This window comes from Callospermophilus lateralis, chromosome 1 (assembly GCF_048772815.1).
Source record: "Callospermophilus lateralis isolate mCalLat2 chromosome 1, mCalLat2.hap1, whole genome shotgun sequence".
Lineage (NCBI taxonomy): Eukaryota > Metazoa > Chordata > Mammalia > Rodentia > Sciuridae > Callospermophilus > Callospermophilus lateralis.
Window position 1 is genome coordinate 124,429,068 of NC_135305.1, and position 72,089 is coordinate 124,501,156.

The window sequence follows — 72,089 nt, forward strand, 5'->3', positions numbered from 1 at the left end:
AGACCAAATTTAAGAGTTATTGGGATAGAGGAAGGCATAGAGCTCCACACCAAAGGAATGAATAATCTATACAATAAAATAATATCAATTTTTTTCAAACATGAAGAATGAATTTGGAAAACCAAATTCAAGAAGCCTGAAGGACATGGGATGTAAAAAAATCACAACAGTCCACACCAAGACACATTATAATAAAAATTCCCAACATACAGAGTAAGGAGAGAATATTAAAAGCCATGAAAGAAAGAAATAAGATTACACATAGGAGGGAATCAAATAGGATAACGGAAGTACAGAGGATAATTAGAAATTATTTTGAAGACTTATACTCCAATAAAATAGAAGATACTGAAGTCATTGACAAATTTCTTAATTCATGTTATTTGCCCAAATTGAATCAGGATGATATACACAATTTAAACAGACCAATATCAAGTGATGAAATAGAAGACACCATCAGAAGTTTACTAACCAAGAAAAGCCCAGGACTGGATGGATACACAATCCAGTACTATAAGAACTTTAAAGAAGAACTAATACAATTACTCTTTAATTTATTTCAAAAGATAGAAAAAGATAGAGCACTTCCAAACTCATTCTATGGGGCCAATATCACCCTGATTCAAAAACCAGGCAAAGACATATTAAAGAAAGAAAACTTTGGGCCGGAGGAGGGCAAGGCAGGGGGTGTGGGGAGCAGATGAGCACAGAGGTGTTGGAAGAGGCCAGGAACCCCATGGGCTGGGTGTGTGGGTGCCCAGCACGACTCCTCTGGCAGCCTCAAGGAGAACTCAGGGCACCGGAGTTGCTCTCCAGTGTAACCAGCCTTTGAAAAAGGAGAAACCAAAATGGAAAAGTGATTATCCTATGACAGACGGACAGCTGCGCAGAAAGAGGGACGAATTTTGGGACATTTCACCAGCTTTTGAAGGCCAGAAAGAGATTTGGGATGCCTTGAAGGCTGCTGCACACACTTTTGAGAGCAATGATCATGAACTGGCACAAGCAATCATTGATGGTGCAAACATAAACTTGCTACACGGTGCATTTACAGAGTGCTATGATGAACTGAGGAGCAGATACCAGCTTCCCGTGTATTTCTTGGCACCGCCAATCAACATGATAGAGGTAAAGTGCGACACAGAGACTCTGGACATTCCTGAGCCACCACCCAACTCTGGCTAGGAGTCCCAGCTCCGACTGCGCCTCTCCACAGGCAAAGACCTCAAGCTTGTGGTGCGCAGCACAGACATGGTGTTCCACATGAAGAGATGCTTGCACACAGCCGAAGGAGTGGAGCCTGGAAGCCAGCAGTGGTTCTTCTCAGGCAGACCTCTCACCGACAAAATGAAGCTGGAGGAGCTGAAGATCCCCAAGGACTACTTCGTGCTCGTGAGTCAGCCGGTGCACAATCCCAGGCCAGTTGAGAATGGAGCCCAGCTGGCTCCCCGTCTCCTGTTTGTTATTATTGTCATTTTCAACTCTGTGGTGTGAAACCTATTTTCACTGCTCTAAATTCCCTATGAATGAATTTAGTTCTGAGGAATTACCAGTGAAAAATTCCATCTGTGATGGAGACCAACAAAAATAATGAAACACAAAGAGCCAGCCTTTGAGACTCATATAACTACAATTTCTAATTTGAGAGGCAGTTAAGAAATAGATAACCATTTATTTTAAAACACTCAACTACTTAATGGCTGAATTTTAATGATTTAGACTGTAAGTGGAACATTGTAACCTTGAAGAACAGCACCAAGCACCTTTGAATACAGAATTTTTAAAACATCTATCAGATTATATAATTTCCAGATGTCACCAATAACAGTTATAATTTTTTGATAGAATCTGAGAAGAGCAGTATTTGAGATTCATTTCTGATCTGGTTTTTTGTTAGCTCATTTCATATTTAGCCATAAAGGAGTAAGACTGGCAAATTGTGTTTCAGTGTTGCTTTTCCCATCCCCACATGTTGAGCCCCTTATTGACAGTCACACTAAGTTTGGGTGCCTTGAGCATGTTTGGTGGCCGGGACCCTTCTGAACACCAGGCAGTAACTAGTCAGCGCAATCCTGTTTCTGATTTTCACCTGATCCTTGGGTGCTGCATAGGTGTTTTGGAATCCTGCATAGACAGCTGTTTTCATGTCTAGCTTAGAAGGTCACTATGTCATGTACCTTCCGTACTCCCTGCTCTGTTTGCACTTGCATCGCCTACCCTGCCCCAGACCCACAGTCCCCGGGCAGGAGGCAGGAGTCCATTACTCTTCCCACCAGAGGTAGTGCAGTGAGGCTCTCCCGGCTCTGCAGGGGTGCAGGGAAAGCCCAGTCCTCCTGTGCCTGGGAGAACTTGCAGAGAAAATTTCTATTGAGAATCCAGAGTGAAAGGTTTGCTGGTGATGCTTTCACATTAACAGTGACGTGGCAGCGCTTCAGACCTCAGTGCTCCCCAGTTCACTGTTACCCTCAGCCAAGTGGATAACAGTTCTTCTCTCATCTTTTCTTGCAAAGAGGCAAGTTAAGAACCATCCGCAGAGTCATGTTTGGTGGCCAGGAACTGAGAAATCTGTGAAGGCCTGAGTCTTGGGTACTGTGGCTGAGTAAAACTGCCCAGGACTGCATTTAATTTGGAGCCCCATAAGAGCTGGCTCTGAGAGAGAAGGGGACTCCCTCCCTTACCAGGCTGTGTGCTGGGGCCTCCATGAGGAGGAAGAGGAGCAAGGTGCATGGGTGCTGTCCTGGGGGGTGGCACACCTCCACAGCTAATTGGGTGTGAGCACCTTGTTAGTTAAAGTGACAAAATGAAACTGCTAATTAGTCTAAATGCATTGTTTAAAAATGGTATTAAATCTCCTATAGCCTGATTAAGTATATCTATAACTGTAACTTTATCATGTTTCTGAGAGCTTTAACTACTTCCCTAATGTTATTTGATCACTTTAAAGATTGTGGCTACATCTGATTTGCTTGTTGATGATTGACTCTAAATTCAAGAGAAACAGCAGCATTAATTCCAAAGGAGAAGTTTTCCGTCAGAGGTGGGGCTAGGAGGGCATTTCGGTAGATCGCCCTCATCCAAAAGTTTTTGTTCATCGTTGTCACACTGAACAGCAGCATCTCTCATGTTCATCAACTGGAAAAAAATGTTTAAACTGATTTTTCTTAAGGAAATTTGTTGATGTCATCAATAATCTATGGTTGGTAAAGGTCTTGATTGTTGAATATTCTCTCTCTTTAAGAGTTATTTTATTTTAAAGGAACATATAATTTGAATAACAATTTTCTGGGCATGTTTAACCTAGGTTAGAAAACCATGGTGCTGTTTAATTGTTAATAGATTGATATAAGTTTGGACCAATACTTGATGTGTATAATTTTAGTATGTAGGGTTTTTGTGCTTTAAAAAAAAAAGTTAAATTAAAAAAGAAAAAGAAAATTTTATGTTGAGAGCCACAGTGGAAGGGGCCCCAGCAAACTTCCAGCTGCCAGCAAACTTCCAGCTGCCAGCTGATTGGCTCCTCTGCAGTGATGTTCATTGGGTTGTTTCCCCATATGGGCCACCAAATGCCACAGTCTGACTGGCCACAATTCAGGAGCCACTTGTCAAAAGAAATGAACTTTATTTTTAGAACACACACACCAAACCACACAGCTCTTCAGGAAAACCTTCAGAGCCCAACTGCCACCACCGGCTTCCCACAAGCCTCTCAACCTCCCCCCACAAATATACGGAGCACTGGAGGAACCCAGCAACCCCATCAGGGTAGTGCCCAGGACACATTGTCCATTTAACCCCTCACTAGACAAACCAGAGGAAGCGCAGGATTGGACATCTGTGCCTCCACCAGAACAGTACTAACTCCAGAGATGGGAGTTCAAATCATTCCCACAGGGAGAACAGCAGCCAAATTGGATTCCAGAGAGATTAACTAAGGTCCTGACCCAGTGATTGTCTGGAGCCTGGGGTCTGTTTGTGTGTTTCCACAGGGAGAACAGCAGCTGATTTGAATTCCAGAAAGATTAACTAAAGCGATTTCTACAGACCAAAAAGAAGATGATTTGGCTCAAATCCATAACAACTGATATCCAAAACTCCAGTTTGGCTATTCTTACATCTGCGACAGAACCAGGATGCTTTTTTCAATATCTATTTTATTATTACCCTTCCCACATTATGAAATTCTATTTTGTTTTTGAGCTCATACAGACCTAGGTTAATGTTTTGCTGATCAGTTCTATTTTTTGACTATAGAGTTTTTAAACACTGCAACGGAGATTTCACCTGTAAAAAGTTATAAGGCCTTTACTATTATGTTATGTGTTGTATGTATTTTATTATGTATGCACACTTGTGTTTTGTGTTGTATGTTTGTATGTATGTATGTCCACATATCATATATGATGAGCTCATGAAAAAATGGATCCAAATATTTTTTTTTATTCACGTGATTTAAATGGTTTAATTTAAATTGGGTAAACAGCTGTTCAGGATTGTTTTAATATGTGAACAAAAAAGAAGGTTAACAGATCTGTTTGTTTACTTTCACCTTTCCTTTTCATTATATTTAATAATTCTGTTCAAGATATTGTAAATTGTTAAGAAAATTGTTTTCTTTTAGTGCCTTCTGGAATGTTACATAATTTTTCTTTAGCCATTATTGCCAGAATCCCTATCTTCATCCCAGTGCTGGTGAAGACAAAGATAAAACCAATCTACAGCTTCTGCAAGAGCCATCACTGAACTGCTTATAGAACTTGCCTGGACTATGTATCACTTGTATGCATTGTGAACTCACTTGTATGCATTGTGAACTATCTGTTGGTGCAGCGACTTGTGGTAGTGTTGGGGTATTTTTGCTGATGGTGTCATTGGTGGTACAATTTTTCCAAAAGGAGCCGTCACTTGGCTTGGTGTATCCTCCTCCCTTCTGCTTGTGATGGTCGTTCAGCTAAAATTTAGGGGCCAACAGAGGTGAGGCAAAGAACCTCACCCCCCCCCCCGCTGGTGCAAAGGCATATATACAAGTATGGCTGTATGCTGGACCGGTAGTCAATGACGAGTAAGATCCAATTGCAATGGTACCAACCTAAGACAGGAGCCTGACGCCTTGAGGTAAGCTCATCCGATGATGGGTAAGAACCATATGTATATGTATTGGACAACCTAAGGCAGGCACGGTCCCTAAGCCACATGCTTGTTGTTTAAACAGAGACGGGGAGATGTTGAGAGCCACAGCTGAAGGGGCCCCAGCAAACTTCCAGCTGCCAGCAAACTTCCAGCTGCCAGCAAACTTCCAGCTGCCAGCTGATGATTGGCTCATAGCTGCCAACTGATTGGCTCCTCTGCAGTGATGCTCATTGGGTTGTTTCCCCGCCCTTTCAGACCATGGAGCTCCTCATTGGGGGACTTTTTTTGCTCTGCCCATGCGACCCAGCTAATCGGCCTCAAGAGCAGGAGGAGTGGGGGGAGGTTGAGAGGCTTGTGGGAAGCTGGTGGTGGCAGTTGGGCTCTGAAGGTTTTCCTGAGGAGCTGTGTGGTTTGGCGTGTGTGTTCTAAAAATAAAGTTTGTTTCTTTTGACAAGTGGCTCCTGAATTGTGCCCAGCCAGACTGCAGCAACTTTAGACTAATATCTCTAATGATCATAGATGCAAAAATTTTCAAAAAAATTCTGGCAAATCAAATACAAAAACATATCAAAAGGATAGTACACCATGATCAAGTAGGGTTCATCCCAGGGATGCAAGGTTGGTTCAACATAAGGAAATCAATAAATGTAATTCATCACACCAATAGACTCAAAGATAAGAATTATATGATCATTTAAATAGATGCAGAAAAAGGATTTGACAAAATACAGCACCCCTTCATGTTCAAAACACTAGAAAAATTAGGGATGACAGAAACATATCTCAACATCGTAAAGGCTATCTACACTAAGCCCCAGCCCAACATCATTCTAAATGGAGAAAAATTGAAGGCATTCCCTCTAAAAACTGGAACAAGACAGGGATACCCCCTTTCACCACTTCTATTTAACATAGTTCTTGAAACATTGGCCATAGCAATTAGACAGACCAAAGATATTAAAGGGATATGTATAGGAAAAGAAGAATTTAAATTAGCACTATTTGTTTCTATAACTAGATGACCCAAAAAGTTTCACCAGAAAACTTCTAGAACTAGTAAATGAATTCAGCAAAGTAGCAGGATATAAAATCAACACCCATAAATCAAAGGCATTTCTGTATATTAGTGACAAATCCTCTGAAAGGGAAATGAAGACAACTAACCCATTTATAATACCCTCAATAAAATAAAATAAAATACTTGGGAATCAACTTAATGAAAGAGGTGAAAGATCCATACAATGAAAACTACAGAATTCTAAACAAAGAAATCAAATAAGACCTTAGAAGATGGAAAGATCTACCTTGCTCTTGGATAGGAAGAATTAATATTATCAAAATGAACATACTACCAAAAGTACTCTACAGATTTAATGCAATCCCAATAGTATTCCTCATAGAAATAGAAAAAGTAATCATGAAATTCATCTGGAAAAATAAGACACCCAGAATAGCTAAAGCAAGCCTTAGTAGGAAGAGTGAAGCACATGGCATCATTATACAGACCTTAAACTATACTATAGAGCAATAGTAACAAAAACAGCATGGTATTGGCACCAAAACACACTGGTGGACCAAGGTACAGAATAGAGACACAGAGTCTAACCCACATAACACAGTTATCTTATATAATACAAGGGTGCCAAAAACATACATTGGAGAAAAGATAGCCTCTTCAACAAATGGTGCTGGGAAAACTAGAAATCCATGTGCATTAAAATGAAATTAAACCCATATCTCTCATCAACTCAAAGTGGATCACAGACCTAGAAATTAAACCAGAGACCCTGTATCTAATAGAAGAGAAAGTAGGCCCTACTCTCCATCATGTCAGTTTAGGCCCCAACTTCCTTAATAAGACTCCTATAGCTCAAGAATTAAAATCAAGAATCAATAAATGGGATGGATTCAAACTAAACAAGCTTCTTCTCAGCAAAAGAAACAATCTGTGAGGTGAATAGAGAGCCTACATCTTGGGAGCAAATTTTTACCCCTCACACATCAGATAGAGCACTAATCTCTAGGGTATATAAAAAACTCAAAAAGCTAAACACCAAAAAAATAAATAAATAAAAATAACCCAATCAATAAATGGGCCAAGGACCTGAACAGACACTTCTCAGAAGAGGATATACAATCAGTCAACAAATGTATGAAAAAAATGTTCATCATCTCTAGCAATTAGAGAGATGCAAATCAAAACTAATCTAAGATATCATCTCACTCCTGTCAGAATGGCAGCTAATATGAAGACCAACAACAATAAGTGCTAGCAAGGATGTGGGGGGAAAAGTACACTCATATATTGCTGGGGGAACTGAAAATTGGTACAGCCAATATGAAGAGCAATATGGAGATTCCTTGGAAAACTGTGAATGAATCCAGCATTTGACCCAGCTATCCCTTTCCTGGGTCTATACCAAAAGGATTTAAAAACAGCATACTACAGGGACACAGCCACATCAATGTTTATAGCAGCACAATTCACAATAGCTCAACTGTGGAACCAACCTAGATGCCCTTCAGTAGATGAATGGATTTTTTTTAAATGTGGCATATATACACAATGGAATATTTACTCAGCAACAAAAGAGTATAAAATCATGGCATTTGCAGGTTAATGGATGGAGTTGGAGAAGATAATGCTAAATGAAGTTAGCCAACCCCCCCCCAAAAAAAAACAAATGCCATATGTTTTCTGTGATATAAAGATACTTATTCATAATGGGGTAGGAAGGGGGAGCATGGGAGGATTAGTTGAACTCTAGATAGGGCAGAGGGGTAGGAGGGGACAGGAGAGAGCAGGAGGTTAGAAATGATAGTGGAATGTGATGAACATCATTATCCAAAGTACATGTATGAAGACACAATTGATGTGAATATACTTTGTATAAAACCAGAGATATAAAAAAAATTGTGTTCTCTCTCTGTATAATATGAATTATAATGCATTCTGCTGTCATATATTTAAAAAATCAATAAAAATAAATAAAAACCAAAAAATATTAAATTATATTATAATTAAACTATACTATTTGGTATAGTTTAATTATAATATAATTTAATATACTTTAATTATAATATTATATAATTATATTTATATTTGTAATTTATATATATTATATTATAATTAAATTATAATTAATATATGTTAAAATATACTTCAAAGTACACATCATTTTACATTTTAGTAGTGGGAATCCATCTATTGATTCTGAATAGGTGAAGAACCAAGTATGTATATTTCTTCTAAATTATTTATCAATAAATGAATATAATTTTTACAAAATCTTCAATATGTTGCTAACACCTCATATTGTCACTTACTTGTCTGTTTATACATCCTCATGACAGACAACTTGTGACAAGAAACAAGGCGAGATTGCAAGAGAGAAGTGTTGGGCACCTGCTCTGGGGCACCTGCTTTCAGAGACAGGGAGGAGTCGAGTCTGAGGGAAAGCCATGGACAAAGTGGGAGGATGTTCATTGTCCATCTCCTGAAGGGAGGGAGGGGCTTTCAGCAGTCAGGAGTGAGCTCTAGCTGCCAAAGGTGAGCATGTTTAATTTGGATTCAGTCATGTGAGAACATTTTTCTGTGGCTCTCTTCACTCTGTTATCCCTCTAGAAATTAAACTCATTGAAAACAGGACTTGATTTCAGTTTTGTCACTGCTATATATGCAGAGCCCAGAACCCAGTATGGCAGAGAGTACAAATTCAACATGTGTTTGTAGAATGAGTATGCAAGTCCACCTGAGTAGATATCTAAAGAAGAGACAGATCTGAGGCAATAACCATGATTACTGTGGCTTGTGCATGTTGGATTGGGGTTCTGTGTTGATTCAAGAGGAAATAATACATGGCTGGTGATGCAGCTCAGTGACAGAGCACTTGTCTAGCATGACAGACCCTGAGTTCTATCCTCCAGACCTCAGAAAAAGAAAGAAAGGTAAAAAAGAAGGAAGGATGGAAGTGAGGAAGAAAGAAAGGAAGGAAGGGATGGAGGGAAGGAGGGAAGAAAAGTGAAGAGGGAGGGAGGGGATATGTTAAATAAGAAACATTACTTTAGGTTGTAGAGAATAGGAAAAGAACATGGACTTGATTCCTGAGGGTTGGCTGGATCAAATGGGTGAATGTGGAGCCAGAAGGAAGAATGTGCTGTGGCTCCAAGTGCTCTGCAAAGAAACTACAGGAGCAGGTGGATGGCGGTAGAGTCCCATAAGCAAATGTACTGCAGAGCAGGGTGAGTTATATGAACATCTAAAACATTTAAATTAAATAAGAGATAATGAGCTATTCATCAACAAGATGTTACATTCAGAGCTGAAAATCTACCATTTGAACCAAAAAACTCTAATATTTAACCCCTCAATCCACAATCCCACAAAGGATTTCAGTGGGAAAAGTCCTGAAAAATGATTGAGAGGTTTGTCACTAATGTGAGATCAAGCAACTGTGTTCTTGTGAGCTCGGTGTCCACAGAACAGGCATTCTATACTGGGTCTAGTGGAGAAAGGAAGGAAATAAGTGATTTCTAGAGAAGATATGTTTCAATCTGGACTGGATTCTTATACAACATGCGATGGCAGCTGCAAACCATATATCCCATTCACTTTATATACAGTACTTCCTTTACTTTATCAAATATTGGAATAACTGAATTGGCTAAATTCTAAAGATCCAAACATGAATAAATTTATATGAGAATTGTTGGACTTATTAATTCATATTAGGTGAATTAATAAAAGGCATGTGTATTTATAAATTGTAATGAAGGTACAAGTTTTATAGAATCTTCCTTAAGAGCACTAACATTTTTAATTGACATCTATGTATGTATATGCGGCACTATGTAAATTAAATGACAGTAATTTCAGAGAGTGTGTTGCAGTCTACAACTCAAACCATCCATGTGTGAATAGACTCAGTGACCTGCAGAGCTGCAAAAACAAGCTGGACTCTCAGATCCCCAGACTAAAAGGAAGTATGTGCTCTGGAAACACCAGAGGGCACTGTAGAACTGCCTTGTGGTCCCCACACAACTGTTCAGTTAGGACCATTCATCCCAAGGAGTAGTACATGGTATTTTTAAGATTCAGTCAATGCCATTAAACCACAGGGAAGTGAACAGCTAAAAAAAGAAAAAGAAAAAGAACCTACACTCTGTGTTATATTTGGGGCTAAAAACTCACACAAGCAGAATAACAAAATTTATGGTGTATGTTCACAGGACATTATTAGAGGCATTCTGATATACATAATAATAAAATCATACTATAAACTCTATATCATTATAAATTACCCAATGAGCTATAAAGAATCATACATGTATAATGAAAATGCACAATAAACTCCAAACTTCAATTGCTTGTGCCTTTTTGGTGATGTCTTATTATGTTTTCAGTAAGTGTGCATAAATGGTTAAAAGTTCCCTTGCCAAGTGCAATGTGGTTGGCAGAATATGAACCCCAAAGATGTTCACAGCCTAATCCCTGGAGTCTATGAATATGTTAGGATGTACAATAAAGTAATAACAAGTTTGCACAGAATTAATGTTACTACTTAATTCACATTAAGATTAGGATAGAATCCTATAATCTACCTGAAGACAATGGAATCATGAGGGTCCTTAAAAGAGGAAGAGAAAATTAGAAGAACAGGTTAAAGTGGTGTATGTGAGAAGGTCTCCGTTCATTGTTTCTGACTTTGAAAATGGAGGAGGTGGCCATCAGCCAAGGAATGTAGGTGACCCCTAGGAGAAAAAAAAAGCAAGAAGATGGTTTCTCCCCTGGGGATATCTACAGAAAATAGCACAGACTTGCCAACATGCTGAGGTTAGTCCACTGAGATCCAAGTCTCTTTTCTGACCTCTGCAAATGTAAGGTAGTAATTTGCAGAGCTTGGGAACTCAGAAAACTTGGTTCATTGTAATTTATAGTCATTTGTAATGATAGATGTCCACCAATTTTCCCCTTAGCCAAATGGCCCAAATTTATGGGTAAGTATAATGCATTTGATCGGAGTCATCTAAACTCTGGAACTTGGGGTGATGATGTGGCTTTGGGCAAGTATCTTACCAAGCTCAGCCAACTTCCACCCTGGAAAAATGGACATGATTATAGAATATGAGCAAAAGATTAATTACATCCCTCTGAGTAGGTTTTCCTCTATAACCCCAAGCAGTAAGACTGTCCAGCTCCACTCTTCTGTTTCATAGCACTTTTATATTTGCTTATTGATTCGGGTTGAGTTTTCCTTGGAAACAGACTCCTAAAGCATAAAGAGTCTACATACAATAGTAATATTGATCTGGGCACAGTGCTTGACACACAAAAATCTCCATCATTATTTCTAGGATTCAAATAACAAGGTAAAATCAGAGACTCAGGAATTAAAGGAGAATAAAGTTTTACATGTAATCTTCAGGGGACATCATGGAACACTTTCTGGGGGCCCATAAAATATGCTCACTTATGGAAATGTCCCCAGATGACCTCACATCTGAACAGGGGTGGACAGAGGAGGTGAACCTTCTGACACTAATGTGAGCTCAAGCAACTGTGTTTTTCTGGTAGCCACAGCACCTGCTTCCTCCCAGATTCTGCCCATCAGGCAAATAAAAGTATCCTTACACTCCAGACTCTGTCTTGCATCATTCCAGGCCCAGAAGTGCAGGCAGTGAGGGGCAGTTCGTGGAGGCACATTTGCATGAGCTGCTCTATTTTAAGTCCAGTGGAGAGAGATAAGAAAGGTTGAGCACAGCCCACAACAGCTCTGGAACTCAGAAAACGGGGTTCAACATGGTCAGGAAGCTTCTCCTTCTTATGATGCTTGCTCACTGCCCAGGTAGGGACAGACCTCTGTGTCCCATGGCAGACCCCTATCCTGAGTCTATCCTCATGGGCTCAGATCCCCAAACATGTGCACCTTGTCTTCCACTGTGATGTGTCTCCCTTCCACTGTGATCTGTCTGTGTTTACAGGGTCCCTCTCTCAACCTGTGCTGACTCAGCCACCCTCTGCATCTGCCTCCCTTGGACAAACTGCCAAACTCACCTGCACTCTGAGCAGTGGCTACAATAGTTATGCAGTGAACTGGTACCAGCAAAGCCCAGGGAAGAGCCCCCGGTTTGTGATGCGAGTGGGCACTAGTGGCATTGTGGGATCCAAGGGGGATGGGATTCCTGATCGCTTCTCAGGCTCAGACTCTGGTCTGGATCGGTACCTGACCATCCAGAACATCCAGGAAGAGGATGAGAATGTCTACTACTGTGGGGCAGGCTATGGCAGTGACAACACAGTGACACAGACAGTGGGGAAGTAAGATAAAAACCACTAGGCTGATGGCCCTGTTATACTTCACGTCCCAGTGTCCTGACTCTCAGGTCAGAAGAAGCCTCCTGACCCTGATTAATAATTTCTGCCTTCCAAGATATTTCATAATTTATTTCATATTAAATATCCCCCCTATGCAAATATATCTTAGCATTGTTTGAAATATTGACTCAGAATAGGTGAAGCAACAAGTATGTGTGTTTATTCTAAATTATATATCAATAAAAGGGTATCATTTTTACATCTTCTGAGTTGCTTACACTTTCTATTGTCACTTAATTATATATTTACACCTCCTAAAGACAGGCACAACTTCTTAAAGTGGCAAAGCATTTACACTCAACGAATTGGTAGAAAATTATACAGGACTTAGTCCATATTTGTGTGTATAAGGGAAGTGACCTGGTGAACTGAAGAAACCAACTGAGCTCTCAAGTCTCTGGGCCAAAGGGAGCTTTGTGTGTCTTGGGACCTGCAGGGGATACTGTGGAACTGCCCTCTGGTCCCTACACAGCTGTTCAGTGAGGACTATTTACCCAAAGGAGCCCTGGTCTCAGTGCAGCATGCTGTGCTCACAGATGGAAATTCTAGCAGAGCCTCTAAGTAAGGGCTTTGGCATTTGTTCAGCAGGTGCTTCCTCCCAGGGTTCTCCAAGGGGCATCCTCCTGAGTCTGCAGTGTGAGCTGAGCTCTAGCACCAAGGCTCAGGGAGAGCTGGGGAAGTCATGATGGAAACACATTTGCATAAACAGTCCCTCCCCCCCAGAGGACAAAAAAGAAAAGGAGAACTGGGGCTCCCCAGCTCCACTGTGAGGTTTAGGAATCTGTGTCCATCATAGCCAGGACTCCTCTCCTCCTACTTCTACTATTTCATTGCTCAGGTAGGGACATGCTTCATAGTCTTCAATCAGCTTCTCTGTATAGAGCTTCATCCCTCTACTTCAGGCTCCCAACAACTTCAAGGTGGTCTCTGCCCCAGTGTGTGTGTGTGTGTGTGTGTGTGTATATATATATATATTTTTTTTTTACACATTCTCTCTCCCAGCCTGTGCTGACTCAGCAGCCCTCCCTCTCTGCATTCCTGGAGCATCTGCCAGACTCACCTGCTCCCTGAGCAGTGGATTCAGGGTTGATAACTATTTGATAAGCTGGTATTAGCAGAAACCTGAGAACCCTCCCCACTATCTTCTCGGTTACTACTCAGACTCAATTAAGGATAAGGGATCTGGGGTCCCTAACCGCTTCTCTGGATCCAAAGATGCCTCAGCCAATGCAGGTATTTTGCTCATCTCTGAGCTGCAGCCAGAGGACGAAACTGATTATTACTGTGCTACACTTCATGGAAGTGAAAGCATTTCTCACATTGTTTCAAATAATGAGGAAATAATACAAAAAACAATGGGTGCCCAGATATTTGTCCTTTGCCTTTTCAGGGTCAAGTTTCTGTGGAGGTGAATATAGTATAGACTCTTGTGCAACAGGATATGTTCATGAAGAGGAGACAGAAATACATAGATAATACAATTGACACACAATCTGACATCTCAGGAAGGCACAGATGAATGACAAAATAGAACTTAAGGGAATATTCCCATAGTTTCTGCAGTAAAGAAACAAGGATCCTATACAGTCAGCAATCAGAAATACAGATGAGTATACACATGTTCATACACAAAGCAGTTTCATCAGCATCTTACATAAACTGTGACCTTGTCTTACTGGTGTCACATCCAAACCTGACATAGTGACCCTTACCCTGGTCATACATTCTCTGCTTTCTGAACCAGCCAGCCCACATGTCCAGGTGACACAACTTTATGGATTTTCACAGATGCCATCCCTCAGACCCTCCCTGCATATTTCAGTTTTGCTTTTTCTTCCATCAGGCCTCTCTCTGGCAGTGTCAGGTCTTACCAATCTCCCCATTAGGTTTTAGAGACACATGAAATGTTTCTGTTTCAATTTCCATTCTCCAATGTCCTTGTCTACAGAGGAGAGTCACCAGAACTCAGGCTACCATTGAAACCTTCACAATCTTATGCTTATTACATTCTTGAATTTCTGTTCCCTTATTATTATCAGTCTCTTTAATATGATGATATAATTAAACAATTTCCTAAAAGTGATATCTCCATCGAAGTATTGAGTACCTACTTACATGTAGAGGTTGTTGATATTTTTCTTTTTTCTTTTTTCTTACTTTTCTTATTTTTTTATTTTTATGAATGCAATAAGGCCCTACACAAGGTGAGTCTAGAACTAATTAACAGAGGAAGGTGGGAAGCATCTTTCATCTAGGCCTTTATTTTCCTTCACTCCCAGAATTAAGACCATCTGGGACAGAATCCCAGCCACCACAATCATTTTTGCTGGGATCTTTGAGGTCCATTTTTTAATGATCTTGCAAAATAAAGGTAAAGGATCTCTCCTAATCCCCAAGACACATGGAGACTTCAAGGCCATGGTAGGTTATGGTTGTGGAACTGGGGGGTAGGAATATAAGGGTTGTGTGTTGAACCTCTGTCCTGAGCTTCTAAGCACTGAGGCCCTTGCACCTATGAGTCTTCTGCCTATATCCCACAACTGCACTTAGGATGAGGGCAGCCATCCCTCACTCCACAGGATGTGTTCTCCAAGTAGAATTTGTAGCACATGGCTATCAGAGTATAAAGCTCTCCTCTACACTTATAATAAACCCTGCTCCAATGGAAGCAGGCTACAAAACACTGGGTCATCCTTAGCTGCAGGTTCCAGAAGCCTGGAGGGTCTTACCCAGAATCATCACTGAGTCTGCTTTGCAATGAAAGCCAGATCTCAGAGTGTGCAGCATCATGAGAAGGGCAGGGGCCACTGGGACTCATACTCTTCCTCAGAGAGTAGAAATGATTTACTGATGGAACATAGCCATTTTCACTCATTATCTGTTTCCATTTTTATCTATCAAACACATACATATGGCCAGGCATGGTGGCTCTCACTTATAAGCCCAGCAGCTCTGGAGACTGAGGAGGATGACGAGTTCAAAGCCAGCCTCAGGAAAAGCAAGGCACTAAGCAACTCAGTGAGACCCTGTCTCTATATAAAATACAAAATAGGTCTGGGGATATGGCTCAGCGGTTGTGTGCTATGAGTTCAATCCCAGGTACCCAAACACAAACATACACACATACATATGCACCCAAACACATTTATTGAGTTAACAAGGAGAATGCCCTCCAGGAACTTCACTCTGACAGTTTAATTTTAAATTTAATTTGGTGGAGGACATGCCCAGGACTTTGGAAAGCTGCTGACATCATCTGGTATCCAGTTTAAAAAGAATGAAGAGGAAGGAATTCAGACCCAGTATTTTGCAGAACTTCTTGTGACTTTGAGAGTGGTCCTCTATGAAGGGGTTAAATAATAATCATTTCACAGTGGTTAGGACTTTGGCTATTTAATCATAATCCTGACCAACTCTTTGCCCAAAGTAGAACTTAACTTTCTGAGATCCTTCAACTCTTTTTTCCTTTCATTTAAGATGTGATATACCCAATAAAGAGCTGGAAAAAAATCTAAAAGTGGATTACAGGAAGTTACTGAATAGTTAGAGCTCAAACAGATAGTAGATAATATCAGACAGGATCTAGTTTATTGCTTACAGAAATGGCCTTTTTCAAAATGATAGTAATGTGCTTTGAAGATCATATCAATGATGCCAAATATTGTGGTCATTTGTATGGCATTGATTCTATTTCATCCGAGTCATAGAATGGCATAGGGAATGCATATGGAGAGGAAGTCATCAAATAGACATGACATCAAATACTCCTTTTATTTGAACTATCTCTGGTTAAATCCCTTGAACAATAGACACATCATCCCCATGGTGGCCCATCTCATTCTTTGCCTCTCAGTACTAAGTATGATCTAAATCATAATGAATACATTTATAATAATAATAATTGGACAATTTGTACCAACTTTGGCTTGGTTTTTTTTTTTTAATTTTCTTAAATTAAACTAGCACTGACTAATTTATTTCTCTGTTTCATGCTTCTTCCTTCCATTCTGCAAGAGTTTGGACTATTTGTGATTGTGAACCATCAATTTTGCATTTTAGAGAGTGATCGAATCCTCTGTTTTATCAGAAATTGTGGTTTTTCTTCTTCTTAGCTAGAAAAATGGTGATCTGCCAAATTTATACAGTTTTTGTTTGTTTTTGACCTACAAAATATAGCACATGCATTGTGCAAACTGTTGATTTAACAAAACTAACAAAACACACACACACACAAGTGTTATGCTTGAATTCAGGACCCCCAAAAGACCACCAGAGACCAAGATCGATGTAAGCAGCAAAGAGCTGTTTATTGCGAGCTAGCTCAGTCCTCTGCACACACACAGCAACTGGTGACGCTGAGAGGCCCTGAGCCCAGGGTTTGCAGCAATTTTAGACATTCTTTGGGGAAGGCAGGGACTTCACATATATCATAGCATCTCTTAGCAAAACATCACACACCATGGGAAAATCATAAAACAACTCTAAAACATGATTAGCACATTCACTGGCGGGAACAAGTTGGGTAAGGGTGATTAGTTACTATAAGAGGGGGATTCGTTTGAACTAATTGGTTTAAGCCAAGAGGGGTGTAAGTGCTGAACTACATGGTTTCCCAACATGTTATCAACCACCATAAGGGTCATCTGGCATCCCAGGTATTTCCCTGTCTCATGCTGATTGATGGCTGCTACAGGGTTGCTGTGGGTCCCCGCCTAGCCTGACTTGAGTCAGGTATACTTGGAACAGCAGATATCTCCTGTTATTTGTAGATAAACAACTTAGCAGGGTGGGAATGTGCCTAGGAGTGCTCTGTTGGTCTTTCCAAGGACAAAGGTCATGTCCCTTCCTTGGATGGGCTTTTCTCTGAGGTAGAGGCTGGTTTTTCACAAGAAATTACTGAGGAGCTTAATTACTACTGTTTCTGTGTATAGTGTGTAGTGTTTAATCTGTCAAGCACATCTAGTGTCTGTCTGTCAGTTTCTAATTGGCAGGTACAAGTCTACTTTGTGACTGAAGAATTTTTAAACCAGCCTTTCACCTTTCAGGAAAAAAAAAAAAAAAAAAAACTTTGTTGAAGATATATAATCAATGATTAAATATCCTAATACAACTTCATATCATTAGTTAATTATAATTTATTTTAACAAAAATAATTTTATTATCTCACTGACACAAAATTTAAAAGTATATCTAACCTGTATTAAGTTCCTCATGACTAAAGTGTTGATTGTTAGGTGGGATTTTCTGTGCTGAAACCAGGAAAGCTCCATGTAAAGAGAAACAAATTATCTACCCTATCATTGTCAACATACTCCATGTGCTTCATTCCAGTTTAAAATCTCAACAAATATATAGAAATACTATGTTCAAGCCATTGTTACAAGCATTTGAAAAATAATTTGAGGTTTAATATTCAATATCCAACATTATTAGAATTATTGTTCACATCTTGAGAACAAAATGTGATATTCACATGCTTTTTATTTGGCTATTTTGTATGAGAGAATATTCAGTATGCTTTTATTGCTTTAGATTTATACCTGAAGGCCATATATTTTTTTCAAATTAAAGTTGGGGTATGACTTTGGACAGATATTAAGAAGAAAAGCTGTTATAAATTTCAGAATACATATTAAAATTATTTCATCTTGAAGTCCTAATGGAATCTGACTTATGATATAGTGCCAGTCAGCTTCAGTCTTAGAGATAAGTGTTCTTCAGCTGGGGATGCTTATATAATTAATGGAATGGTATGTTGTTTAAAAATAATAAAATTGTAGGAAATTCATGAAAAAGCCTATAAATGTATGCTGGAGGAAAATGTGCCATGCTGGAAATTGTGTGATAGAATAATTTTGTGAATTAGGAAAGGGACAGAAATAACTTATTGCACTAGCTTATGCATGAAAAAATACAGTAACAAACCTGGAGATGGAATAAACTAGCTGAAAATAGTAAGAACAATAATGGAGAATGTATGCCTACTCCTTAAACAAGACTGGCAGCTCTTGGAAAATAGTCATTATTAGCTATAGTCTGACTTAGTTGGCTCAGAGCTTGTTTGATTTCAACAGCTCTGTCCTCACTACATTGGTCAAAATCATCACAGGAATTCATTAACTTTGCAAATTATAGAGCCAACATAAAAATGAAGTAAATAAGTGTCTTTCCAAAATATATGAAAAGAAAAACTAAAGTGTGGAAGTCCATAGGTGCTGTTAATGACCTCTGACATACTCTTGCACATCTGGAAATACTACTTGCATGCTCAGGGCTATATGTGTCCTCAGGCAGGAAGCAAGAAGTTCTTAAAAAGTCCCTCATCTACCTGAAATTAATGTCTGTGCAAGAATTAAGTGAAGGCCAAGGCAGAGCTACAAACTGATGGATTGTTGAAGTTGTGCCCCAATATACACAGAGAGCCTTTGGCGAAGGCTGAATGATTTATTCCTTCCAGGCTTTTAAGGAAATGTCCATCTAATATTTAGATAGCTGCTAGTATAATTGAACACAGATGTCAGCCACTAAAAATGCAGAAAATTCAAAGGTAAAAAAATAGTCCAGAAAAACCACAAAACAATAAATCACCAACAATAATAACTATGGGGCTGGGGTGGGGCTCAGTGGTAGAGCACTTACCTAACATGTGTGAAGCACTGGGTTCGATACAAAGCACCCCATATAAATAAAAAAAAAACCCATTGACAACTAAAAAAATAAAAAAAAAACAATAATAACTACAACAGAAGCAACAGTGACAAAAATAAAAACAACAAACATTAATGGAAGGAATCAGCTTTCAAGATTTATCCCATTATATTACTTAAAATTTCCATTTTTCAAAAGGAGATTATGAGTCAGTAAAGAATCAGGAAAATACTGTTCATACATAGGGAAAAATGGAAAAAAAATGCAAATATGACTCATAGAAACTATCCCTAAAGAAGCATAGACCTTGGGATTACTAGACAAATACTTTAATTGCCAGTTATTTCAAATATTGTAAAAGAAATAAAGAAAAGTTTGTAAATTATTTTAATAAAAATTACAGGAAGAATGTCTCACCAAAGAGAATAAAAGAGAAGAAAAAAAACCCAAACTAAAGACAGACTGTATTATATTTCTTGTCCAAGAATAAAAATAGATATGAAAAAGATGCCAATCCTGAGTGACCTGTGTAACACAATCAAGGGAACCAACACACACATTATGAAAGTTATAGAAGGTAGCCTATGGAGAGGGGACATAAAAATGCATATGGAAAATGATGACCAAAATCTTTTTGAATGTGATAATAAGAAAATCTATTACATCTACAAAACACTAACAGATGTTATTCAGAGTTTATATTTACATAGTTCATGGAAAGCATTGTAGATAAAACTTGACAAATTCTAAAATTGCAAATAAAGAGTATGTTAATTGACATCAATTATGCCAAGAGTGTGTCAATTTATATCTCCAATTATGATACACTGGTTGGCAACAAAGTCTAGCCCTCAGAATGTGAGAAACTGAAGACAGGACCAAATATATGTTTTCAAATATTGAATATCGGCCAACAGGCAGATTGAAATTATGTGTCCTCAGAGAAGGAAACCACATGTATCTATACACAGACACACCAATGCATACATGCATACACATACTTATATATACACAAAAAAAATAGATGTATGAATAAACTCAGATGCACATTTACACATATGCATGCACACATATATACACTTAAATACAAAACAGGTACACACATAAATACATGCTATTTTAGTTTGCTTAGAAGCAAAGTTTATTTTAGATCATGGTTTCAGAGGTTCAGCCTATGGTTGGCTGACTGCATTGCTTTGAGCCTGAGATAAGGCAGAACAACATGGCAGAAGGGTATGGCAGAGGACAGCTGCTCAGCTCATGACAGCCAGGAAGCAGAGACAGAAAGAGCCAGGTGCCAGGAACAAAATATAAACCCCAAAGGCATATATTCAGTGACCGACATCCTCCAACCACAACCTACCTGGTTACCACACAGTTCATCAATTCAAGGACATTGTTCCATTGATTAGTTTACAGATGTCATGATCTGATCATTTCAGCTATAAACATTCTTGCATTGACACACACATATGAGATTTTATGGGACACCTCACATGCAAAGCATAACACACACTTAGACGTACAATCTACAGACACATATGCATGCTTGCGCGTGCACACACACACACACACACACACACAAACAAATGATCCCCACAGTTGTCACTGTTAGGACAAACGATGCACACATGTTGAAGGTGGGAGATGGGAAGGAAGCACACCTCAGATCAGCAGACTTTTATTTATTCAGTATTTAGCAGGAGAGTCAATTGGTGGAACCCTGGTATGGCTCATTTTGGGGGACAGAAAATGGCAGAGGGCTCAAGGAAGGGTCTGGGTTATATAAGGATTGTTTAGGGGGCCGGGGATGTGGCTCAAGTGGTAGCGCGCTCACCTGGCATGCGTGCAACCTGGGTTTGATCCTCAGCACCACAACAAACAAAGATGTTGTGCCTGCCAAAAACTAAAAAATAAATATTAAAAAGAATTCTCTCTCTCTCTAAAAAAAAAAAAAAAAAAAAAAAAAAAAAAAGGATTGTTTAGGGTGGAACAGGAAGGTAATTCCTGGGGCTCATTATATTGGAGTCCCACTGATTTGCTGATTTATTAGGGTGGGGTAGTAATGTGAATAGGGACTTATTGGGGTTAGGTGACCCAATAGTGTGGTGAGAGGGGTCAGGTGCCAATATGGTCTGAGTTCCTTTTGTGTTGCTTTGCTTGGGCTGAAGCCTGGGATTTAAAGTGACAAAAGCTTAGGGAAAATGTCATTGGACTTATTCCCCATATCCTTCAGTCACAGTTTAATTTCTTGAGACAATTGTTGGCCCTCAGAGTATGAAATTGACTTCCTGAAGAAACACAGACATATTTATTCATTCTCTGCCTCTGTTTCTATCTCACAAACACACACACACACACACACACACACACTTCCTTCTAGGTTTAGACTATCCTAGACACTTTGGGTTCTGGTTTCTCTGCCCTATCCAGGCCCACAGGCCTGTAACACCAGAATGCAGACATTTTTCAGATGTGGTTCCTTTGAAAGGAATCTAAGGAGTCATTTGGCCTTAGAGTGATGATGCATTATTCTTCCATTCACAAGTAGCACAAAGGACATCTTCTCCATCCTGCAGTGGCAAGGGAGAGGAGAAGAGGCTGCATCTGTGCCCACCCCAGAGATCAGTCTGACCCAAAATGGTTCTGTCCTGGATGGTCTGTCTGTCCTATCAGGCTGATCAGTCCAGATTCTTTCTGATCATATTTGTAGTCAGCTATCTTCAGATTTTTTTGTTGTTGTTGTTAAATGTAGATTTTTTTTTCCACTATGTAATAACCTCTTCCATCTGGGTTCTGAATTCCATAAAGAAACTGATTCTGAACTTCATAGAAAGAAGGCCCTCGTGAATTTCCCTGGACACACATCACTGCTTTCCTGTGTACATATCTAGATCCATTATACCTGACACTAAAATATAAAGTTCTTTTAGGAAAAGATAATACATTACATGGAACTATACTTAGCAGACATGAGTTTTCCATTACTTTTCCATCTTGCCAATCATATTTTCCACCAATATCTCTCATCCAGAAGCATAATGATGGTGAAAAACTATGATGCAACATGGTGAGGCCAAGCTCTGGCTCCTTTTCCCAGTTGCTGGCCAGGGTATCTATGGGGCACCTTCTGGAGGCATTGGGTGTTGCCTCTATGGTGAGGAAGAGGAGAGGCCTTAGCTCAGAGAAGCAAATAAACAAATAAGATTTAATTTTTTCTGAAACAAATCTTCAGTGAAATGTAATATTTTATAGTGATATTACCAAAAGTTCTCTATAGGTTTAATGCAATGCAAATCAAAATCCCAATGGCATTTCTTGTAGAAATAGATAAAGCAATCATGAAATTCATATGGAAAAATAAAAGACCCAGAATAGCAAAAGCAACTCTAAGCAGGAAGTGTGAATCAGGCGGTATAGCGATACCAGATTTCAAACTATATTACAGAGCAATAGTAACAAAAACAGCATGGTACTGGTACCAAAACAGGCAGGTGAATCAATGGTACAGAATAGAGGACACAGAGACTAATCCACAAAGTTACAACTATCTTATATTTGATAAAGGGGCTAAAAGCATGCAATGGAGGAAGGATAGCATCTTCAACAAATGGTGCTGGGAAAACTGGAAATCCATATGCAACAAAATGAAACTGAATCCCCTCCTCTTGCCATGCACAAAAGTTAACTCAAAATGGATCAAGGAGCTTGATATCAAATCAGAGACTCTGTGTCTGATAGAAGAAAAAGTTGGTTCCGATCTACATATTGTGGTGTCGGGCTCCAAATTCCTTAATAGGACACCCATAGCACAAGAGTTAATAACAAGAATCAACAAATGGGACTTACTCAAACTAAAAAGTTTATTCTCAGCAAGAGAAACAATAAGAGAGGTAAATAGGGAGCCTACATCATGGGAACAAATTTTTACTCCTCACACTTCAGATAGAGCCCTAATATCCAGAGAATACAAAGAACTCAAAAAATTAGACAATAAGTTAACAAATAACCCAATCAACAAATGGGCTAAGGACCTGAACAGTCACTTCTCAGAGGAGGACATACTATCAATCAACAAGTACATGAAAAAATGCTCACCATCTCTAGCAGTCAGAGAAATGCAAATCAAAACCACCCTAAGATACCATCTCACTCCAGTAAGATTGGCAGCCATTATGAAGTCAAACAACAACAAGTGCTGGCGAGGATGTGGGGAAAAGGGTACTCTTGTACATTGCTGGTGGGACTGCAAATTGGTGTGGCCAATTTGAAAAGCAGTATGGAGATTCCTGGGTAAGCTGGGAATGGAACCACCATTTGACCCAGCTATTGCCTTTCTCAGACTATTCCCCGAAGACCTTAAAAGAGCGTACTACAGGGATGCTGCCACATCGATGTTCATAGCAGCACAATTCACAATAGCTAGACTGTGGAACTAACCCAGATGCCCTTCAATAGATGAATGGATAAAAAAAAAAAAAATGTGGCATTTATACACCATGGAGTATTATGCAGCACTAAAAAATGACAAAATCTTGGAATTTGCAGGGAAATGGATGGCACTAGAGCAGATTATGCTAAGTGAAGCTAGCCAATCCCTAAAAAACAAATGCCAAGTGTCTTCTTTGATATAATGAGAGCAACTAAGAACAGAGCAGGGAGGAAGAGCAGGAGGATAAGATTAACATTAAACAGAGACATGAGGTGGGAGGGAAAGGGAGAGAAAAGGGATATTGCATGGAAATGGAAGGAGACCCTCATTGTTATACAAAATTACATATAAGAGGTTGTGAGGGGAATGGGAAAATAAACAAGGAAAGAAATAAATTACAGTAGATGGGGTAGAGAGAGAAGATGGGAGGGGAGGGGAGGGGATAGTTGAGGATAGGAAAGGTAGCAGAATACAACAGTCACTAATAGGGCATTATGTAAAAATGTGGATGTGTAACCGATGTGATTCTGCAATCTGTATTTGGGGTAAAATGGGAGTTCATAACCCACTTGAATCTAATGTATGAAATATGATATGTCAAGAGCTTTGTAATGTTTTCAACAACCAATAAAAAAGAAATATAATATTTTAATAATCAGTATCTAGATTCCCTTGTGTCCTTACTGTGCTAGCAGCAACCATAGATCAGAGCTGAAGAATTTGAGAAGTTTAGACTTGTTGCTGGGTGAAGAGATGAGAAGATTCAGCATTATTCAAAAATATAATTATGTTTTTCTGTGAAAACCAAGTTTTTAGGTGTGAGTGCAAGACCCACTGAAGCTTTCAGATGCAATGCCAAACATGAATACCAACTATTACAGCATCGTATAAACTTGATAATTGAGCTAGGACTAAATTTTTGAATGAACAAGGAGAATGCTTTCCAGGAACTTCACTCTGACAGTTTCATTTTACATTTAATTTGATGGAGGACATGTATACACCAAAATCTGCACAGCTGCTAACATCATCTGGTATTCAGTTGAAAAAACACAAGGAGGAAAGAATATAGCCCCAGTACTTTGCAACATGGTGAGGCCAAGGACTTTGGCAATTAAATCAAAATCCCACTCAACTATAATTTGCCCAAAGAAGAACGTGACTTCTTTGAGAGTCTTATGATTGTTTTTCTCCTGTCATTTATGATGTAATACCTCAAAAAGGGCTGAAAAAAATTTAATATTGGATTATAAGAGTTACTGAATAGTTAGAGCTGGAACAGATAGGACCTAAAATCAGGCAGGATCAAATTTGTTTCTTTCACCAATGGGCTTTTTCAAAATGAGAGAAATGTTCTTTGAAGATCATGTCAATGATGTCAAATATTATGGTCATTTCTGTGGCCATGATTCTAGTTCATCCTATGTACAGAGTGGCACAGGGAATGCATAGGAAGAGGAAACCAAAAAACAGTCATGACAAGAAATAGTCTTTTCATGTTATTTGAGCTACACACGTGCTTGTATATAGGTTTTATCTCTGCTTGAATCCCTTGAACAATACACACATTCCCGCCCCACTGCCTGCATTTTGGCCCACCTTGTTTTTGGACGTTGATTACTTAATATGATCATTCCTTTCTCAGACCTTAATAACAGAAGTATATCCAGATTAAATTTGAACTTATTCTAATATACATGCTAGCAAGCCTGTGTGAAAATGGCTAAAGCTACATCATATGGAATACTTTGATGATAATAATAATTGGACAATTTGAGACCTACTTAAGTTTGATATTGTTTTCCCCTTTCCTAAATTAACTAGCACTGACTATAATTTATTTCCCAGTTTCAAGTCTCTCCCTTCCATTCTGCAAGAGTTTTAGCTATGTAAAATTGTGGACTACTAATTTTGTATTTCAGTAGCTCCAATCCTCTGTTTTATCAGAAATTGTGTTTTTTTTTTTCCTTGCGCTTAGCTAGCAAAATGGTAATCTACCAAATTTATACAGTATGTGTTTCTTTTTGACCTAAAGAAACACATTCATGCATTGTGAAACCTGTTTGAATAACAAAACTAACAAAAAACACATAAGAAATTACTGCAGTGTCTTTATAGATCCTTAGCCCATTAATCGGTTATTTGGGTTGTAGTTGTTGGGTTTGGGGTTTTTTGTTTGTTTGTTTTTACTTTGTTTTGATGTGGAGTTTTTGAGTTCTTTATATATCCAGTAGATTAATGCTGCATCTGAGGTGCCTGTGGTAAATATCCCTTCAGGGTCACAAAGTGGATTCAGGCATTGCAGCCAAAAGAGAAAAAGTTTAACAAAGTCACATCCTCTGAGTGCCACTGTGCTTTCACTTGTGTTGTGCAACCCCTCACTTTTAAACCTTCTAGAGGGAATTCAAGGGACACTCATAGGAGCACAAATTGTCCCTTACAGATTAGGGGCACAATGGTCATATGTGTGAACAATAAGGAAAAATGTTTGCCAGAGTGGGAAGGGAACTGGCCACCTCAAGAGTTTACTCAGTACAACAACCAGCCGGAAGAAAAGGTCAAGTGATTGGTGTTTTTTTGTTGTTGTTTTTGTTTTCTGACATGTTGTGAACAATGGGGAAGAGTACCATCCAGGTAAAGCTTGACTACTGCCCATGAGACCCACCAGAGGGTCCTGTGTGAACTCAACAGGATTTCTATTTGTATGAATACACAGATCTGGGTGGTCTTGTGGTTAAGATTTAGCTCTCTTACTGCCATAGCCTAGGTTTATTTCTAGCCAAGAAAGCCTTACTTCTGATGGCTATGGAGGTGCATGCCAGCTATTTATGAGGCAGACTCAGTTGGATCACAAGTTGGAGGCCAGCCTCAACAACTTAGGGACACCCTGCTTTAAAGAAACTTGTTCTAAGTGGCCAGTCATCCTCTCCGGGCAGAGATAAAAATTATTAAATTTTATGAAATAAGTTAACATTAATGAGATGCAAAATAAAAATTAGTTAAAAAAAAAAAAAGTACTTCCTATTCCTCCTACATCTTTTCTCCTGACCCTTTCATCTGTGGCCAGTACTCTTCTACCTCCAGCAAATCTCCCAAACTCAGTCAATGACAAGAAACATTGGGAGAGAATGTTGGCACATGCCTGAGAAAGGCATGTTCTGCCTGTGGAGTCTCCAAATCAGCACTCTGAGAATCAATGAGTTTAATAAGTTAAATGAGTAACCCAAGTGAGTATGTTCTTCCCAATCTTGTTTCAGTTAAAGTTCCCAGGGGTTATGTGGCAACATGTAGCACATGTTTCAAAGGAAACAACTATCCATCTAAGCAAAAATGCACAGATGTCAAGAACTAGGTTGAGATCTTTCCTGTTATATATACTCAAAGGCCAAAATGGGTTAAGACTGAAGCAGTTAAGATAATATATATATTTTTGGAATACACATCAAGAGCTCTAAGTACTACTTCACCCCACATGGAGGTTCCCTTCATTCTACAACCTACTGATAGTTATTCAAGGGACATTCATAAAAGTCAGATTATCTCCTTTTCCCCTGTGAATTTGGGGCCCTCTGGACAGATACTTGAAGAACATAAAAGAATACAGAGCTCTAAGCAGGAAGTATCCTGAATGAGGTTTTAGAAGTGTCTCCTCAAATGTTTACATGTCAGACAATGTAGAAATTCTCAATGGTGACATGATTAGATAGTGATATTATAAAAATGGATGACACCTAATTTTGGATTGATCATTTGAAGGGACTACTGAGTGGTAACAGGGAGAGATGAGATGTAGCTGAGGAAATAATTCATTTAGGCCTTGTTCCTGGCTCTTTATGCACATAGTCTGTCTTTTTGCTTTCTGCATATCATGAGATGAGCAGCTTTCCTCCATACCACACCTTTCTACCATGATGGATCAGCCCATTATGGATCAGCATCCATTTATCAGAGAAATCATTTGGCCTTTGTTTTTTTGGAATTGGCTTACTTTGCTTAGCATGATGTTATCTAATTTCATTCATTTACCTATAAATGCCATGATTTCATTTTTCTTTAAGGTTGAGTAATATTCCATTGTGCATATACACCACAGTTTCTTTATTCATTCCTCTATTGAAGGGTATCTGGGTTGGTCCCACAGTTTAGCTATAAACTTTGGGGTGGCTAGACCACTGTAGTATGCTGATTTTAAGTGGTTTGTGTATCAACTGAAGAGTGGGATAGCTGGATCAAATGGTGGTTCCATTCCAAGTTTTCTAAGAAATCTCAGACTGTTTTCCAAAGTGGCTGCACCATTTACAATCTCACCAGCAATTAATCAGTATATCATTTCTGCAAAAACCTCACCAGCTCTTATTGTTGCTTGAATTTTTAATAATTGCTATTCTGACTGGAGTGAGATGAAATTGCAGAGTAGTTTTGATTTGTATTTCTCTAATTGCTAGAGATGTTAAACATTTTTTCATATATTTGTTGATCAATTGTATATCTTCTTCAGTGAATTGTCTGCTCATTCCATTTATCGACTGAGTAATTTGTTGTTGTTGTTGTTGTTGTTGTTGTTGCTGTTGTTGTTGTTTTGGTGTTAAAATTTTTGAGTTCTTTATATATCATAGAGATTAATGCTCCATCTATTCTGCATGTGGTAAAGATTTTCTCTCATCCTTTTGGCTCTTTTGGCTCTCTCTTCACATCATTCATTGTTTCTTTTGCTGCAAAAAAAAAAAAAAAAAAAAAAAAAAACTTTTTTAGGTTGAATCTGTCCCATTTATTGATTCTTGATTTGATTTCTTGTGCTTAGAAATATTGCTAAGGAAGTCAGGTATTAGCTGACATGATGAATATTTGGGCCTACTTTTTCTTCTATTAGGTGCAGAATCTCTGTTCTAGTGTGTTAGTCTGTAATCCAATTTGAGTTGAGTTTTTTTGCAGGGTGAGAGTTATAGGTTTAGTTTCACTTTGTTACATAAGAATTTCTACTTTCCAGAGCACCATTTGTTGTGGAGGATGTATTTACTCCAATGAATACATTTGGTGGTTTGTCTAGTATAAGAAAACTGTATTCATGTGGGTTTGATTCTGTGTCTTCTGATCTGTACCACGGGTCCACATGTCTGTTTGGGTGCCAATACTGTGCTGGTTTGTTGTTGTTGTTGTTTTCTTTTCTTTTTGTTTTGTTTTGTTTTTGGTAGTGCTGGGTATTAAATACAGGGCCTTGTGGATGCAAGTCAAGCACTTCAACAACTGCAATACATTCCCCAGCCCCCATGCCATTTTTCTTACTATGGCTCTGTAGCATAGTTTAAGGTCTCATATTGTGTTACCTTCTGCTTCACTCTTCTTGCTAAGGATTGCTTTGGCTATTCTGGGTCTCTTATTGTTCCAATAAATTTCATGATTGCTCTTTGTAGTTCTTTGAAGAATGTCATTGGGACTTTCATAGGAATTGCACAAAATCTGTGTAACCATTTTGATAGTATGGCCAGTTTGAAAATATTTAATTATGCCTATGGGAGATTTCTCCAGCTTCTAAGGTCGATTTATTTAGTGTTTTCATTATAGAAGTTTTTCACCTCTTTCTTTAGATTGATCCCAAAGTATTTGATTTTTTAAGGCTATTATGAATGGGAAGTTTTCCTAATTTCTCTTTCAGTGGATTCATCACTGATGTGTAGGAACACGTTTGATTTATGGGTGTTGATTTTATATCCTGCTACTTGGCTGAATTTACTAGTTAACTCTAGAATATTTCCTAGTAGAATTTTGTAGATCTTCTAAATATAAAATCAGGACTTTGGCAAATAGTGATAGGTTGAGTTGTTCTTTTCCTATTCGTATCCCTTTAATTTCTTTCATCTGCCTAAATGCTCTGGCTACAGTTTTCAGGAATATGCTGAATAGAAGTGATGATAGAGGGCATCATTGCCTTGTTCTAGTTTTTAGCAGGGATTCTTTCAGTATTTTCCATTTAGAATGATGTTGTCATTGGAATACTATAAATAGGTTTTATCATGTTGAAATATTTTTCTACTATTGCTAGTTTTTCTCATGTTTTGAACTTGAAGAGGTGCTGTACTTTGTCCTGCTTTTTCTGCATCTATTGAGATGATCATATGATTCTTGTCTTTAAGTCTATTGAACTTACTTAATGATTTCTGTAGGTTGAACCAAAATTGCATTCCTGTGGTGAACTCCACTTGATCAATGTACACTATCTTTTTGTTTTAGTATGTGATTTGCCAGAATTTTATTTTGATTTATATTCATCAGTGATATTGGTATTTCCTTGTTATGGCTTTGTCTCATGTTGGTATCAGGGTGATACTAGTCGCACAGAATGAGTTTGGAAGAGTTACCTTCTTTTCTACTTAATGGAATTATTTGAGGAATACTGGTGTTAAATCTTCTTTGGAGTCCTTGAAGAACTCAGGTGAGAATCCATGTATTCTGGGTTTTTATTGGTTGGTAGGTTCTTAATGGCATCTTCTAATTCATTGCTTTAAATTGTGTATGTCCTCCTGATTCACTTTGGATAGATATTACCTCTCAAGAAATTTTTTCATGTCTTTGATATTTTCTATTTTATTGGAGAATGAATTTTCCAAATAGTTTCTAATTATCTTCTGTATTTTAGTAGTGTCCTTATGTGCTCTGTCACCACCAGAAGGTGCTGTGGGGCTGCCTTGTTGCCCCACACAATTGTTCAGTTAGGACTATTCACTCAAAGGAGACTTAATCTTGTTGGTGGATGCTGTGTTCCCTGATAAGGACCCAGCAGCTGTGTACTGTCTGGCTTGACTGAGTACCTGGAGAAGAGGCTTTTCTCTCACCTCATTGGGTGCTTTCTGCCAGGGTTCTGCAAGGAGGAAAGCAACTTCATTCTTTCTCACTCTGCATTGTGTGTTGCACTCCAGCACCAGGGCTCAGAGAGCAACTGTGAGTAACTGTGATGGAGAAAAAATTGCATGAACAGCCCTCCTCTAGCAGAGGGTAAACAATTAAAGGTCACCTACAGCAGCCCAGCCCCAATGTGACACTCAAGAACTGTGTCCACTCTAAACTGGAGTCCTCCTGCACCTCCTCATTACTGCTCTGGTTGACATCAGTCTTTACCAAGTATCAATTCTTAGTTGAAATCAACCACTCTGTCCCAGAATAATGATACATTTTTCTCCTCCCCTAACTTCATTCCCTACTCCTATCTGTGTTTGCAGTTTGCCTTTCAAGGTTGTATTGAGTCAACTGCACTCCATCTCTGCATCTCCTGAATCACCTGCCAGACTCACCCACTCCACGATTAGCAGCTTTAGTGTCAGCAGATCCTACATACAATGGTACTATGCTACTCAGCCTCATGAAAAGTATCAGGGTTCTGGGATCCCCAGGCACTTGCCTGGAACACAGATGCCTGAAAAAGTACAAGTGTTCTGCACATCTCTGAGCTGCAACCTGAGTATAAGCTGATTATTATGCAGTGCATGGCATGACAGCTCTAAGATTTATTCAGTGTTATTAGCCCACACAGAAAAGAGAGATAACCCTACTCTGTGTTATCTATGGTGCTAAAAAGTCACAAACTAGAATATCAAATGCATGATGTATGTTCAGTGGACATTTTTAGTGGGTTTCTGATATACATAATAATGAAATAGTATAAATCATATATAATCATAAATTATCCAAGGTTCTATGAAGATCATATGTGTGCAAGGTAAAAATACAACCAATCCCAACTTTATATGCTTGTGACTTTCGGGTGATGCCTTGTTATATTTTCAATGAGTATGTATAAATGGTTCCAAGTTCCCATGGCAAGAATAGTGTGGTTTGCTGATAATGGACCACAAAGTTGTCCACACACTAATCTCTGGATTCTATTAATATGCAAGGATGTATGATAAAGTGATAATGAATCAGTCATGGAATTAATGTTACTAATCATCTCACATTAGGGTCAGCAGATAATCCTGGAATTTACCTGGAGACAGTGGGATCATGAGAGTCCTTAGGAGTGGAAGAGAAAGATGAAGCAACTAGTGTGGTATGTTATGAGAAGGTATCCATTCAGGATTTCTGGCTTTGAAGATGGAGGCAGTGACTACTAGCCAAGAAATGTGGGTGACCCTAGAATTTGGAAAATCAAAGAAGACAGATTTTCCTCTGGAGCCTCCAGAAAGTAGCACAACCCTAGCACCACCCTGAAGTTATCCCAATGAGATCCCTGTCACTCTAAAGTAAAGTAAATAATTTTTGTTGGTTCATGCCTCCTATCTTATAGTCATTTCAATTATAGATATATATCCCCAATTTTCCCCCACAGCCCAATGGACCAGTATTTGGAGAAAAGTCATTCATTTGATCAGGTTTATGTAAACTCTAACTTGGGGTGTTGGGGTTGGTCTTAGGTCAAGTGACTTAACCAACTCAGTGAACTTACATCCTGGAAATATGGACATAATGAGAAGACATGAAAGAAAGATTTATTATGATTCTCTGAGTTAATTTTCCTAAATGATCTCAAACAGTGAGAATGTTCAGTTCCATGCTCTTTTTCATGGCACTTTTCAATTCAATGATTGATACCTGGTAAATTTTGGGTGGAAAAAACAAACACCCAAATTACCATATCAATATCACTTTAGTAGTGAGATTGATCTGAGCACAGTACTGGACACAGAAATATCTGCACCAGTATTTCTAAGATTCAAATGAAAAGGTAAAAAGGCAGAGTCACTACCCAATAGAATTCTAAACTTCATCTGAACAGGGGTGGGCAGAGGAGTGAATCCTGTGTCACTAAGGTGAACTCAGCAATTATGCTCTTCTACAGAGCCCCAGCACCTGCTTCCTCCCAGGTTCTTCCCATCAGGCAAATAAAAACATCAGCACCCTCCAGACCTGGTCTTGCATCATTCCAGGCCCAGAAGAATTGCAGCCAGTGAGGGGTAGTGGGTGGAGGCATATTTGCATAAGCTGCTCCACCTTAAAAACAGTGGGGAGGGATAAGAAAGGCTGGAGGCAGCCCACACCAGCTCTGGACTCAGGAAACTGTCCAACATGGTCGGGACTCTTCTCCTCTTTATAATGCTCACTTACTGCCCAGGTAGGGACAGACCTCTGTGCCCCATGGCAGACTTCTATCCTGAGTCTATTCCTCATGGGCTCAGATCCCCAAACACATGCACCCAGGTCCTAACTTCCACTGTGATGTGTCTGTGTTTACAGGGTCCCTCTCCCAACCTGTGCTGACTCAGCCACCCTCTGCATCTGCCTCCCTGGGACAAACAGCCAAACTCACCTGCACCCTGAGCAGTGGCTACAGTAATTACTATGTGGCTTGGTTCCAGCAAAGCCCAGGGAAGAGCCCCAGGTTTGTGATGGTAGTGGGCAATAGTGGCATTGTTGGATCCAAGGGGGATGGAATTCCTGATCGCTTCTCAGGCTCAGGCTCTGGCCTGGATCGGTACCTGATCATCCAGAACATCCAGGAAGAGGATGAGAATGTCTACTACTGTGGGGCAGGCCATGGCAGTGGGAGCAGCTACGTGTAACTCACAGTGACACAGGAAGAGGGGAAGTGGGACAAAAACCACCAGACTGATGGGGCCTGTTACACTTCACTTCCCAGTGTCCTGACTCAAAAGACAGAAGGAGCCTCCTGACCCTGAATAATAATTTCTACCTTCCCAGATATTTTACAAATTTAATTCACATTAATTATTCCCCACATACAAAGATGTTTTTAGTAGTGTTTGAAATACTGAGTTTATTTGGACATGTTTGTTTCTTCTCAATCATGAGTCTGCTGACAAAAATTTATTTTGGAGATTGTAAAGCTTTTTTCAGATGTGTTTATCATACAGCCCTTTTGTCACTATTTTGTGTTATTTTTGTTTATATTCAGCAATGAGGAATATTCCTCACTGTGATGGGATTTATTTTGGTTCAAAATTTTTTTTATTGATTTTATTTTTTAAATACATGACAGCAGAATGCATCACAATTCTTATTACACATATAGAATAATTCTTCATATCTCTGTTTGTATATAAAGTATATTCATAACAATTCATATCTTTATACCTGTACTTTGGATAATGATGTACATCACATTCCTCCATCATTGCTAACCCCCTGCTCCCTCCCTTTCCCTCCCACCCCTCTGTCCTATCTAGAGTTCACCAATTCCTCCCATCCTCCCTCTCTCTCCCAACTATGAGTCAGTCACCTTGTATCACAGAAAATATTCACCCATTTGTTTTTGGGGGATTGGTCAACTTCACTTAGAATTATCTTCTCCAACTATATCCTTTCACCTGCAAATGCCATGATTTTTTTTTCTTTTATTGCTGAGTAATATTCCATTGTATATATAAGCCACATTTTTTCATTTTATTTTTTTTAATATACTGAAAGGCATTTAGGTTGGTTCCACAATTTAGCTATTGTGAATTGTGCTGCTATAAACATTGATGTGGCTGTGTCCCTATAGTATGCTGTTTTTAAGTCCTTTGGGTATAGACCCACCCCGACATGGAGTAACATTTGCATGCATGCTCCTCCTGGGCTTCACCCACCTTACCTCATTCCAACACTGACATATACACAGAGATCTCAGGGGGTCTGTTTGTGACTATCAGAGAAAGACACCGTGCCAGAAACATAGAGAACCTGTGCAACACCCAGGATATGGATTTGAGTCTGCTCTGTAACTGAGGTATCTTTGAGATTTGCCCCTTTTCTATCCATACAATGAATTTATTCACATGAAGGTAAAATCATTCTGTGATGTGTTTATGTTACTAATTACCCAGATCCAGGGCAGATCACACAGGTTAATACTGACATTGCTTAAGACACCAGTCATGCTCAGGGGTTCCAGACAAACTACCCTTAGTGTCAATTCACCTCAACATTAGGAGTTCCCATGAACACCTCAGGTTTGCAGATTCATACTACTTTGTCACAGGAAAAAAAAATGAAAGTTCTCTACTTTAGAAGATTATGAACCTATTATAAATAATTCAAATCATATCAAATCAGTAAGGAGACAGTGAATGCCACTTCAGGAAGTTCATAGATTTGAAGCATCCTTATACTCAGGATGCCTTGTTCTGCTGATAGTTTTAGATCGTATTACCCAGCACATATGATCACTCAGGAAATAAGAATCCAGAGTACTTTTTGGGTCTTTATTCTTTAAACACATCAACATAATTTTGTTGGAATAAACTCAACATCCAGATCCATCAACTCCATGAAGATTAGGAGATTGTTCTGATATAATGCATATAAAGCTCCAAATGTATAGTCATCTCTTTGGTCTTTCTAGTATGGTCCTTCTCCTTTCTTAACCTATCTGGGGACAGACCATGAATCACTTCCTAAGCATAAAGTCAGCTGTGGTCCCTGAGGAAATTCCTAAGATGAGCAGGTTACCCACCAGGGGCCAGGACAAAGGCCAGACTTCAACTTCCAAAATGTTCCCTCTTCATGCACACATACTCTCTTTCTAATTAAAGCACATTTGGTTACACATGACAGGACAGGATCCTTCCTCCAAATGGCTGTCATGATCCCAGGTCTGAGAAGATTCACCAGCATGGAAGGAAGATGGCAAGATAGCAAGGAGAGGCCCCTCTAACACTGCTCAGAGGAGACCAGGAGTGAACAAATATGCATGTGTTCATTTGTGCTCAGACATAGAGTCGTATGTTAAATTTAATTTTCTCATAAACTTTTATTCCTATACAAAGAAATGAGGTCTTACAGAAATTCATAAGATAATAAATTTTATCTGGTTAATGGCAAAAATCTGGAGTTTTCAGCTAGAAAGTCAATTTTTGATTAGGTACTTTGCTATCTGGTATAACCCAAGGAGATTGACTGTGATGTTTAATTCATTTTCCTAAGAAGAACTAACTTTCCCTATCAAAATTTTAAAGTTAATCTCTCCTAATAAATAGTCCTTCGGGATCTCTGATGAGACATTTCTCAACTTGATTCATGCTATAATGAATATTGTATTCAAATACATTAAAATCTATATTGTTGATTCAGGTAACTGTCATAATCAAAGTAATACTCTTCTCTTTCAATGTTAGAATATTAAATAGATAAAGAAGATGATAAAATATGCAATAGTCACATCAAGTGTAAATTTTTACATTCAATTGAATATGAAAAGAATAGGTGGAATCCTCCCCATATTTTTTGCTGTGAATTTCAATGTTTAAATTTTAGTTAGGGAAATATTGAAAAAAAAAACTAGTTAAAATTTTAGATTTAGAAATTTCCTCATAGAGTATTATCATGAAAGCTAAAGACCACCCAACTCATGGTGGTAAAGACTTCTCTAGTAGATGATGTGGATCTTGGTCATCAGTAAATATAGTGAGGTAGGGGCAGAAGGACCAGAAGGACTCAGAGACAATGTGACCCTGTAGTGTAGGAATAAGAATCCTCTTTGCAAATAGAATCTACTAGTGGTTTTGTTCAGGGTACAGAAGGAGGAGTTGAGGTAGGGTGGCTGGGAAGAAAAGCAATGAGATTTTAAATGGGAAATTAATGTTTATTTTATCTTGATGTAGAAAAGAATTTATAGGAGTTTATTTAGGTAGAAAAATGCTTTTATTATACACATGTAAAGGAAATATACTTCTGAATACTCTGTACATAATTTTTTAGAGAGAGAGAGAGAGAGAGAGAGAGAGAGATGATAAAGAAGAAAGAAAGTAGAGAATAGTTAGCCAGGATCTCTGCATGACTTAGGTGAGCAGGACACCTGGAGCATGACAGGGAGGTACCCATGAGCAAAGCTTATGGACAGTACCTGGAGATGTTCTGTGCTGATGTCCTGTGGGAGAAAATGGGCCTTCAGCAGTCAGAAGTGGGCTCCAAATGCTCAGGGTGAGCGTGGTCTGGTGGTATCAGCCACATGAGGACAAGTCACTGGGACTCTGCTCGCTGTGTGTTTCTCTACTAGGAAATATGTTTGTTCAGAACAGAAATTTTGTTTTGCTTTGGCACTTCTGTATATACAGACCCCAGAATGCAGCCTGACAGAAATTAAAAACTGCATCAGTATCCAGATTGACCTTTTAAATTCAACAGAGGAGAAAACCCAGAGAGAAAAGAAGGACTTAGGCAAAGATCATGATTGATGCTCATTTTCAGACATTTAAAGTTAAAAAACTAATTGATTCAGGACAAAGGGTCAAATGAGAAATTTGACTTTAGGTTAAGCAAGAGGTAAGAAAAATGGCCTTGAGTGAGGGGAAGTTGAACTATAGGATGAACTTGGGTCCTTGTGAAGATAGTACAGAAGCACAAGATTGTTCTCCAGGTCCTGAGTAAAGAAACCATAGGAGCAGGTGGATAGAGGTAAAAATTCTGAGCACAGAAGGTGGAGTCCATGTGCAAATGCATTGCAGAGCAGAGTGAGTTGTATGAATATCTAGCAACATTTACATTAACTAGGACCTGGTGGGATGTACATTAACAAAATGTCAAATCCAAAGGTCAAAATCTGTTGAGAGCCACAGCCAAAGGGACTCTAGCAAACTTCCAGCTGCCAGCTGATGATTGGCTCACAGCAGCCCCAGCAAACTTCCAGCTGTCAGCTGATTGGCTCCTCTGTGGTGATGCTCATTGGGTTGTTTCCCTGCCCTTTCAGACCACGGAGCTGCTCATTGGGGGACTTTTTTTGGCTCCGTCCACATGACCCAGCCAATCGGCCTCAAGTGCAGGAGGAGTGGGGGGTTGAGAGGCTTGTGGGAAGCCGGTGGTGGCAGTTGGGCTCTGAGGGAATTCCTGAAGAGCTCGTGTGGTGCGGCATGTGTGTTCTAAAACTAAAGTTAGTTTCTGCTTGATAAGTGGCTCATGAATTGTGCCCAGCCAGACTGCGGCATTTCACCTAGCCGTCTCCTTGCAAAATTCCTTATTGGCAACCTTCCATAACAGGTATTGCCCTCCATTTAGCACAGCTTTACACATACTAGCCCAATCTGCTGGCGTCATGTTCAAGTTGGTAATGGATTCGACCATGCTTACAGTGAAGGGTGTTTGAGGACCATAGGTTGTTACAGCCTCTTTTAGCTGCTTCACTGTTTGAAATCTAAAGCATAGTGAATTTGCTGCTCTCCTGCCTGCTCAAATACAGGGCATGTTAATATTTGAGGTCCTGTCTCAGGATCCCATCTATCAACTATGGGGGTTGGGGGCCTCCCAGCATATGGAGGTGGTGCTGTTGGTTGGACACTTGTGCCCTCTGGTGATAGAAAGGTGTTAGTAGCAGTCTCCTGTTGTAACTTTTCCCCTGATGGCTTTTTCTGCTCTAAACTTTCTTCCTCTGTCTGACTAGCTCAAGAGACCTTCTCTTTTACTTGAATTTTTTCCTCTGACTAGCTCAAGAGACCTTCTCTTTTACTTGAATTTTTTCCTCTGTATGACTAACTTGAGGGACCTTCTCTTTTACTTGAAACAATATGTCTTCTCCTTCCTCTACCATTGTCTGAACTGAAGGCTTTGGACTAAGCAACCAAGATACCAATGCCCACAATGGCAATGTGCCAACTGGCAGAGTTCCTGGGTTTTTCTTTTCCTTTTCCCTTAAATCTTCACCATGATGGTTCCATTGTGATATATTTAACAACTTCTCCTTAAAAAGCCATGGGCTACATTTTTGTATTGTATCAATGTATTCCCTGACTGTTCTTGATTTTACTGAGATGCCCCCTTCCTCTAACAATTTACTTAACAGTCTTTCAGTTTGTTTTTTACTAATTTCTGATCCCATATTTCTACTATAATACAACCCAACAAGATGACACCAAACAAAACCGAAACAGAATGAAAAAAAAAATGGAACAACAAAAAATAATTATAATAGCCTTTCTATCCTCCTGAGATGTCCATCCATCCTTTCTCCCTATCTGTTCCTCAGATGTAAATAGTTTTTTCTAAGATGTGAGTGGTTTTTCTTCCATCTAACACATCTCCAGGGACAGGCAACTTAAAACAAAAGCGAAACAAAATGAAAGAAGAATCTTAAAATGGCTACCCATCCTCTCGCCCTGCCCTCAGGGGCAAGCAGTTTTCCTTATCACTTACCCTCAGTCATTCCCCATGCAGGCCACCAAATGGCGCAGTCTGGCTGGGCACAATTCATGAGCCACTTATCAAGCAGAAACAAACTTTAGTTTTAGAACACACACGCCGTACCACATGAGCTCTTCAGGAATTCCCTCAGAGCTCAACTGCCACCACCGGCTTCCCACAAGCCTCTCAACCACCCCCCCCACACTCCTCCTGCTCTTGAGACTGATTGGCTGGGTCACGTGGGCAGAGCCAAAAATGTCCCCCAATGAGCAGCTCCGTGGTCTGAAAGGGCAGGGAAACAGCCCAAGGAGCATCACCGCAGAGGAGCCAATCAGCTGGCAGCTGGAAGGTTGCTGGGGCTGCTGTGAGCCAATCATCAGCTGGCAGCTGGAAGTCTGCTGGGGCCCCTTCGGCTGTGGCTCTCAACAAAAATCTATCAGGGAACTCCCCAAAACTGCAACATTCAAGACCTCAACGAACAATCCCACAAATAATTCTGATGTGAGAATATTTGCATTCCAAAAGAAGGACTTTGGGGCTTGGTGCAAATGAAGAGGTGCTTCTACAGTAAATTAAGTGCTTAAGGGAAGGAAAATTGATGGCCAGAAAAAATATGTACTGGACTGGAATTCATTCTGTACAATATGGCATGGGAAGGGCATAGTAATTATAACCCACCTATTCTCTTGTGCTAAAGTCAGTTGATGAAATACTAAAACTATTATATTGAATTAAACTATTTAGATCTCAAAATCCAAGATGGTGGGCCAGAGGGAGGCAGCATTCTGTGTTGCTCCATGGCACAGATCTCACCTAGTGGGAACATTGCATCTCTGAGAGTGATAGAGGACCTATATAAATCTGTTCTCAAGAAGAAATCACCAGTGCTGTGCCCCCATGAAGGGCTCTGGGCCTCAGCATTCCAGTAGGACTCCCAGTTCCTGACAGCCAACACCTGAAGTTTTAGCCAATGCAGGGCTTACAAGTGCCTTAGCAAGATCACCTATTAGCACCACTGCAGAACTCCCAGACATCGCTCCACTCCAAAACAGGTCACTCAGCTGCTACCTACCCTCAGCACAATGCCATTTCCTAGCTTCCCCTACTCCACCCGACACCCCAGAGCTGGAAGTGAACCACCTTCATCTTGGCTTACCTTCCTCTCCATATTTGGTGGGGGCAGCTCCCAGATTGGAACTCCAGCTGGCCAGGCACCTAGTTTCCAACTCCCCCTATCCCCAGTGAAAGAAACCCAGCACAGGAGCTTCCTGACACAAAACAGCTCTCAGTGGGACTGATGTGCAGTGCAACCAGGGTGACACACACGGGAGCCCCAGGAAAAGAGGTCCCTCAATTGGGAACTGCTAAGGGAGAGAGAAACAGGGCAAAACTTTGGAGACTAACAGAGAGACCAGGAACTAGGAAAACTTCAGGCAAGATAGACAATAGGACCAGGTGCTCAAGTCATATGAGCAGACCCAAAAAGAGATCCTTGAGGTGCAGTCTCCCTGCAGGGATTTTGGGGTGCCACTCCTCACTTCCAGGTTACCTTCACCGTCCTGAGGGAAAAGATACCAGTTAACAACAGACAACCCCACCTATTGGATGAGAAGGGAAGCAGAAAAGATACAGATCTCTAAAACTAGCAACAATCCTGGTTTCTTCATTTAAGATTTTTTTTTTCTTTTTTCTTCTCTCCCTCTATTCTCCTGGCCTCACATCCCCAACATATGTGAAACAAAGAACTTTGCATAAATTGGGATTTTGAGGACTGGGACATTTAAATAATATAATATAGATGTGTCATATATATATGTCTTTGTTTTCTTCTTTTATTTTTTTTACCTCCAATCTATACTATTTTAACATTCTTTATTTTTCTAAATGTGTTTGAAATTCATACAACTATAAAACTGTGTTTGTTTAATGTACTCCACTATCTTTCCACGTACTTGTCTACCCAAAACTACTTCTTGTCTATTCTCTGTCTACTAATTCTCTCCATAAGATTTCTCTTTCACTCTTCCTAAGATATATTAACTTCTATATCTTCATAACCTGCATCCTCAACATATGATCCTACGACTCATGCTCAGTTCATTGTCCACCATCAGAAACTGTAAACACTTTTACAAACTTACTGATTATATTACAGATGATAATCAAATCCAACATTTCTGTACTTGTGACCAAACTGTAAGCATCTTAATAGCAATGAATTCTTTATACATGGTATATTGTTTATATTGAGATCTGTTAACATTGTTCTTCCCTACAAAGAAGAGGTTTTTGGTACCTAAAAAAGCACTACAAAACTATAGGGTAAAAACAATAACACCCTGGACCCACAGAGCTAGAAGGGACATGAAAAGACAAGGGAAGAAAGTGCCCCCAACAAATCAAGATACCACATTATTAGAATTCATGATAACAAAACCAGAAGAAATGACAGATAAGGACTTCAAGATGTACATGATTAAAATATTCTGTGAACTGAAGGAAGATGTAAGAGAGCACATACAGGCAGCAAAAGAAAATTTCAACAAATATAGGAAGCCAAAGATCACCTCAAAAGGGAGATAGAGGTTCTAAAAAAAAAAAAAAAAAGAAATTCTTGAAATGAAAAAAACAATAAAAGCTCAAAAGAAAGCATCACCAACAGATGAGATCACTTGGAAGACAGGACCTCAGACAATGAAGACAAAATATATAATCTTGAAAAGAATGTAGACCATACAATGAAAATGGTAAGAAACCTTGAGCAGAACATTCAAGAAATATGGGATAGCATAAAAACACCAAATTTAAGAGTTATTGGGATAGAGGAAGGCATAGAGGTCCAAACCAAAGGAATGAACAGTCTATTCAATGAAATAATATAAAAAAAATTTTAAAAAGAATGAATTGGAAAACCAAATTCAAGAAGCCTACAGGACACCGAATGTACAAAATCACAACAGGTCCACACCAAGGCACATTATAATGAAAATGCTAACATACAGAATAAGGAGAGAAAGGAATCAGATTACATAAAGGGGAAAACCAAGTAGGATAACTGCAGATTTTTCAACATAAACCCTAAAAGCTAGAAGAACCTGGAATGACCTATATCAAGCTCTGAAAGAAATGAATGCCAACCAAAAATCTTGAATCCAGAAAAAATAAGCTTTAAATTTGATGATGAAATAAAAACTTTCCATGATAAACAAAAGTTAAAAGAATTAGAGCTAGAAAACCAGCACTAAAAAACATCCTTGGCAAAATATTTCATGAAAAAGAAACAAAAAAAAAACAATAATGAAAATCAGCATAGAGAGGTATTGCACCAAAGGAAAAACTAATCAAAGAAGAAAACAAGTCAAATTAAATAACAAAAATAATATACCTGGGAATACAAACCATGTCTCAATAATAACCCTAAGTATAATGGCTTAAACTCACCAATCAAAAGACATAGACTGGCAGATTGGATTAAAAAAATTTGCTGCCTCCAGGAGACTCATCTGATAGAAAAAGACATACACAGACTGAAGGTGAGGCTGAGGAAAATCATACCATTCACATGGACTGCAGAAGCAATCAGGGGTTTCCATTCTCATATCAAATAAAGTATACTTAAAGCCAAAGTTAAAGAAAAGGGATAAAGAAGGACATTTTATACTGCTCAAGGGAACCATACACCAACAAAACATGACAATCATAAATATATTTGCCCCCCAAAATGGAGCAGCTATGTAATCAAACAAATTCTTCTCAAGTTCAAGAGCCAAATTGACCACAACAAAATAATCTGGGGTGACTTTAACACATCTCTCTCACCACTGGATAGATCTTCCAAACAAAAGTTGAATAAAGAAACTATAGATCTCAATAACACAATCAATAACTTAGACTTAACTGACATGTATAGAATATTTCATCCTTCATCAAGCAAATACACTTTCTTCTCAGCAGCAAATGGATCCTTCTCTAAAATAGAACATACAATATGCCACAAAGCAACTCTTAAAAAAAAAATAAAAGAAAGTAGAGATACTACCCTGCATTTTATCAGATGATAATCAAATAAAATTAGAAATCAATGACAAAAAAATAAAAAATAAATAAAAATTACTCCAACACCTGGAGACTAAACAATATGCTATTGAATGAACAATGGGTCACAAAACACATCAAGGAAGAGATTTAAAAATACTTAGAGGTAAATGAAAACATAGATACAACATATCAAAATCTCTGGGACACTATGAAAGCAGTACTCAAAGTTCATTGCATGGTGTTCCTTCCTTTAAAGAAAAAGTCAACAAATAAATGACCTAATATTATATCTCAAAGCCCCTAGAAAAAGAGGAAAAAATAAACCCCAAAAGCAGTAAGAGGAAGGAAATAATTAAAATTAGAGCTGAAATCAATGAAATCAAAACAAAAGAAATAATTGAAAAAAATTGTCAAAACAAAAAAGTTCTTTGAAAAAATAAATAAAATTGACAGAATCTTAGTTATGCTAACAGAGAGAAAGAGAAAGAAAACTCAAACTACTAATATATGTGATGAAAAAGGTAACATCACAACAAGCACTACAAGAGTACAGAAGATAATTAGAAATTATTTCAAAAACTTATACTTCAATAAAATAGAAAATATCGAAGGCATTGACAAATTTCTAGGGTCATATAATTTGCCCACATTGAATCAGGATGAGGTATACAATTTAAACAGACCAATATCAAGTGATGAAATAGAAGATGCCATCAGAAGACTACCGACCAAGAAAAGCCAAGGACTAGATGGTTACACAGCTGAGTTCTACAAGACCTTTAAAGAAGAACTAATACCATTACTCTTCAATTTATTTCAGAAAATAGAAAAAGAGGGAACACTTCCAAACTCATTCTATGAGGCCAATATCACCTTGATTCCAAAACCAGGCAAAAACAAATCAAAGAAAGAAAACTTCAGACCAATACCTCTAATGAAAATAGATGCAAAAATTCTCAATAAAATTCTTGCAAATTGAATACAAAAACATATCAAAAAGATAGTACACCATGATCAAGTAGGGTTCAACCCAGGGATACAAGGTTGGTTCAACATACAGAAATCAATAATGTACTTCATCACATCAATTCAAAGATAAGAATCATATAACCATCTCAATAGACTCAGAAAAAGCATTTGAAAAAATCCAACATGCCTTCATGTTCAAAACACTAGAAAAATTAGGGATGCCAGGAACATATCTCAACATTGTAAAGGCTATCTATGCTAAGCCCCACTCCAACATCATTCTAAATGGATAAAAATTGAAGGCATTCCCTCTAAAAACTGGAACAAGACAGGAATGCCCTCTTTTACCACTTCTATTTAACATAGTTCTTGAAACACTGGCCAGAGCAATTAGACAGACCAAAGGAATGAAAGAAATACACATAGGTAAAAAAGAACTTAAATTGCACTATTTGCTGATGATATGTTTCTATACCTAAAAGACCCAAAATTTCCACCAGAAAACTTCGAGAATTAGTAAATAAATTCAGCAAAGAACAGAATATAAAATCGACACCCATAAATTGAAGGCATTTTTGTATGTCAGTGACAAATCCTTTGAAAGGTAAATGAGGAAAACATTTACAATAGTCTCAAAAAAAATAAATAAAAGATTTGGGAATCAATGAGAGAGGTGAAAGGTCTATACAATGAAAACTACAGAAATCAAAGAAGACCTTAGAAGATGGAAAGATCTACTTTGCTCTTGGATAGGCAGAATTAATATTATAAAAAAGACCATACTATCAAAAGCACTATTCATATTTAATGCCATTCTGATCAAAATCCAAATGGTATTCCTCATAGAAATAGAAAAGACAATCATGAAATTCATCTGGAAAAATATGAGACCCAGAATAGCTTAAGCAATCCTTAGCAGGAAGAGGGAGGCATGTGGCATCACTATACCAGAACTTAAACTATAGTACAGAGCAATAGTATCAAAAACAGAATGGTATTGGCACCAAAACAGACTGGTAGACCAATGGTATAGAATAGAGACACAGAGACTAACCCACAGAACTATAGTTATCTTATATTAGACACGGATGCCAAAAATATACATTGAAGAAAAGATAACCTCTTCAACAAATGGTGCTGGGAAAACTAGAAATCCATCAAATGAAATTTAATTCCTATCTCTCACCATGCACAAAACTCAACTCAAAGTGTATCAAGGACCCACAAATTAAACCAGAGACCTTGAGTGGAATAGAAGAAAAAGTAGGCCCTAATCTCCATCATGTGGGGTTAGGCCTCAACTTCCTAAATAAGACTCCTATAGTGCAAGAATTAAAATCAAGAATCAATAAATGGAGGCAGTGGCCTGAGGCCTGGCCACATCCGCACCCCTGGGAGAGGGTTGGAGCTTCCCAGGCCAGGTGCCTGACACCTCCCACTGGAGCCAGGGAGCCCTCTGGGCTGCAGTTACAGGAACCTTCCCTCTACACCATCAAGGCTGTTTTCATCCTAGATAATGATGAGCCACAGCTGCTGGCCATGTATTATGATGACACATTCCCATTCATGAAGGAGCAGATGGTTTTTGAGAAAAATGTCTTCAACAAGACCAGTAGGACTGAGAGTGAGGTCGCATTTTTCGGGGGCATGACTGTTGTCTACAAGAAAAGCATTGACCTCTTCCTGTATGTGGTGGGCTCATCCCATGAGAACGAGAATGTGGAGAAGCGCTGGTTGCTGGAGAACATGGATGGAGCCTTCTTGGTGCTGGGTGAGATTGTGGATGGCAGTGTGATTCTAGAGAGTGACACTCAGCAAGTGATCCAGAAAGTGAATTTTAGGGCAGATGACAGCCCAGCCTAAATGAACAGAGTGTGACCCAGGTTCTCCAGTCTGCCAAGGAACAAATTAAATGGTTGTTACTGAAATGAAGGCTGTGTATTCAAGGCTTCCTTCCCCAAAGCAACCATTTCCCCATTCCTAGCAAAAGCCCAAGGGACAGAAGAAACCCTTCTGCCCTCCCAGGCCTCCCTCAGAACTGACCCTTGAGGAATTGGGCAAGGGATTCTGAGAAACAAAGGGTTGGCCCCTGCTTGATTACCCCTTCTCAGCACCCTGGCCTGCCCTTAGGCCATGGGAACCAGATGAGCTGCTTTGCTCAGAACTTCTCCTAGACTTCTGGAGTCAGGGCCCCAATAAATCTGCTTTGTCTCCTGAAAAAAAAAAAAGAATCAATAAATGGGATGAATTCAAACTAAAAAGTTTTGTCTCAGCACAACAAACAATCTGTGGGGGCTAGTGTTGTGGCTCAGCAGTAGAGTGCTCACCTAGCACGTGTGAGGCCCTGGGTTTGATCCTCAGCACCACATAAAAAATAAATACATTAAATAAAGTATTGTGTCCAACTACAACTAAAAAATTTTAAAAAATTAAAGAAGAAAAAAAGAAAAAAAACAATCCGTGAGGTGAATAGTGAACCTACATCTTGGGAGCAAATTTTTACCCCTCCCACATCAGATAGAGCACTAATCTCTAGGGTATATAAAGAACTCAAAGAGCTAACCACCAAAAAAATAATAATGGGCCAAAGACCCGAAAAGACACTTCTCAGAAAAGGATATACCATCAGTCAACAAATATATAAAAAAATGTTTATCATTTCTAGCAATTAGAGAGATGCAAATCAAAACTACTCATGTCAGAATGGCAGCTATTATGAAAACAAACAACAATAAGTGTTGGAGAGAATGGATGAAAGAAGGTACACTCATACACTGCTGGTGGGACTGCAAATTGGTGCATCCAACATGGAAAGCAGTATGGAGATTTCTTGGAAAATTGGAAATGGAACCACAATTTGACCCAGCTATCTCTCTCCTTGGTCTATACTCAAAGGACTTAAAAACAGCATACTACAGGGACACAACCACATCAATGTTTATAGCAGCACAATTCACAATAGCTAAACTGTGGAACCAACCTAGATGCCCTTCAATAGATGAATGGATTAAAAAAAATGTGGCATATACACACAATGGAATATTACTCAGCAATAAAAGAGAATAAAATCATGGCATTTGCAGGTAAATGGATGGAGCTAGAGAAGATAATGCTAAGTGAAGTTAGCCAATCCCAAAAAAACAAATGCTGAATGTTTTCTCTGATATAAGGAGACTGATCATAGTGGGCCAGGTAGGGGGACCATGGAAGGAATAGACAAACTCTAGATAGGGCAGGGGGTGGAAGGGGAAGGTTAGAAATGATAGTGGAATGTGATGAACATCATAATCCAAAGTACATGTATGAAGACATAAATTGGTGTGAATATACTTTGTATACAACCAGAAACATGAAAAATTTGTGCTCCATATGTCTAATATGAATTTTAATGCATTCTGTTGTCATATATTAAAAATGAATAAAAATAAATAAATAAAACAAAATTGATTGATTAAAATTAAACTATTTAATACAGTTTAAATATATTATATTATAATTATACTATATATTATATAATTATATAATTATATTATATTATCATAATTATAATATATTATATATTATAATATATTATATAATTACAATGCATTATATAATAATATATAATTATATAATTATGATTATATAACATAAGTACATTATAATTATGATTACATATTATATGATATGATACATTATAATATAATATAGTATAATTATATTATAATATGATTTTATTATATTATAATTAAACTATATTAAAATATACTTCAAAGTACACATCATTTTACATTTTAGTAGTGGGAATCCAACTATTGATTCTGAATAGGTGAAGAATCAAGTATGTGTACTTCTTCTAAATTATTTATCAATAAATGGATATCATTTTACATCATCTTCAATAAGTTGCTAACACTTTATATTGTCACTTAACTGTCTGTTTATACATCCTCATGACAGACAACTTGTGACAAGAAATAAGGAGAGACTGCAAGAGAGCAGTGTTGGGCACCTGCTTTCAGAGACAGGGAGGAGTCGAGTCTGAGGGAAAGCCATGGACAAAGTGGGAGGATGTTCATTGTCCATCTCCTGAAGGAAGGGAGGGGCTTTCAGCAGTCAGGAGTGAGCTCTAGCTGCCAAGGGTGAGCATGTTTAATTTGGATTCAGTCATGTGAGAACATTTTTCTGTTGCTCTCTTCACTCTGTTACCCCTCTAGAAATTAAACTCATTGAAAACAGGATTTTTTTTTCAGTTTTGTCACTGCTATATATATACAGAGCCCAGAACCCAGTATGGCAGAGAGTACATATTCAACACGTGTTTGTAGAATGAGTATGCAAGTTCACCTGAGTAGATATCTAAGGAAGAGACAGATCTGAGGCAATAACCTTGATTGCTGTGGCTTGTACATGTTGGATCGGGGTTCTGTGTTGATTCAAGTGGAAATCGTACATGGCTGGTGATGCAGCTCAGTGACAGAGCACTTGTCTAGCATGGGAGACCCTAAGTTCCATCCTCCAGACCTCAGAAAAAGAAAGGAAGGAAGAAAAGAAGAAAGGAAGGAAAGAAGGAAGGATGGAAATGAGGAGGGAAGAAAGGAAGGAAGGGATGGAGGGAAAGAGGGAAGAAAAGTGAAGAGGGAGGGAGGGGATATGTTAAATAAGAAACATTACTTTAGGTTGTAGAGAATAGGAAAGGAACATAGACTTGATCCCTGAGGGTTGGCTGGATCAAATGGGTGAATGTGGAGCCAGAAGGAAGAATGTGCTATGGCTCCAGGTGCTCTGCAAAGAAACTACAGGAGCAGGTGGATGGCGGTAGAGTCCCATAAGCAAATGTACTGCAGAGCAGGGTGAGTTATTTGAACATCTAAAACATTTAAATTAAATAAGAGATAATGAGCTATTCATCAACAAGATGTTATATACAGAGCTGAAAATCTATCATTTGAACAAAAAAACTCTAATATTTAACCCCTAAATCCACAATCCCACAAGGGATTTCAGTGGGAAAAGTCATGAAAAATGATTGAGACTAATTAGTGACAAACATTAGTTTGTCACTAATGTGAGATCAAGCAACTGTGTTCGTGTGAGCTCAGTGTCCACAGAACAGGCATTCTATACTGGGTCTAGTGGAGAAAGGAAGGAAATAAGTGATTTCTAGAGAAGATATGTTCCAATCTGGACTGGATTCTTATACAACATGCCATGGCAGTGGCAAACCATATATCCCATTGATTTTATACATAGTACTTCCTTTACTTTATCAAATATTGAAATAACTAAATTGTATAAATACCAAAGATCCAAACATGAATAAATTTATATGAGAATTGTTGGACTTATTAATTCACATTAGGTGAATTAATAAAAGGCATGTGTATTTATAAATTGTAATGAAGGTACAAGTTTTATAGAATCTTCCTTAAGAGCACTAAATTTTTAATTGACATCTATGTATGTATATGTGGTACTATGTAAATTAAATGACAGTAATTTCAGAGAGTGTGTTGCAATCTACAACTCAAACCATCCATGTGTGAATAGACTTAGTGACCTGCAGAGCTGCAAAAACAAGTTGGACTCTCAGATCCCCAGACTAAAAGGAGGTATGTGCTTTGGAAACACCAGAGGGCGCTGTAGAACTGTCCACACAACTGTTCAATTAGGACCATTAATCCCAAGGAGTATCTTTAAGATTCAGTCAATGCTATTAAACCACAGGGAAGTGAGCAGTCAAAAAAAAAAAAAAAAAAAGGAACCTACACTCTGCGTTATATTTGGTGCTAAAAACTCACAAAAGCAGAATAACAAAATTTATGGTTTATGTTTACAGGACATTATTAGAGGTTTTCTGATATACATTATAATAAAATCATACTATAAACTATATATCATTATAAATTACACAATGAGCTTTAAAGAATCATACATGTATAATGAAAATGCACAACAAACTCCAAACTTCAATTGCTTGTGCCTTTTTTGGTGATGTCTTATTATGTTTTCAATAAGTGTGCATAAATGGTTAAAGTTCCCTTGCCCAGTGCAATGTGGTTGGCAGATTATGGACCAAAAAGATGTTCACAGCCTAATCCCTGGAGTCTATGAATATGTTAGGATGTACGATAAAGTAATAATAAGTTATACACAGAATTAATGTTACTACTTAGCTCACATTAAGATTAGGATATAATCCTATAATCTACCTGAAGACAATGGGATCATGAGTGTCCTTAAAAGAAGAAAAGAAAATTGGAAGAACAAGTCCAAGTGGTGTATGTGAAAAGATCTCTGTTCATTTTCTCTGATTTTGAAATGGAGGAGGTGGTCATCAGCCAAGGAATGTAGGTGACCCCTAGGAGAAAAAAGCAAGAAGATTGTTTCTCCCCTGGGGATATCTACAGAAAATAGCACAGCCTTGCCAACATGCTGAGGTTAGTCCACTGAGATCCATGTCACCATGAGATTCACTGACCTTTGCAAATGTAAGATAAGTAATTTGTGTTGGTTCATTCTAATTTATAATCATTCGTAATTATAGATGTCGACCAATTTTCCCCTTAGACAAATGGCCCAGATTTATGGGTAAATATAATCCATTTGATCAGAGTGATCTAAACTCTGGAACTTGGGGTGATGATGTGACTTTGGGCAACTGTCTTACCAAGCTCAGCCAACTTCCACCCTGAAAAAATGGACATGATTATAGAATATGAACAAAAGATTAATTACATCCCTCTGAGTATGTTTTCCTCTATAACCCCAAGCAGTAAAAATGTCCAGCTCCACTCTTCTGTTTCGTGGCACTTTTATATTTGCTTATTGAGTCCTGTTGAGTTTTCCTTGGAAACAATAGGCCCCTAAAGCATAAAGAGTCTGCATACAATAGTAATATTGATCTGGGCACAGTGCTTGACACACAAAAATCTCCATCAATCATTCTAGGATTCAAATGAAAAGGTAAAATCGAAGAGTCAGAAATTAAAGGAGAATAAACTTTTATATGTAATCTTCAAGGGACATCATGGAACACTTTCTGGGGGCCCATAAAATATGCTCATATATGGAGATGTCCCCAGAGGAACTCATATCTGAAGAGGGGTGAACAGAGGAGGTGAACCTTCTGACACTAATGTGAGCTCAAGCAACTGTGTTCTTCTGGTAGCCCCAGCACCTGCTTCCTCCCAGGTTCTGCCCATCAGGCCAATAAAAGTATCTTCATACTCCAGACTCTGTCTTGCATCATTCCAAGCCAGAAGTACAGACAGTGAGAGGCAGTGGGTGGAGGCACATTTGCATGAGCTGCTCCACCTTAAGTTCAGTGGAGAGAGATAAGAAAGGCTGAGCACAGTCCACAACAGCTTGGGAACTCAGGAAACAGGGTTCAACATGGTCGGGAAGCTTCTCCTTCTTATGATGCTTGCTCACTGCCCAGGTAGGGACAGACCTCTGTGCCCCATGGCAGACCCCTATCCTGAGTCTATCCTCATGGGCTCAAATCCCCAAACACAGGCACCCTGGCCCTGACTTCTACTGTGATGTATCTGTGTTTACAGGGTCCCTCTCCCAACTTGTGCTGACTCAGCCACCCTCTGCATCTGCCTCCGTGGGACAAACAGCCAAACTCACCTGCACCCTGAGCAGTGGCTACAGTAGTTACTGGGTGGCCTGGTACCAGCAAAGCCCAGGGAAGAGCCCCCGGTTTGTGATGCGAGTGGGCACTAGTGGCATTGTGGGATCCAAGGGGGATGGGATTCCTGATCGCTTCTCAGGCTCAGGCTCTGGCCTGGATCGGTACCTGACCATACAGAACATCCAGGAAGAGGATGAGAATGTCTACTACTGTGGGGCAGACTATGGCACAGTGACACAGGCAGAGGGGAAGTAAGACAAAAACCACCAGGCTGATGGCCCTGGTTATACTTAACTTCCCAGTGTCCTGACTCACAAGCCAGAAGAAGCCTCCTGACCTTGATTAATAATTTCTACCTTCCAAGATATTTTATAAATTTATTTCATATTAAATAACCTCTTATACAAATATGATCTCAGCAGTGTTTGAAATATCGAGTTTGTATTCAGATGTGTATTTGTTCCCAGTCATGAGTCTACTGGTGTAATTTTATTTTAGAGATTGTAAGTCTGTTTACAGATGTGTACATCATACGGTCCTTTTGTCACCATCTTCTTGTTACTTTCATTCACTTTCAACAATTGTGAATATTCCACACAGTGATTGGATAGAATATTTCCCTTGAAATTCCAGATCTTAACCCTGACAAATGGGGTAGCATGTGCACAGAGGGACGGGCTTCAACCACTTTACCACCTTCCACCACTTACATGTGAACATATCTCTCAGGGTATTTTTTTTGTTAGATAGAGACAGAGGTAAAAACAGAAAGAACTGATGCAACCCTCAGGAAGGAAATTCTGAGAGTGCTCTGTAGCTGAGGCAGCTTTGGGAGTTGCCCCATTGCTATTCATACAGTTCAGGTAAAATCACTCTGTGATGGGTTTATTTTGCTAACTACCTGGATCAAGGGAAGATCTCACAGGTTAATACTGACTTTGCATGAACATCTCAGATCTGAAGATTCATAACAATTAGTTATAGAACAAAATGAAAGCTCTATTCTTTAGAAGATTACAGTCTTTTTATAAAAAAAATGCAAATCATATTAAGTCAGTTAAAGAGACAGAGAGGGACACTTCAGGGAGTTTATAAAATTGAAGCATCATTTTGCTGAAGATGCCTCACTCTGCTGATGGTATTTTTTTAAAGGATTACCCAGCACAGACGATCACTAAGCAAATGAGAATTCAGAGTAGTTGATGGGTGTTTATGCCTTAAACATATCAACATAATTCTGTTGAAGTAAACTCAATATCCAGCCCCCTCAACTCCATGAAGATGAGGAGATTCTTCCAACAGAATGCACTCAAAGCTCCAAATGTGTAGTCATCTACTTGGCCTTTCTAATGTGGTCATTCTCCTTTCTTAACCTATCTGGGGACAGAACATGAATTAGCTCCTGAGTATAAAGTCAGTTGTGGTCCCTGAGGAAATTCCTAAGATGAGGAGGTTACCCACCAGGGGCCAGGATAAAAGCCAGACTTTTCCTTCCACAATGTTAACTCTTCATGTACACACACCTCTCTCTCTCTCTCTCTCTCTCTAATTAAAGAACATTTGGCTACACATTACAGGACATGACTCTTGCTCTGAATTGCTGTCATGGTCCCAGGCCTGGGAAGTTCCACCAGGATGGAATGAAGATGGGAAAGATGGCAAGGAGAGGCCCCTTAGTGTTGCTTTTAGGGTAGAATTTTCTAACATCTGGCCTTCTTTGTCCCTATAAGAAGAGGCCAGGTATTAGAGAATATTTATATGTTTTTGTGCCTAGACATAGAGTCATATGTTAAATTTAATGTTTTCATTATCTCTTAGTTTTACCCCAAAAATCAGGACTTATAGAAATCCATAAGGCAATAAAATTTTTTCAGGATAATGGCAAAAATGTAGAGTTTTGAGCTGGAAAGTCAATTTTAGATCATGAACTTTATTATCTGGTATAACCCAGGGAGGTTGAATGTGATGTTTAAACCACTTACCTGAAGAAGAAATAACTTCTTAACAAAATTTTCAAGTTAAACTACCTTATGAAACAGTCCTTCAGGATCTCTGGTGAGACACTTCTCAAGAGTTGTTCATGATTAAAGTCAATGTTGTATTTAAATGCATTAGAATCTGTATTAATTGTTGATTCTAGATAAATGATTATAATCAAAGTGATACTCTTCTCATTCAAAGTTAGAATATTAAATAAAGAAATTATGATAAAATATGCAATAGTTACACCAAGATTTAATTTTTACAGCCAATCAAATATGAAAATAATGGGTGGAATTGTATCCTTATCCTCTGCTATAAATTTCTCTGTTTAAATTTTACTTATGGAAATATTGGCAAAAGTGGTTAAAATTTGGGGTTTCAAAATTTCCTTATATGCTATACCATGAAAGCAAATGTTTATCCAATTCATGGTGGTAAGGATTTTTCTAGTAGATGATCTGGAGCCTAGTCATAAGTGAAGATAGTGGAGTAGGGCAGAAGGAGCAGAAGGACTCAGAAACAAAGAGACCCTACAGTCCAGAAATAAGAATCCTCTTTGCAAATAGAATCTACCTGTGGTTGTGTTCAGGGTATAGGAGGAGGAGTCGAGATAGGATGGCTGGGAAGAAGCTCAGAGATTTTTAATATGAAAATATATATTTATTTTATCTTGATATAGAAAGAATCTACAGGAGTTTATTTAGGCAGAAAAATGCTTTTATCATAGCATGTATGTAAAATGTCCCACTGAATACCGTGTATATAAAAAGAAAAGAGGTGGAGAAAAATTACCAAGGAACTCTACATAGACTCAGGTGATCAGGGCACTGGGAGGTACACAATGATGAGAGGTTACAGTAGAAATGATTAGTGCTAATGTCCTCTGAGAGGCAAAGGGCCCTCAGCAGTCAGAAGTGAGCTTTAGATGCTCGGGGTGAGCATGGTCAGGGTGGGTGTCAGCCACATGAGAATAATTCACTGTGACACGCTGCTCACTATATCTTCTCCACCAGGAACTGTGTTCGTTCAGAACAGAAATTTTGTTTTGTTTTGACACTTCTGTATATACGGAGCCCAGACCACAGCCTGACAAAATGGAAAAACCACATGAGTGTCCAGATTGACCTTGTGAGTTCACCAGAAAAGGACATCCAGAGAGAAACATAGAATTAAGGCAGAGATCATGATTGAGGTTGATCTCTAGACATTGAAATTTGAGGTTCTAAATTGATTCAAGAGGGCATGTCAAATGAGAAATTTGATGTTAGGTCTAAGGAAAAGGTGAGAACCATGGACTTGAGTGAGGATGTAGGATGGATTGGTTTTTGTGAAGACAGTACAGAAGCACATGATTATTCTCAGGTCCTGAGTAAAGAAACCACAGGAGCAGGTGGATGGTAGTAAAAATTCTGAACACAGAAGATGAACTCCATGAGCAAATGCACTGCAGAGCAGGGTGATTTTTATAAATATCTAGCAACATTTATATTAACTAAGAGCCAGTGAGGTATTCATTTACAAAATGTCGTATCCAAAGGCCAAAATCCAACATGTGACCCCCTCAAAACTACAACATTCAAGAACTCAACCCAGAATCCCACAGATGATTCTGGTGGGAGAACTTGTACATAAAGAATGAAGGAATTTTGAGCTTGTTGTTAATAGAAGAGCTGTATCTGCACTGATTGAAGTACATAAAGGAAGAAAATAATTGGCAGAAAGGGTATGCACTGGTCTAGAATTCATTCTGTACAGTATGGCATGGGAAGAACCCAGCAGCTATAACCTTTTCATTCCCTTATACTTCTTTCAGTTTGTAAATTATTAAAATTATTTTATTAGCTAAAATATAGGTCAAAGCACATTTCAGGTTATATTATAGTAGTTGGAATCCAACTATTGATTCAGAATAGTTGAAGCAACAAGTATGTGTACTTATTCAAAATTACATTTCGATAAAAGGGTATCATTTTTACATCTTCAATGAGTTGCTTACACTTTCTATTGTCACTTAATTATACATTTACACCTCCTAAATACAGGCACAACTTCTTGAAGTGGCAAAATACAGCATTTACACTCAACGAATTGGTAGAAAATTATCCACAACTTAGTCCATATTTGTGCATAAGGGCAGTGACCTGGTGAACTGAAGAAACCAACTGAGCTCTCAAATCTCTGGGCCAAAGGGAGCTGTGTGTCTTGGGACCTGCAGGGGACACTGTGGAACTGTCCTCTGGTCCCTACACAGCTGCTCAGTGAGGACTATTTACCCAAAGGAGCCCTGGTCTCAGTGCAGCATGCTGTGCTCACAGATGGAAATTCTAGCAGAGCCTCTAAGTAAGGGCTTTGGCATTTTTTCAGCAGGTGCTTCCTCCCAGGGTTCCCCAAGGGGCATCCTCCTGAGTCTGCAGTGTGAGCTGAGCTCTAGCACCAAGGCTCAAGGAGAGCTGGGGAAGTCATGATGGAAACACATTTGCATGAACAGCCCCTCCTCTCCAGAGGACAAAAAAGAAAAGGAGAACTGGGGCTCCCCAGCTCCACTGTGAGGTTTAGGGATCTGTGTCCATCATAGCCAGCACTCCTCTCCTCCTGCTTCTGCTATTTCACTGCTCAGGTAGAAACATGCATCATAGTCTTCAATCAGCTTCTCTGTTAGAGCTTCATCCTTTTACTTCAGGCTCCCGACAACTTCAAGGTGGTCTCTGCCCCAGCACCCATGTATATATATAAATTTTTTTTTTTTTCAGGTTCTCTCCCAGCCTGTGCTGACTCAGCAGCCCCTCCCTCTCTGCATTCCTGGAGCATCTGCCAGACTCACCTGCTCCCTGAGCAGTGGCTTTGGGGTTGATAACTATTTGATAAGCTGGTATCAGCAGAAACCTGAGAACCCTCCCCACTATCTTCTCGGTTACTACTCAGACTCAATTAAGGATAAGGGATCTGGGGTCCCTAACCGCTTCTCTGGATCCAAAGATGCCTCAGCCAATGCAGGGATTTTGTTCATCTCTGAGCTGCAGCCAGAGGACGAGGCTGATTATTACTGTGCTACACTTCGTGGAAGTGAAAGCATTTCTCACTTTGTTTCAAATAATGAGGAAATGATACAAAAACCAATGGGTGCCCAGATATTTATCCTTTGCCTTTTCAATGTCAAGCTTCTGTGGAGGTGAATGTAGTGTAGACTCTTGTGCAACAGGATATGTTCATGAAGAGGAGACAGAAAAACATAGATAATACAATTGGACACACAATCAGACATCTCAGGAAGGCACAGATGAATGAGGAAATAGAGCCTAAGGGAATATTCCCATAGTTTCTGCAGTAAAGAAACAAGGATCCTATACAGTCAGCAATCAGAAATACAGATGAGTAAACACATGTTCATACACAAAGCAGTTTCATCAGCATCTTATATAAACTGTGACCTTGTCTTACTGGTGTCACATGCAAACCTGACATAGTAACCCTTAACCTGGTCATACATTCTCTGCTCTCTGAACCAGCCCACATGTCCAGGTGACACAACTTTATGGGTTTTCATGGATGCCATCCCTCAGATCCTCCCTGCATATTTCTTTTCTGCTTTTTTCTTCCATCAGGCCTCTCTCTGGCAATGTCGGGTCCTTACCAATCTCCCTATTAGGTTTTAGAGACACATGAAATGTTTCTATTTCAGTTTCCATTCTCCAAGGTCCTTGTCTACACAGGCGAGTCACCAGAACTCAGGCCACCATTGAAACCTTCATAATCTTATTATTATGCTTATTACATCCTTGAATTTCTGTTCCCTCTATTGTTATCAGTCTCTTTAATATGACAATATAATCAAACAATTTCCTAAAAGTGATATCTCCATTGAAGTATTGAGTACCTATTTTCATGTAGAGGCTGTTGATTTTTTTCTTTTTCTTTTTCCCTTTGTTGTTACTTTTCTCATTTTTTCTTTTTCTGTGTGCAATAAGGCCCTACATAAGGAAGGTGGGAAGCATCTTTCATCTAGGCCATTATTTTCCTTCAGTTCCAGAATTAAGACCACCTGGGACAGAATCCCAGCCACCACAATCATTTTTGCTGAGGTCTCTGAGGTCCATTTTTTAATGATCTTGCAAAATAAAGGTAAAGGATCTCTCCTAATCCCAAAGACACATGGGGACTTCAAGGCCATGGTAGGTTATGGTTGTGGAATTGGGGGGTAGGAATATAAGGATTGCGTGTTGAACCTCTGTCCTGAGCTTCTAAGCACTGAGGCCCCTGCACCTATGAGTCTTCTGCCTATATCCCACAACTGCACTTAGGATGAGGGCAGCCATCCCTCACTCCACAGGATGTGTTCTCCAAGTGGAATTTGTAGCACATGGCTATCAGGGTATAAAACTCTCTTCTACACTTACAATAAACCCTGCTCCAATGGAAGCAGGCTAGAAGACACTGGGTCATCTTTAGCTGCAGGTTCCAGAAGCCTAGAGGGTCTTACCCAGAATCATCACTGAGTCTGCTTTGCAATGAAAGCCAGATCTCAGAGTGTGTAGCATAATGAGAAGGACAGAGGCCACTAGGACTCATACTTTTCTTCAGAGGGTAAAAATGACTTACTTATGGAACATAGCCATTTTCATTCATTCCCTGTCTCCGTTTTTATCTATCAAACACATACACATGGCCAGGCGTGGTGGCTCTCGCTTGTAATCCCAGCAGTTCTGGAGACTGAGGAGGATCATGATTTCAAAGCCAGCCTCAGGAAAAGCAAGGCACTAAGCAACTCAGTGAGAACCTGTCTCTAAATAAAAGACAAAATAGATCTGGGGATATGGCTCAGTGTTTGAGTGTCTTGAGTTCAATCCCAGGTACCCAAACACAAACACACACACACAATTCCTTCCTTCTAGGTTTAGACTGTCCTGGACACTTCTGTTTCTGGCTTCTCTGTTCCATCCAGGGCCATAGACTCATGACACCAAAATGCAGCCCTTTTTCTCATCACCTGTCCATGGCTCAGATGTGGCTTCTTTGACTAAAAATGTTAGCATCCACGTGGACTTAGTGCAATATGTCATTCCTCTGTCCATGGAGAGCACAAAGGACAGCTTCTCCATCCTGTAAGAGAGACGAGAAGGGGCTGCATCTAGGCTGACCCCAGAAATCAGTGATCTCCGAATGGCTCATTCTTGGAAGCTCTGTCTATCCTTTCAGGCTGGTCAGCCCATATTCATTACCTTTCTGCTCAAATTTCCACTCCGCTGTCTTCGGATTCTTTTTTTTTTTTTTTACTTAGATTTTTCCACGATAATGACCTCTACTATCTGAGTTTTGAATTCCACGAGGAAGGTGACTCTGAAATTCATAGAAAGGAGCCCCTAATGGGTTTCTCTGGGCAAACATCATTGCTTTCCTATGTACAGTTCTAGATCCATTACACCTGACTCTAAAACTTAAAGTTATTTTAGAAAAAGATAACACATTATATGTAACTGATAGTAGAAGGCATGAGTTTTCCAATTATTTCCATCTAGCTAACCCTATTTTCCACCAATATGCTCTCATCAGAAGCATAATTATGGTGAAGAGCTATGGTGCAGCATGGTGTGAGGTACAGCTCTGGCTTCCCTTTCCCAGTTGCTGGTTGCAGGATAATCTGAGTCACCAGCTACAGTCACTGGGTGCTTCCTCTATGATGAGGAGGAGGAGGAAGAGCATGAGTTCACAGAGGCAATTGGACAAATAAAGGATAAAATCTTTTTTGAAACAAATGCTCAATGAAATGTAATATCTTGATACTTGATATCTAGATTTCCTGGTGTCCTCACTATGCCAGCAGCAACTGTAGATCACAGTAAAAGAATTTATGAAGTTTAGGCTCATAAGCTGGATGAAGAGATGAGAAAAGAATTTGAAAATGTACTTATGTTGCCAAAGATACTGAGTTTCCAGACCTTTTGAAGACTCCAAGAGTAATGCTGACTATCACTACCAGCTATTGCAGTGTATTATCTTGTTAAAGATAATTGAGCTAAGACTGACATTTATGAGTGAACAAAGAGAATGCCCTCCAGGAACTTTAGTCTGACAGTTTAATTTTAAATTTAATTTGGTGGAGGACATGCCCAAGACTTTGTAAAGCTGCTAACGTCATCTGGTATCCAGTTTAAAAAAAAAAAAAGAATGAAGAGGAAGGAATTCAGACCCAGTATTTTGCAGAACTTCTTGTGACTTTGAAAGTGGTCCTCTATGAAGGGGTTAAATGATAATCATTTCACAGTGGTTAGGACTTTGGCAATTTAATCATAATCCTGACCAACTCTAATTTGCCCAAAGTAGAAATTAACTTTCTGAGATCCTTCAACTCTTTTTTCCTGTCATTTAAGATGTGAAATACCCAATAAAGAGCTGAAAAAAAAAAAAAAAAAAAAAAAAAAAAACCTTAAAAGTGGATTACAGGAAGTTACTGAATAGTTAGAGCTGGAACAGATAGTAGATAACATCAGACAGGATCCAATTTATTGCTTATAGGAATGGCCTTTTTCAAAATGATAGTAATGTGCTTTGAAAATTATATCAATGATGCCAAATATTGTGGTCATTTTATGGCATTGATTCTATTTCATCCTAGGCATAGAATGGCACAGGTAATGCATATGGAGAGGAAGTCAACAAGTAGTCATGACATCAAGTAGTCCTTTTATTTGAACTATCTCTGGTTAAATCCCTTGAACAATAGACACATCATCCCCATTATGGCCCATCTTATTCTTTGCCTTTCAGTATTAAGTATGATCATTCTTCCCTCAGACTTTAATAACAGAAGTATATCCAGATTAAATTTGACCTTAATCTAATATACTTACTAGTAAATATATGTGTCAGAATGGGGAAATCTAAATCATATTGAATACATTGATAATAATAATAGGACAATTTGTACCAACTTTGGCTTGGGTTTTTTTTTAAATTTTATTAAATTAACTAGCACTGACTAATTTATTTCCCTGTTTCATGCTTCTTCCTTCCATTCTGCAAGAGTTTGGGCTATTTGTAATTGTGAACCATCAATTTTGCATTTTAGAGAGTCATCCCAATCCTCTGTATTATCAGAAATTGTGGTTTCTCTTGCTCTTAACTGGAAAAATGGTCATCTGCCAAATTTATACAGTTTTTGGTTGTTTTTGACCTACAGAATATAACACATGCATTGTGCAAACTATATAATTAATGGATTAGTGTTGTTTAAAAATAATAAAATTGTAGGAAATTCATGAAAAGGCCTATAAATGTATGCTGGAGGGAAATGTGCCATGCTAAAAATTATTTGGTAGGAATAATTTTGTGAATTAGGAAAGGGACAGGAATAACTTATTGCACTGGCTTATGCATGAAAAAATATAGTTACAAACCTGGAGATGGAATAAACTAGCTGAAAATAATAAGAACAACAATGACGAATGTATGCCTACTCCTTAAACAAGACTGGCAGCTCTTGGAAAATAGTCATTATTAGCTATAGTCTGACTTAATTGGCTCAGAGCTTGTTTGATTTCAACAGCTCTGTCCTCACTACATTGGTCAAAATCATCACAGGAATTCATTAACTTTGCAAATGATAGAGCCAACATAAAAATGAAGTAAATAAGTGTCTTTCCAAAATATATGAAAAGAAAAACTAAAGTGTGGAAGTCCATAGGTGCTGTTAATGACCTCTGACATACTCTTGCACATCTGGAATACTACTTGCATGCTCAGGGCTATGTGTGTGCTCAGGCAGGAAGCAAGAAGGTCTTAAAAAGTCCCCTATATACCTGAAATTAATGTCTGTGCAAGAAAGAAGTGAAGGCCAAGGCAGAGCTACAAACTGATGGAGTGTTGAAGTTTTGCCCCAATACACACAGAGAGCCTTTGGCGAAGACTGAGTGATTTATTCCTTCCAGGCTTTTAAGGAAATGTCCATCTAATATTTAGATAGCTGCTAGTATAATTGAACACAGATGTCAGCCACTAAAAATGCAGAAAATTCAAAGGTAAAGAAATAGTCCGGATTCTTTGAATCCATTTCAATGCTTCAAGTCCTACATCAGGAGCCCCAGGATTCTGTGGTTCCCGGAAGCTGAAAGAATACTAAAGGGGAACACTAAGCATCCTGAAAGCCAGAAAATGTTGCTTTTGGAGCAGCAGTTCGAACCCAGCCACCGTGCCATTGCCTTGGGGATCCTTCTTATCAGCCCAGAAGTAGTCACAGTAGCTCCACTCAGTTGGCTCTAGCAGTTGCTGTTCAGACATGTTGTCTGGCCATGTGGATCTGAGGCAGGATAGTTTCTACTCTGTAGATTTGAAGTGTCCCTGAAGGTTTCCAGAAACTCACAGATCCAGGCTCCTGTTTCTGCAGGCTCTGCCACACTGCACGACCCAGAAGGCTCACCAACCGAGGACAATGGATGAACTCCAGGAGAGAGTGAAGGGAGTGAACTTCTGTTCCGGTTTTACCCGCCCTCCTCTCTATAGGTTCTTAATTAAGAAAACAACAACCCTTAATTCTAGGCACTGCAATAGACATAATCCATTCACAGCAAAAAAAAAATCTAGATTAATTAGAATTAATTAACAATTCTAAATTAATTAATTTACTGCAAACAAGTCTAGATTAATTCAAAACATTGCAAAGCACACTTAATCATGACAGGCTAGTGATAGATATTCCCTCTTTATGCTAAGTTCAAATGTCAGAGATCAAAAGTCTCAAGCCTTAGGCTTTAAGTCCAGCAGATGCACACTCACTCAGATCCTGGTGATCAGGTCTGAAACAAAGGCAGACTTTTCCTGGCTTGGAGTGGACAACCAGTTGAGAAGAGGGCCTATGGAAAAGTTGTGGCTCTCACTAATGTCCAGAGAAGGCAGTAGAGCTTGAGAGCCATGATGATCATGCAGAGGATCAGGAGAAAAATGACAAGGATTGTCAGGTTCTCATCAGCCTCTCCAGGTCAAGTGCATTCCTGTTTCAGCTGGCTAAATCCCTGCTCATTAGCTCTATTATTTATAATAAATTTGGGGGCTTTTGACACCCCCCCCCTTTTCAATCTTTATCAGCTACCAGAAGATTTCTCCAAGACATCATTTACCCTGGGGTCAGAAACATCTTGTCTGGTATTCTCCACCCTGATCTTCTTGTCTTTCCCTCTTATCAGGCAAGTACAGCCTGCCAGATATTTTACTCTGTTTATCAAGGTGAGGGGAAGTAACTTGTCAAACCAGAGGCCAAACTGGAGAGCTCTGTGGGTGTGCCTGGTGAGACTGAAGGTTTAAAACTGGAGTTTTTAAAATGGAGTTGCTTAGGCTCAGGCCTAAGGACATCCTCACAGTATCAATTAAAGATTTTTTTTTAATTTAATTGGTCCTTAATTGAGTTTTTCCCCCTATATGTAAGACCACTTTATTAAAATGACCTGTAGAAGCATTCCAAACATTCCAGAAAAATCTTTGTCCTGCTGTGGAGGAAAATAAAGGTGGGACTGGACTTGGTTTAAACTACAGGGAAGTTTAATCACAAGAGCTACAGTACATAGTGCATCTGAACACCAAAAGCCATGTGAATAACGTGGTATACTTTTTAATTTTTTTTTTAGTTGGACTTTTATTTTATTTATTGATACCTGGTGCTGAGGATCAAACCTAGTTCTTCACACATGTTAGACAAGCGCTCTGCCACTGAGCCAAAACCACAGCCCTAACCTGGTACATTTTTAATAACCTGTTTTACATAGATATTAACCAGTAGACTTAATACTTTTCAATATTTGTTTGGATTGAATCAATAACCCAGAAATTAGTGAAGTAGAGAATCTAACTTTATCTCCAAATTTGTTTTCAGATATCATAGTGTCTGAGTTAAGATTCCTCTTTGAAGAATTTACTGTGTGTTGAGTTCTCTTTCCAACCTCCCATATTTGTCCAGTCCTTAGTTTTAGAACAGTCTTAAATAAGGTGCCCACAGATATCAATGTCTGTTGGCCTATTTAGAAAATATCACTATCTGAGTCTTGCCTCCTAAAGATCAGGTTGAACAATAGGTGTGTAGCATCTAAGGGGAGTAGTTGGATATTGTGCAGATGGAAGGAATCTTCTGATATAACTTTCATCTAAAAGGAAATTCATTTTGGGGGTGCATACCAGGAATCCAGCTCAGGGACACTCCACCACAGCCACATCCCCAGCCTTATTTTATATTTTGTTTAGAAAGAGTTGCTTAGTGCCTTCTATTGCTGAGGCTGGTTTGAAGATTCCATCCGCCTGCCTCAGACTCCCAAGTTTCTGGGATTACAGGCATTTCCCTTCCTGCCTGGCTGGCAGTTGATTTTTTTTTTTCTTTTATTAGATACTGTGAATAAAACTACAATAAAAATGGATCTTCGGTTAAAAAAAAAAAAAAAAGAAATAGTCCAGGAAAAAAACACAAAACAAAAATCATCAACAATAATTTCTATGGGGCTGGGGTGGGGCTCAGTGGTAGAGTGCTTACCTAATATGTGTGAAGCACTGGGTTCAATACAAAGCACCCCATATAAATAAAATAAAGGTCCATTGACAACTAAAAAAATTACAAAAAAAAAAACCCACAATAATAACTACAACAAAAGCAACACTGACAAAAATAAAAGCAACAAACATTAATGGAAGGAATCAGCTTTCAAGATTTATCACATTAAAATTTCCATTTTTCAAAAGGAGATTATGAGTCAGTAAAGAATCAGGAAAATACTGTCCATACATAGGGAAAAAAATAAAAAATTAAAAAAAATGCAAATATGACTCATAGAAACTATCCCTAAAGAAGCATAGACCTTGGGATTATTAGACAAATACTTTAATTGCCAGTTATTTCAAATATTGTAAAAGAAATAAAGAAAAGTTTGTAAATTATTTTAATAAAAATTACAGGAAGAATGTCTCACCAAAGAGAATAAAAGAGAAGAAAGAACCCCCAAATAAAGACAGACTGTATTATATTTTTTGTCCAAGAATAAAAATAGATATGAAAAAGATGCCAATCCTGAGTGACCTGTGTGACACAATCAAGGGAACCAACACACATATTATGAAAGTTATAGAAGGTAGCCTATGGAGAGGGGACATAAAAATGTTTATGGAAAATGATGATGAAAATCTTTTCGAATGTGATGATAAGAAAATCTATTACATCTACAAAACACTAAAAGATGTTATTCAGAGTTTATATTTACATAGTTCATGGAAAGCATTGCAGATAAAACTCAGCAAATTCTAAATAAAGAGTATGTTAATGACATCAATTATGCCAAGAGTGTGTCAATTTGTATCTCCAATTATGATACACTGATTGGCAACAAGTTCTAGCCCTCAGAATGTGAGAAACTGAAGACAGGACCAAATATAGGTAATGACTGTTTTCAAATATTGAATATCGGCCAACAGGCAGATTGAGATTACATGTCCTCAGAGAAGGAAAGCACATGTATATATACACAGACACACCAATGCATACACATACTTATATACACACAAAAAATACATGTATGAATAAACACACTCAGATGCGCATTTACACATATGCAGGCACACACATACACACTTAAATATAAAACAGGTACACACATGAATACACACTATTTTAGTTTGCTTAGAGGCAAAGTTTATTTTAGATCATGGTTTCAGAGTTTCAGCCTATGGTTGGCTGACTGCATTGCTCTGAGCCTGAGGTAAGGAAGAACATCATGGCACAAGGGTATGGCAGAGGACAGTTGCTCAGTTCATGACAGCCAGGAAGCAGAGACAGAAAGAGCCATGTGCCAGGAACAAAATATAAACCCCAAAGGCATATATTCAGTGACCGACATCCTCCAACCACAATCTACCTGGTTACCACACAGTTCATCCATTCAAGAAGATTGTTCCACTGATTAGTGTACAGATGTCATGATCTGATTATTTAAGCTGTAAACATTCTTGCATTGTCACACACATATGAGATTCTGTGGGACACCTCACCTGCAAACCATAACACACACTTAAGTATACAATCTACAGACACATGTTCGTGCGCACATACACACACATACACACACACAAATGATCCCCACAGTGGTCACTGTTAAGACAAACGATGCACACATGTTGAAGGTGGGAGATAGGAAGGAAGCACACCTCAGATCAGCAGGCTTTTATTTATTCAATATTTAGCAGCGGAGTCAATTGGTGGAACCCTGGTATGGCTCATTTTGGGGGGCAGAAAATGGCAGAAGGTTCAAGGAAGGGTCTGGGTTTTATAAGGATTGTTTAGAGTGGAACAGGAAGGCAATTCCTGGGGCTCATTATATTGGAGTCCTTCTGATTTGCCGATTCATTAGGGTGAGGTAGTAATGTGAATAGGGACTTATTGTATTGGGGTTAGGTGACCCATTAGCGTGGTGGGAGGGGTTGGTGCCAATCTGGTCTGAGTTCCTTTTGTGTTCCTTTGCTTGGCTGAAGCCTGGGATTTTAGATGACAAAAGCTTAGGGAAAATGTCCTTGGACTTATTTCCCAAATTCTTCAGTCACAGTTTAATTTCTTGAGACAATTGTTGGCCCTGAGTGAAGTGGAGAGGAAAAGGTACAAGTGCCACCTGGAGTTGGCGACAGTCATCAAAGATCTCTACCTCCCCTGAGGTAAACTAAGAAGCAAAAATTGAGATAGATGTGACTACAGGATGTAGCGTCTTAAAGATTGCCTGAGACCTGGGTCTTCATGGGCACTAATGGGGCCAGTAAGGGAAGAAAACTCTTAGACACAATGTGGGGCTTTTAAAACTGAATTTTCCATGACATGACCCAGGATCCCTAGGTCATGCAATATCATGGGAAGTCACACACTGCCCTGTGCAGAGAGTCTGAGAGCATTGAGAGCCCAGCCTCCCAGACAGATCTGAAAGAGTTCTGGCTGGCTCTACCTCAGCATGGCTGCTGCTCACCCTCCTCATGGTCCTCACAACTTCCCAGAGATCAATAACCACTCTTTCTCCTTCAACAAACCTTCACTTGCCTCCCATCTGGAGACCTAAAGGGAATCTGTTTCCAGGGTCCCTCTCCCAATCTGTGCTGACTCAGCTTCTCTGTGCCTCTGCCTCCCTGAAACAGTCAATTCCATACGCACCCTGGGTAGTGTCTACAGTGAATACAGTGTGGATTGACACAAGGAGAGCCCAGGGAAGGTCTCTTGGTTCATGACACAGGAGGCAGAAGTGGTGTTGTGGGATCCAAGAGTGATAGGATTCTCAGGTCCAAGATTTGTCCTGGATCTTAATCTTGAATGAAATGGACTATCAATGTGAGGTAGACCATGGAAGTAGAGTTGCTTGATGTGACTCATAGTGACACAGGAAGAAGAGAATGAGACGAACCTCCCAGCTGATCTGCCCTGTGCCATTTCACTCACCATTCTCCTGATTCATAGTTCAGAAAAGCCTCCTGGCTCTGCCTTTAAATTTTTCACCTTCCAAATAGTCTGTTAATCCCCACCTATGTAACAGAATCATCTGTCTTTTCCTTACTTTCACAGTCTTGGCTCACAGCCAAGGATCCTCATGTAGCAACTTATTTCCTTTGGCACTTTTTGAAATATAAGTTTGTACATGGACGTGTGTGTTTGTCCTTGCTGTCCTGCTGGAGTTTTAGTGTCCAATTAGAGTGCCTTACACAAGTGCTACAAACTCCATCTAGAGTTCTTCTGTTACCTTCATCCAAATTCAACATCCATGTTCTGCTCACACAAAGCATAACTCTGAATATTCCCCTGGAGACCCAACGCATTAACACTAACACACAGGATCATATGTGCACTAATGATTCATTTAGACCCCATCCACATGCATAGAGGACTCAGAGAATAAACAATAGTTTCACACAGGGAATGGAGATGACTGAACTCACTCTGCTCCTGAGGCCTCGTGAAGGAATACTATGCTGTTCACAGATGCAAGAAATTGAAATATCACATTGTGACACAAATTAAATAGGTGAGTTAAAAATGGTCATGACTACACAGTTTAATGCACTTCCAATCAAAATTCCAATGACATTCCTCATAGAAATAGAAAAAGCAGGCAAGAAATTCATCGGGGAAAAATAAGAGACTCAGAATACCTAAAGCAATCCTTACCAAGAAGAGTGAAGCAGGTAGCACCACTATACCAACCTTAAACCATACTACAGAGCAATATTAACAAAACAGCATGGTATTGTCACCAAAATAGACTGGTAGACCAATGTTACAGAATAGAGGACACAGAAACTAACCCTCATAATTATAGTTATCTTATATAGATGAAGACACCAAAAACATATACTGGAGAAAAGATAGCCTCTTCAACAAATGGTGCTGGGAAAACTGAAAATTCATATGCAACATGCACAAAACTCAAAATGAATCAAGGACTTAGGAATTAAACCAGAGATTCTGAACCTAACAGAAGAAAAAGTAGGACCAAATCTCCATCATGTCAGATTAGGCCGCATCTTCCTTAATAAGAGTCCTATAGTGCAAGAATTAAAATCAAGAATCCCAAAATGGGATAGATTCAAACTAAAAAGTTTCTTCTCAGCAAAAGAAACAATCATTGAGATGAATAGAAAGCCTACATCTTGGGAGCAAATTTTTACCCCTCACACATCAGATAGAGCACTAATCTCTAGGGTATATAAAGAACTCAAAAAGTTAAACACCAAAAAAACAAATAACCTAATCAATAAATTGGCCAGGGAACTGAACAGACATTTCTCAGAAGATGATATACAATCAATCAACAAGTATGTGAAAAAATGTCCAACATCTGTAGCAATTAGAGAAATGCAAATCAAAACTACTCTAAGATTTCATCTCACTTCAGTCAGAATGGCAGCTATTAAGAATATAAACAACATTAAGTGTTGGCTAGGATGTGGGGGAAAAGGTACTCTCATACATTGTTGGTGAGGCTGCAAATTGTTGCAACCAATATAGAAAGCAGTATGGAGATTCCTTGGAAAACTGAGAATGTAACCACCATTTGACTCAGCTATCCCATTCCTCAGTCTATACCCAAAGGACTTAAAAACAGCATACTCCAGGGACACAGTCACATCAATGTTTATAGGAGCACAATTCACAATAGCTAAATTGTGGAACCAAACTAGATGCCCTTCAGTAGATGAATGGATAAAAAAAAAATGTGAAATATATGTACAATAGAATATTCCTCAGAAATAAAAGAGAATAAATCATGGCATTTGCAGGTAAATTGATGGAGTTGAAGAATATAATGCTAAGTGAAGTAAGCCAATTCCAAAAAACCAAATGCCAAATATTTTCTCTGACATAAGGAAGTGGGGTTGGGACGGGGAGCATGGGAGGATTAGATGAACTCTAGATAGGGCAAAGGGCAGGGAGGGGAAGGGAGGGGCATGGGAGTAGAAAAGATGGTGGAATGAGATGGACATCATTACCCTCAATACATGTATGAAGATATGAATGGTGTTAATATACTTTGTATACAATCAGGGATATAAAAGATTGTGCTCTATGTGTGTAATATCAATTGTAATGCATTCTGCTGTCATATATAAGAAATTAGAATAATAAAAAAAATCAAAGAAAAAAAGATAGGTGTAGGAAAAGTCTTATTCTAATGTAGGGCAATTTGGAAGGGGAAAAAAATTTAAAAACATATGCCAGAGAATTTTTCTGCCTAAAAGAACCAGAGAACAATAAAGCAGGGTGGGGAGGGAAAGGAACTCAAAAAAAAAAAAAAAAAGAAAAGAAAAGAAAGAAAGAAAAATTGTGCTGTATATGTGGTATAATATGAATTGAAATGCATCCTGCTATTGTGCATAACATATAAGAATAAATTTTTAAAAATTAAAACAAAATGTGCTAGAAAAAAATAGTCACTAGAGGGAAGTGGCATAGCAGAGTGAATGGGAGACCCACTAAGCTGCCACTGCTTAGGCAAAACATGAAACCAGCAGTGCTGAGCCAAGCTGGGTCTGGTGGCTGGAGGTCAAGAATGCATTCCAGGCAAGTTCCATGAAACATTATCATCAACTCCAACCTGATAGTTGAGATAGCCATGGAAAACCTCATTTGATCTTCACTAGATCTAATGGTAACTGGCATTCTCAAAAACTCTTCCTATCAAAAGTATCAGGAGTGAAAATATAAGACACGTATGTGTGTTACCTGTTAATGAGTCAGAAATCAATTCTGTAACTTAATGTTTTTAAAAGAAAATAAAATATAAAGTACCAGAATGCTTTGTGTAGCCCTTTGCCTAAATTATGCACATCTCTAGGAATACTGAAGTCCATTTCAATATATGAGAAAGGTATTTAATAGAAGGAATATGATGACTAGAGTGTATATTCACTAAGGAATGGCTTTTAATCCTTTCATATGGGTGTCACTTGGTGTCCATGATGGCAAGGTTAATGTGCAGTCTGCCTTTATATTACCATAACTTGCAACTAGATGTGAAACCTGAGATTCATATGCAAATTTTGAGTACATTTTTTGGAAGGGTGCTACTTAGGCTATGTATTTTTTCCTTTTTTTTTTTTTTTTTTTTTTTTTTTTGCTTTGTTTTGTTTTGTTTTTGAGTTACTAGCAATTATAACATTTTAATCAAACTGGAATAAATTACTGTTAAAATGGATCCTTTCTTTATTAAAAGAAAGATAAATAATGGAATGAAATAAAAAGAAATATGTTCTGGATCTCAAAGTGTGAACATTGATGACATTGAGCAAAAAAATATTGACTACAACCTTCCAAATTCAACTTCATTACAGGCATATTTAAAAAAAAATAAATAAGTACAAGGCATGTTCATGAAGATTACTTAAAATATGGTTTTAGCAAATGTGGAAATCTGTTTAAACTGACAGGCCACAGTGTGTTATTTGTAATAATATTCTTACAAATGAAAGTTTGCAACCTTTTTAAATATTTACTTTTTAGTTGTAGTTGGATACAATATCTTTAAATAATTTATTTATTTTTATGTGGTGCTGAGGATCTAACTCAGGGCCTTGCCGCCGTAGGCAAGCGCTCTACCAATGAGCCACAACTCTAGCCTAACTTAAAACCTTCAAAATTAAAAAGACACTTGGAAACTCAGCATACTGAACTTATTGATAAACCTCTTGAATCTTTTCAAATATAAATATAAAATTATCAACATAATTTCTTAATTGTCCTACTACTGTTAATGAGAAAGCCTTAGTCTCATCATATTTAGTTGCAGATCGTACAGCAAAAGAGAAAATGGTTCACACAGCTGCTGAAAAAATTATACTTCCAGAGTGTTTGGCTATGGTGAGTGCAATATTTGATGATAAGTCAACTGATAAAGTATAAACTATACCTAACGACAATACAATGTCTCTTGAATTTGTACTATTGCAGAACATTTAGACTTAACACTTTTTACTTGGTTGTGATCTGATATAGATTTTGCAATCCATCTGGATGAAAGCACTGATTGGAAGCTGCACAGCACTGTTAGTTTATGTCAAGTATGCAAGGCAGGATGATTTTTATGGAATTGTGTGTGTGTGTGTGTGTGTGTGTGTGTGCTTTTTTAAATTTAACTTTTCATTTAAGTGAATTAGATATTTTTAGAGAATTGGAAAAGTGCATTGTTGGTCAAGAAAAATTAACTATAATAGAATTACAAGTAATAGAACACCAAGCATAACTGGAAACCACAGCAGAGTAATTTAAAAGTTGCTGGAAGTTACTAATAATGGTGCTGTGTGGAATCGTTCTTTTATACATCATGAAGCTTTAGCATCCAGAGAAATTCCACAGAAACTCATGGAAGTATTAGAAAAGCAGTAAGTTTGTAAATCTTATTAAAGAAAGCTCATTGAATAGACAACTTCTTGAAACATTTTGTTCGAAGATTAGAACTAATAACACCCATTTAATGTATCATACAAAAGTTCATTGGTTGTCTCAAGAAAAATACTAGCAAGGGTTTATGAACTTGGGAATGAGATTCGTAGTTTTCTCACTGAAAAAAAAATCTCATTTACCAAATATTTTTGAAGAAGATATTTGGGTAATGAAATTGTCATATTCAATTGGTATTTTAGGCATTTTTAATGAACTGAGTTTAAAACTACAAGGAGAAAACAATGATATTTCCCTACATGTTGAATGTTTCCAAGCATTCTGAAAGACATTCTTATGGCAAGCAAGATTTAAAAGTAATCGTCCTAGCTACTACCTGTTCCCAAGGTTTTTATAATATATTGAAGAGAATATTATTAATGAAAACAATTTGAAGGAAATGAAATTAGAAATATTGTTGCATCTCACTTCTCTATCTTAAACTTTTAACCATTTCTTTCCAAAAGAGAAACATTAAGGGAAGATAGTTGGCTAAAAGATCCACTTGCTTTTCAAAACCCTGAATCAGCCAGGTGCAGTGGTACATGCCTGTAATTCCAGCAGTTCTGGAGGCTAAGGCAGGAGGAACTCAAGTTCAAAGACAGCCTCAGCAAAGTGAGGCACTAAGCAACTCCTTGATACCCTGTCTCTAAATAAAATATGAAATAGGGCTGAGGATGTGGCTCAGTGGTCCAATGCCCCTGAGTTCAATCTATATTGCATCAGCAAGAAAAAAAAAAAAAAAAAAAACCTGAATCAATAGTTGAGTTAAACTTAGACCTGAATAAGAGAATGAATTATTAAAGCTTAGTTCTTCATATAAATTGAAGAAAGATTTTGAGACCCTAAGTTTGTCAGCATTTTGGATTAAGATAAA

General features: G+C 38.6%; 1 protein-coding gene, 5 pseudogenes and 1 gene segment (V, D, J or C); all 7 read left to right on the forward strand.

The window, feature by feature from the left end:
• Positions 1–1,494, forward strand: part of LOC143398312 (ubiquitin domain-containing protein 2 pseudogene) — a 10,464-nt pseudogene extending 8,970 nt beyond the window's left edge.
• Positions 1,495–11,926: 10,432 nt separating this feature from the next.
• Positions 11,927–16,251, forward strand: LOC143642003 (CCR4-NOT transcription complex subunit 7 pseudogene; annotated as a pseudogene).
• Positions 16,252–22,210: 5,959 nt separating this feature from the next.
• On the forward strand, positions 22,211–25,061 carry LOC143398319 (CCR4-NOT transcription complex subunit 7 pseudogene; annotated as a pseudogene).
• Positions 25,062–32,614: 7,553 nt separating this feature from the next.
• On the forward strand, positions 32,615–33,133 carry LOC143637848 (immunoglobulin lambda variable 9-49-like). The segment is given in 2 exon segments: positions 32,615–32,685; positions 32,808–33,133. Coding segments are annotated over 2 exon segments (372 nt in total).
• A 4,682-nt stretch (positions 33,134–37,815) lies between these two features.
• LOC143406950 (coatomer subunit zeta-2-like) lies at positions 37,816–45,619 on the forward strand. The gene is made up of 3 exons (XM_076865952.2): positions 37,816–37,833; positions 45,162–45,518; positions 45,572–45,619. Exons 1-3 carry the CDS (start codon positions 37,816–37,818, stop codon positions 45,617–45,619), a joined length of 423 nt encoding a protein of 140 aa, XP_076722067.2.
• A 5,415-nt stretch (positions 45,620–51,034) lies between these two features.
• Positions 51,035–51,561, forward strand: LOC143642004 (immunoglobulin lambda variable 9-49 pseudogene; annotated as a pseudogene). The gene is made up of 2 exons (XR_013155563.1): positions 51,035–51,108; positions 51,230–51,561. The product of XR_013155563.1 is annotated as an immunoglobulin lambda variable 9-49 pseudogene (transcript).
• Positions 51,562–59,097: 7,536 nt separating this feature from the next.
• LOC143406957 (CCR4-NOT transcription complex subunit 7-like) lies at positions 59,098–59,947 on the forward strand (annotated as a pseudogene).
• Positions 59,948–72,089: the final 12,142 nt, after the last annotated feature.

Excerpts from the sequence above, each read along its gene's own strand:
- LOC143406950 (XM_076865952.2), top strand. Across the intron at positions 45,519-45,571 it reads CTCAGCAAGTGATCCAGAAA|GTTCTCCAGTCTGCCAAGGA; the intron begins GTGAATTTTAGG and ends AGTGTGACCCAG.